This window comes from Mytilus galloprovincialis, chromosome 5 (assembly GCF_965363235.1).
Source record: "Mytilus galloprovincialis chromosome 5, xbMytGall1.hap1.1, whole genome shotgun sequence".
Taxonomy (NCBI): domain Eukaryota; kingdom Metazoa; phylum Mollusca; class Bivalvia; order Mytilida; family Mytilidae; genus Mytilus; species Mytilus galloprovincialis.
In genome coordinates, this window is record NC_134842.1 from 11,121,651 (window position 1) to 11,182,598 (window position 60,948).

General features: G+C 33.7%; 2 protein-coding genes across 2 annotated transcripts; both read right to left on the reverse strand.

The window, feature by feature from the left end:
• Nucleotides 1-1,142: 1,142 nt before the first annotated feature.
• On the reverse strand, nt 1,143-4,204 carry LOC143075132 (toll-like receptor 6). Its single transcript, XM_076250446.1, has one exon. The coding sequence runs from the start codon at nt 4,153-4,155 to the stop codon at nt 2,071-2,073; it is 2,085 nt and encodes a 694-aa protein (XP_076106561.1). The 5' UTR covers nt 4,156-4,204; the 3' UTR covers nt 1,143-2,070.
• A 39,105-nt stretch (nt 4,205-43,309) lies between these two features.
• On the reverse strand, nt 43,310-49,576 carry LOC143075135 (fatty acid-binding protein, adipocyte-like). Its single transcript, XM_076250450.1, has 4 exons — nt 49,397-49,576; nt 47,325-47,497; nt 44,824-44,934; nt 43,310-43,514 (listed from the first exon to the last, which is right to left on the reverse strand). The coding sequence occupies exons 1-4, from the start codon at nt 49,482-49,484 to the stop codon at nt 43,455-43,457; spliced, it is 432 nt and encodes a 143-aa protein (XP_076106565.1). The 5' UTR covers nt 49,485-49,576; the 3' UTR covers nt 43,310-43,454.
• Nucleotides 49,577-60,948: the final 11,372 nt, after the last annotated feature.

Sequence of the window (60,948 nt, forward strand, 5' to 3'; positions counted from 1 at the left end):
CTAATTATCTAAGTTTGCACATTGCCTAAAGCTGTAACTTGTTTTACAGAATATCGAAACATACAATTGCATTCCATATTTTAGTGGCAATTTTAGCGGATCGTTTTATTTTACGGACGAACAGTAGTCTCCACTTAAAATATTCAGAAACATCTTTATGAAGGAGAGTATTACAACGTGAAGTTATTTTGTTAGCTCTCATTATATCAGCATACACATTGCCAAAAGATGATTTTTAAAAGCAATTTTGAAGAAACTTCTTGCTGGTCGGACGGATAGTAGTCTTCACTACAAAAAATCTTTAGAAAAAAGACAGAAGTAATTCTCATAGACCTTCACTTTTGAATTAAAGCACCAGTTTACTCATTGATACTTTTTAAATTGTTGTCTAATATTAAGAGCTGTTTAACTGCAATGACGTTAATTTGGTGGTTTCGTTTTTCCTACCTTTATACATTGGTCAATAGTTCTAAACACTTTTACAAGAAACAGATCAGACTTTTATGAAGATATTTTACCTTAGGTTTTATTAAATGAAATATGAGATGACATTAGACTATTAGCGATAGAAATCATGAAATTACAGCTGAGATTGAAACGATTTTGTACTTTATAAAAAATGGCGAATGATTTTTTATCAAATAATTCGACAGGTACCATCATGAAATGGCTTATTGTATTATATGATTGTAAAATAATGATTATAGGTATATTTCATAATGCTTTGAAATTCAGGAATATGGCATTTGTTATATTATAGTTCGTTTCTGTGCAAGTTACATTTTAACGTTGTGTCGTTTGTTTTCTCTTATATTTGAGTGTGAATTCACCTTATTATAAGACGTGTCACGGTACTTTTCTATCCCAAATTCATGTATTTGGTGTTGATGTGATATTTGTTATTCTCATCGGATTTTGTCTAATGCTTAGTTCGTTTCTCTGTGTGTTACATTTTAATGTTGTGTCGTTGTTCTCCTCTTATATTTAATGCGTTTCCCTCAATTTTAGTCTGTTACGCCGATTTTTTCCCCCATCGATTTACGAGTTTTGAACATCGGTATACTTCTGTTGCCTCTATTTTGCATAAACTGGTTTTGCCAAGCAACTACTATGACGCTTAATGTAAAATATTACAAAGCTAGAAAACTAAAGATTTTTATTGTGTTATACATATTAGTTATAATAATGTGTATACAGCAGCCTCTATTTATCTCGGAAAATGTTAAATATATGCATATGTTTATTTTCTTTTTTTTTTCATGTACCTCTTCTGACATCGGACTCGGTATTCTCTCAATCTGAATTTAATGTGCGTATTGTTATGCGTTTTCTTTTCTACATTGGCTAGAGGTATAAGGGAGGGTTGAGATCTCAAAAAACATGTTTAACCCCGTCGCATTTTTGCGCTGTCCCAAGTCAGGACATTCTGGCCTTTGTTAGTCTTGTATGATTTTTTTTTAGTTTCTTGTGTAAAATACGGAGTTTAGTATGGCGTCCATTATCCCTGTACTAGTATAGATATTTGTTTAGGGACCAGCTTAAGGACGCCTCCGAGAGCGGGAGTTTCTCGATGTATTGAAGACTATTGGTGACCTTCTGCTGTTGTCTGTTCTATGGTAGGAATGTTGTCTCTTTGACACATTCCCCATTTCCATTCTCAATTATATTTTCATTCACTATTCCACCATGAACTTTTAAGCAATCCTAATTTCCCTATGCATCATACATAATTATACCGTACTCTTTTTTGAAAAGTTTAAACATTGCAATGCCCATATGTGTTATATACACACCGCTTTATAGGATTACTTAAAAAAACACATACAAGATTTAAAATTCAATGCATCATGAGGTTGTGGCGAACAATTGAAAAGCTTGTTGAAAGATTTGTGATAACATGAACACATGCTTAATGAGATAACTCTTACAAAGAAGTCAGGAAAGGATGATGAATTTTAAAAGCGTAATTGCTGTCGATGTCACATCATATCTCACCCATTTTTTTCATAAGGACAGTTTGTATTTAAGGGTCACTTAAAACACTGGTGGAAATACTTATCAGTGACAATATCATTTTATTGTCTTCCGAACTTTCTTCCAAAACTCCTCCTCTTCTGTCAAACCACCTGACCATCGTATATATGTTGATATTGTTAAAAGTGTATGTAAAGACTTCGGCATATCATCAGGTGATACGGTCTCTAACATTATAATCAAAAGTGAGTCTGCACGCTTTAAAAACTTTTTATGGGCAAGTCGCATTTCAAACAGACACCAATCACTCTGTATCATTGCTCGTGACAGAATAAGTATAACTTTTCTACTTCGAGCAATTCCGTTTGCGATATTGTCAATAATTAATTTTCCTCCGTCAAAATCGCGATGATGAATACACAGTTTACGGTCGTTTATTTCGACCATTTTGACAAATTTTTCCTTCACCCACTCTTGGTCTTCTTCGCAATAAACGACAAATCCCGAATATAAGATATTTGACACATCATCCATGCCTTCGTAACCTTTTCGTCGCACATGACAGAGATATATTGCATGACGTATGTGCCATCGACCTTTATATACCAAACTTACAAGCATGACAACAAAAATACCAATTGTTGATAACACTGTAAATGCTATAAGAAGTTCGTTAATACTTTCACATTCTCTGTCTGAAGGAAAGTAACTTTTTAACAATGAACCATGTAACTCGATAGGTGTGCTACATATATAATCCTCAGGGTATTGCTTAAATTTTTCTGACTTTTCTTCTATCCACTTCCTTAGCCAAAGTAGTTTACAAGTGCATGAAAAAGGATTATTAGCTAGATATATACTTTTTAGATTTCTTCTCAAGTCCGGTGGAAATAACGATTCTTTGAATACTGTGATGTAGTTCATATCAAGTCTCAGTACTTCGATGGATGATACATTCTGGAACGCTGTGTTACCTTTCCACGTCTTAATATGATTTTGTGACAAATCAAGATATCTTAATTTCGGAAGTCTGAAAATCAAATTCTTCGGTATTGTTGTCAATGCACAATGTCTTATAGTCAAATTTAGCAGATTTTTCAAAGGAATAAGCATTCTGAACAACACATCATTAGTCACATTAAACTTGTTCTCACTTAAATCCAAAACTTCTAATTGTGGTAGATGGTTAAACATTTCATCCGGATTGAAGTGGAAACGTTCCGCACTTACGGAAGTAAATGGAAAATAGTTCGCTGAAAAGTTTAAGCTTTGTATAGTATTACTTCTGAATGCCAAGCTCTCAATTTTATATAAACGTCCGCCAGTATTACCTATACTCAATTTTCTCAATGAAGTCAAGTTATAAAAAGTATTGTTCAGGATACGCTTCACCGGATTTTTTCCTATTTTGAGCGTATGAAGATTGTCAAGGCATGAGAAACGGTTTTCGAAATATATGATGAAATTAGACTTGATTTGTAAAATTTCAAGATTCGGAAAAAAACAATCATTTGGTGTCCCGAACATATTCGCTTTTAATTCAATGTAGTTGTAATCTACCAAAAGTGTTTTCAGCTTAGGAGCATGATCAGTGATAAATGTCTGTATACTGTTGAACTTCACACTTAAATATTCTAATTCAGGAAGATGGCGACTAAGTGATGTAAAATTCAATATCTTTAATGTATTGCCTTCCGATATAAGGGTTTTTATTTTGAATTGCGGTACCGATAAGGCCTGATATATAGTTGACAGATCTTTGCGCCAATAAAACCAATTAAGTATAACAGTATGAAGATAAGCAGAGCGTATTCCCCTTAATGTGTCAGCTACTTGGTATATTGTAAGGTTTTTGTTTCCGCTCAGGTCTATTTTTTCCAAAAAAAGCAGTTTCGAAAAAGCATCTTTTGACATAGTTTGAACACGGTTCCCACGTAAGACAAGTACAGTTAACTTTAACATTGTTAGATTTGACATTGTATTTTGATTAATGACGTGCAGATAATTTCCAGAAAATATTAGCACTTTAGTGTCATCTGGTAGTTTTGGTATATATTGCAGCTCTCTGTGATTGTGACATGTAACATTAGCTCTGTAGCATTTACACAGCTGAGGACAACCTTCTACAACGACACTATAAATCAACAAAAACTGTAACACTCCATAAATGGTAGTCGACATGGTGGTATATTTATCCTTCTCAAAAACCTGACCTGAAAAAAAATGGATTTTGTTTACATTATGCTCAACAGTCAATATTGGTTTGACTCCAAAAATTCAGAGGCAACGCATTTTTGGTAGTAGCAGTATAAGTAGATATTTACTCTTAACTAATGGACTCTTATGTTAACCTACCATAAATATAGATTACATATAGGGGACATATCAAAATAGTGTTGACGCTATATAACATAACCATCTAAGAATAGGATCGTTCCAGAGTCTTTGTAACTAAATGATAGATGGACGTATTTTTTTTTAACTTCACCACATCCTTACGTTAAAAACTATAAACATATTGTTTGCTTCTGTAAATAGAATACGTTTAATCTTCAACATCTTGGAAAATACTCTTACTCATAACTCTTATTGGTGTTTGTTTAATGCAACCCATGCGGATGGAAAACATTGCTGTACTCATCAGTGTTTTTTTTTTTTTTTTTTTTTTTTTTTTTTTTTTTTTTTTTTTTTTTTTTTTTTTTTTTTTAGACTTATTCCCCTAATAGACATTTCAAAAGATCTATAGAATTTCAGCGAAACAGTTTGATTAATTAACGCATTCTTGAATTTTAGGTTTACAACAATGAACAAAACCAATACCACATAGCAAGCTATATAAGGCCTCCAAAAAGATATTTCAAACAAATAAACTAGTGAATGAAATATTTACAAAACAATGACCGAAAGTAAAAACGCATATAATACTCACCAACAAACTACATGCATAACAGGCTCATGACTTGGGACAGGCACATATATAATGTGAGGTTAAAAGAAATTGTCAATTATGGTGCAAAAGACAGGTTAAAATTTAAAAAGTACTAAAACAAACGTGCAAAAAAAGCTTATCCAGTAAAAAAAAAAAGCGAAATAATTTAAGGAAAGGAATACAACAAACAAGCGACACCCCATTCTGAAAAGATGGGTAACTAAATCAGAAGGCGGAAGAAGTGTTTTACGGGTCGTAGAAATTAAAAAAAAAATTACACCATCTAATTACTTCAATTAATAATACATGATAGCTGTAGAAAAATGATTGTATTATTATTCAGAAGAAGCAATCGTGACTTTGGCACTGCATATTCTCTCTCCTAACAAAATTGAAAAGTATGATAGAAAAACAAATAGTCCACGTTAACCACCAAAGAAGTCGAGTTCAAAGAATATACACATAAGAAAATTTGGTACATTTATGAGTGCCAATGAGACAGAAGACGCATAGAAAGGTTTAAGTTGAAGTTTATGAGATATATGCTAATTTTCATTTTAACCTTTATTCAAGCAGTTGCAATTTGTATGCTAACTTAACAGGAATCATCAATGACGCATATTGAGCCCCATGACCAGTGATACGTTCTGACTGACTAAAATTACTTTTCTTTAAAATTCACTACACACAATAAAAACGCAAAGCAATCTCTAGCTGCTATGTACATGAAGAAAACAAATGTTTTCAGTTTCAAAAGGCAAAATAAAAATTTAAAAATAATACGTGTACAACAATATCCTCTCATCCCCTTTAAAGTTAGTCCGAGATTACTCTGAAGTCCAACGGCTGTTTTGCCAGACAAGCTGGGGCCGTGGGACGTCAGAGCTCGTCCCATATCAAAAAGTGGATATTTGCCCACCCAAAATAGATGCGCTGCAAAATGCCGAAATCGATGGGTCACTGTGAAAACTGTCTAATGATGAGAAAATAAAGGTTGGCAGGTAGGTGAAACTTACATAAATGAAGAGATAAATGAAAAATGAACAGATTGATGCCCGATTTATATAATTCCAAGGCCGTCAGTCGGCACCAGAAGCGACGAAGCAGTGCATCTATTTTGGGTGGGCAAATATCCACTTTTTGATATGGGACGAGCTTTGACGTCCCACGGCCCCAGCTTGTCTGGCAAAACAGCCGTTGGACGTCAGAGTAATCTCGGACTACTTTAAAGTTATCAACCATACATCAATAGGGAACGTCTTGTTGAACATAAACGTTTTTTTTTTCTTCTGAACATGCTGTGGGTATAACATAATCTGATATTTCAGAAGCATTCAAAATCACTATAGGTTTTGAACTGTTTGGTGCGAGTCAACGAACAACGAAACCATCACACCCCCTGCCACGTGTAACGGCGACCCTATGTTTTGGAACAGTATTATGTCCCTTTAAAATGGACTATTGTAAAATAAACATTTGATTACTATTGCTAATATGAATTGTTGATAAAAATTGTTGTTTTACATTTCAATCATATTTAATTACATTATTGTGCTGTAATTCATTGAATTTATTCTCAGATTTTGTTGAATTTGCAACTTATAATTTAGTTATAGAGTGTTTACATTGAAAAGTATTTATTAAATAATTGCTAAGATAAATGGTTGTTCTTGGATACACCAAATTAGTAAACAAACCAAAAACTTCTCACAATAATGATAAAAAAAAAAAAAAAAAAACATCTCACAACCTAAAGGTAAAAAACAAGATCTCACAAAACCAAGATGGCGACCTCCAAAATGACGACCATCACTCGTTCCTGACCGATGGCACAAAATTATTCAAACGCTAACCAAACGCCTTCGGGCACCGAGCCGACCGTGCGAGTGCTGTATAGCCAGTCAAGGTCGTTAAACACTTCCATTTGTTGTTTTTTGTACTGGGCTTGTTTTCATAAGCCACTTTGGTTAATATAACGACCTCTCATGTTAGCTTTTAACTTGTTTACATAAGCCACCTTAGTTGATATAACGACCTCTCGTATTAGCTTTTGGCTTGTTCTCATAAGCCACTTTGGTTGATATAACGACCTCTCATTTCAGCTTTTGGCTTGTTTTCATACGCCACTTTGGTTGATATAACGACCTCTCATGTTAGCTTTTGGCTAGTAGGCGTCAATGCTGTTGATACAGTTAAATGTGTTACGTAACATTGTCAAATCTAACAGTTATTATGCTTATTTGATGATAATTTCAATTTTTCAAGATATTGGCATGTTTATGTACGTAATAATGATGAGTAATTATTTCAGTTTAACTTTACAGACTCCGAGACTGATTATAGATTGGCACAGAGATAAAGTATTGTATTGATATTTATAGAATGTAAATGCAATTAATTGCATGATAGATGAAAAATTTCAAATGGTTTAAAGAAAGTTAAACTTAGATTGTTTAGATAGAATGGTATATTTTGATCATATTTGTCTTATCTAACACATTCAGTAATTATATATAGCTCAAGAGGAATGTGTATGAATCGGCAGGAACACATTGTAAAGTTCCTCATTGTTGTATCCTTTAGACCCATGAAAAGGGCTGTCGCTTACGTCATTTTATTTTATGTTAACTTGCTTCAAGACTATTATGTTTATGTAGATATAGGCTTGGATGCCAACATCATTGTTTCAGTCCGATTGACGTTTTTTCATACGCAAATGTGAGCCTCTGGTTCACGTAATCGCTTTTGGCCTTTTATAATAAAGAGCTGTTTTTGCATGATTGTTTTATTCTATAGTAAATATCTCTTAAACACATACAGAATATCTGCATCTTAGACAGTTATATTGTTTCAATAGCATTTGACACAACAGTTTACTGGGTGACGATTCAGTTTAACTATTTGTTTAATTTTGTTGTTCAAGTTTTTTTCAGCACTTGTTTTCAGTGATGGTTATGATATGAGATAGTACACGTGTGTTATAACTGATATTGGAGATGACCTGGCCAGCATTTCTAGTGTTCAAATGGTGAATAGAATGAATTGGAATGTGTTCCGTGTGCAATATTTATGGAAATACGGTCTATATATAATAGAGATTCATACCTGCCTTGTTTTTAAACTTCATGGCTTCAGTTTTTTTAAGGTGGGAGGAATGTAACGGCGACCCTGTTTTGAAACAGTATTATGTCCCTTTAAAATGGACTGTTGTAAAATAAACATTTAATTACTATTGTTAATATGAATTATTGATAAAAATTGTTGTTTAACATTTCAATCATATTTAGTTACATTATTGTGCTATAATTCATTGAATTTATTCTCAGATTTTGTTGAATTTAGTTATAGAGTGTTTATATTTGAATAGTATTTGTTAAATAATTGCTAAGATAAACAATTGTACTGGGCATGTTTTCTTAAGCCACTGTGGTTGATATAACGACCTCTCATGTTAGCTTTTGGCTTGTATACATAAGCCACCTTGGTCATGTAACGACCTCTCATTTTAGCTTTTGGCTTGTTTTCATAAGCCACTTTGGTTGATATAACGACCTCTCATTTTAGCTTTTGGCTTGTTTGCATAAGCCACTTTGGTTGATATAACGACCTCTCATTTTGACTTTTATTTAAGAGCTTACTGGTCTTGCACAGACCTCAGTCACGGTCTTCATGAAAGGTCTAGCACAGACTTTGCTGACTAACTAGTCTTGCACAGACCTTGCTCACCGTGTACACAAAAGGTGTTGTCTACACGAAAGGTGTAATGAATTTCAGTGCATCTAGACACAATGTCGCTATTATGTCTAGAATTATAATGCATCTAGACAAAGGTTAAAATGACAGATTAAGCTATGTCACTTTTATGTGAATTTTAACTTGCTTTTAATATTCATGTTTCATGTTTTTACCAATTTTACAAATTGTTGCTATTTGTTGAATTATGTAATTTGCTAATTAACTATGAAAACTTGCAAGTGTTAAGTCATACAAAGTCAAATATGAAGGATCAGAGACTCCGGATTCCGATACCTACTCTTTACACGGTCGGGGTAGAATATGTAAAAGTTGACACAGAAAATACACAACGTAAAAACCCTTCCGGTTACATGTACGAAAAAAATACACTTCGCGTTAAAAAGTCGCAAACCCCCTTAAATAAAAAAAAATCGGGCACATGACGTTTTCGCTTTTTTTACCTGTAAAACGATAGGACATTTGCGCTTCAAATACTATGGACATTTCCGCTTTTAATTTTGATTCACCTGTATTAATTTGACCGGACATTTGCGCTTTTTACCTATAGTCGTCTACCTGTAATTTTAATGAAAAGTAATCATCACGTTAATTAGCACCCCAGTAAAGAATCGAGAAAGAGAAACTTGATTATTTATTTGAAATTAGGACGGAATAACAGTCTGAACAGATAACATTCGCTAAACTTGTTCACTCTTTAGACTTTAGCTATCAAGCTAAACTGACATGTGATGACTTGACGTGTTTTTATGTCTTTAGAATGTTTACTTTAGCTTTATATAAACTTTAAAACATATATCAATGCGCTTTGAAATGTGCTTTGAAACTATTTTTTTTTAACTTTTTATCATAAAGAACAATATGACTAACTCTTCAAGGTCAAACCTGCCGGTCCCTAGCCCAAACAAAAGGGGAGTGTAGTCATAACAATCAAATATTGCAAAAGTGAAATGTGCTATGTAAAAAGCGGAAATGTCCTTCTTTTAAAAAGCGCAAATATCCTATGATCTGAAGCGCAAGTGTCCAAAATAAAAAGCGCAAATGTCCTATGAAAAGGCGCAAACGTCCCGTGCCGAAAAAATCATATCCCGAACATCAACCATTCCATACCGTGATATACCTTTAGCATGTATGCATGTAACTTATACTTTACTTCCGTTTTATTTAGTGAATACCCCCGCTCGCCTGCATAATATTCAGTTGTATTTTTTTTCGGACCACGAGTCTAACAGTATTATTGTTCTTCCCTATGGGTTCTACAGATGCATGACATACATAAAATTAGTTATATAAAATATAATTTGATTAATAACATAAAAATACAAACAAGTTTAAAATTAAATTTACACTCACTTTTGCCGTCTCCAGTTGCTATGTGAATTAACAGGAAGAACTATAGATAAACCAAGAAAAAGTACATAGTTGAACAAGGAAGTCAGTTACAGATCTATGGTAACTTTTAATTGTTATAACTTTGTGTTTTTATTTAACTACCTTTACAAAATACAATGCTAATACGGAAATATTTATTTTAATAGTAATTTGTGAATATCACACCGTGAGAACGAACGTGTACATTGTTGGGCGGTTTTATTCATGTATAACGTTGGTTTTCCCGTTTGAGTGGTTTCACACTATTCATTTGGGGCTCTAAATAGCTTGCTGTTTGGTGTGAGCCAAGGCTCTGCGTTGAAGACCGACGTACTTTGACCTATAACAGTTTACTTTTACAAATTATGACTTGGATGGTGAGTTGTCTCATTCACAGTAGGTAAAGTTGTCCTGCGAGAGAACGTTCTGTGCTGGTGATTCGGTCCTGACGGGTGCTGGTGGGTCCTGATTCTGTGCTGTTGGTTTTGTTTACATTGTATCAGAACGACAATAAAACGACTGTTTTCTTGCTTAATTTTTCTCTGATAGGTCATAAGTACCACACAAAGTATATTACAACAATATTTTATTGCAAAAGTCGTACAAGTTAGTTAAACGAACTTGTCCTGACGCTGTGCTGGTGATAAGAAAAGCGGTCCTGGTTCTGTGCTCCTATGTCCTGGTTCTGTGCCTTTATATTTTAGTCAAAAGTGGCAAATATTCAAGATCATTGATGTTTAACTGTAATTGACTAATTAGCTGTTTTCTTAAAATTGACATTATTGTGAATCTGTTTACTGCAATTATGAAAAAAAGAACCCATCATTTTTGAATTGACTGTTTTCTGTTTTTCTCATTTAAAATGATTTAAACAGCTGTTATCGGTTATCAACATTTTAATGTACTGAAATTAAAAACAAAACAGTACCGGGCCACGTCCACTTGTATTTTTGTCCATCTGATGAGTTAAGCCTTTTTCAACTGATTTTTATAGATCGTTCTTATGTTGTACTGTTATATACCATTGTCCCAGGTTAGGAGGAGGGTTGGGATCCCGCTAACATGTTTAACCCCGCCACATAATTTATGTATGTGCCTGTCCCAAGTCAGGAGCCTGTAATTCAGTGGTTGTCGTTTGTTTATGTGTTACATATTTGTTTTTCGTTCATTTCTTTTTCATAAATAAGGCCGTTAGTTTTCTCGTTTGAATTGTTTTACATTGTCTTATCGGGGCCTTTTATAGCTCACTATGCGGTATGGGCTTTGCTCATTGTTGAAGGCCGTGCGGTGACCTATAGTTGTTATTGTCTGTGTCATTTTTGTCTTTTGTGGATAATTGTCTCATTGGCAATTATACCACATCTTCTTTTTTATATAGACATACAAGACTTACAAATCCAAGCGTCGCCTGACTTGGATCGGGTATTAAAATGCTTGGGGATTCAACATGTTTTGTACGAATCAAAAACAAATGAAGTTGTTCAAGGCAAACACTCAGACTCAGGTGAGCCTGAACACTTCTTAGATGAGTTTGGATAATGAACTCAGTGTAATCTAAACATCCTGAATATTGTTTCTCTGACAAATTTGTATGATACTGTAGATACTTTTCTTTTTATTCAACCAAATGAAACTCAGCCTTGTTTCTGTGCGTTAGAATCATGTATAAGTTCAGCAGCTACAATCAGATTTCTTTGTAAACAAGTTAGTGCTGACTAAAAGGATGACTAGTCTATTATAGTATTGCGTTTTTTCACGTTTTTAAGGTTTTTTTTCGGGGGGGGGGGGGGGGTAGTAAGAGGGAGGTCTGAATTTGTCAGAGAATAAAGACGATATAACCTAGATAACACTAATAGAAATAAGATCTTTTAAGTTTTGCATTTTATAATTCCAAAAGAAAGTCTGTTGTCAAAGATTTTTGATAAAGAATTAAAGGGGGGGGGGGGGGTGAATGATGTGTCCTACTTTTCTATATTTAAATATACTAGAACACACCCGCGAAATCGCGGGCATTCAGAGCGTAGTTTAAAGTATGTAAAGTGTTGTTGGAAGAATTTTGTAAAATATTGAATGACTGGAGAATTTCAGCAAATGTATCATAAGTCATAGGTTATTGGGGACAGGAAAATGTTTTTTTTATCCCTCCTCCTTCATTTCAAAAATTCTCAATTTTTGGTTTTCTATCAATTTCAATATGAACATACATTTAGTATGTTATGAACATTTAAGTAAGGAACCTGTAATTCAGTGGTTGTCGTTTGTTTATGTGTTACATATTTGTTCGTTAATTTTTTTGTACATAAATATGGCCGCTAGTTTTCTCGTTTGAATTGTTTTACATCGTCATTTCGCGGCCTTTTAAAGCTGAGTATGCAATATGGGCTTTGCTCGTTGTTGAAGGCCGGTGAGCTATAGTTGTTAATTTCTGTGTCATTTTGGTCTCTTGTGGAAAGTTGTCTCAACATGGTAATCATACCACATCTTTTTTTTGTTGTTGTAATAAATGAATTGTGTAAAAGATTTAATGACTGGAGAATTTCAGAAAAGGTATCAAAAGTTCAGTGAATAATTTTAGCGCTTATCTGTATATTATGAACATTCATTACTATATAAATAAAGTGTATTTACTTTCAATTCCAAGAACACTAATCGATCTATGGTGGTCATTGATATATATAGATAACAGACCCTCTCCATTTAAAAACTCTGTGACCGCCGTGGATAGAAAACTTGAAAATGATAGCAGATAGAATTAAAATACACTTTATTCGTAGTATATGTATGTTCAAAGTATACAGAAAAACACAAACCAGAAGTCTAATCTGACTTAAAATTTCGTCCAATGACGGGACAATATCCGGATGCCTTTTTTCTCGTTTTTCTTCCAAAATAACTCAATCTGAATAGTCATATAAATGAATGACAAATGCGACTATGCACTGTACCTATAGGACACAGAGGCGTGTTGATTAATTTATTGTGGAAAGAAGAGAAGCGACACACAAAATGAGGTCTTCTCGTTTAAATTGAAATTGAGTGAAAAACGAGTGAACGAAAAAAAATGCCTGACTAGAAATACTTATTTAAATATTGGTAATATCACGAGGCTTTTAAGTTCTGTGTTCCAAACACACATTCTCTGTAGTAATGACTCGTTACTGAGGTATTTCACCTAACGCATTTATTTCATTTGTTGATACAGTGAATTCTCAGTACTATAACATTAACATGTAAACTTTGTATATATTTTTTTAAATCGAAACTAAAGCCAGATATATCAAACATTTGTTTTTTTTATTTATGTGTTTTCAGGACAAAACAATCAACTCAAACACGCCTTGGAAGTAGAATGCGATAAAATGATTGCCCATTTTACCCGCAGGTGGAAGATAGGTCCGCTGCTGTATGCCCTGAGGTAATCGGTGCCCTCAGGTAATCGTTGTTATGCGTCATTGATTAAATTCGCACGAAAATATAGTTCTTATTTAGATAGATCTTAATACCAAATTTTAATGTGACTAAATACCAAAGATGTCAACGAACTTGCCAGGTGATTTTATTATTTGTATTCACCGATCATTCATTTCGTATGTACGTGTTGGGTGGGGATGGCTGGTGAAATTATAAACATTTTTTTTTATGAAAGTTCAATTAATGATCTGATGGCAAGTGAAAAAGTTTGTTCCATCAATTATTTAGTATAATTGCCAATTTGGTTTTTGCTAATTCTAAAAAAAATCACAATCACGACTCTTACTGTTCTTCTCACAAAAAGCGCTTTTTTTTTATTAATACTCACTTGTCCTAATTTGGTAAATATGATTATTAATAAGTGAGCTCCCATTTTTATAAGAGTTCTGTTTCATTAGGGGGGGGGTAAAAATTTTTGCCCTGCATTTTTTACCCCCCCCCCCCCCCCCCTAAAAATCAAATCTCCCTAACTATAACAATAAAATGTAATTAAATTAAATGGGGAATGCCAACTGTTTACAAGGAGGGTTAACCCTATATTTTAAGTACTCATAAACGCATTGTCAAGATGCAATATAGGTAACCAGTTCTTTTTAGTTTTTTAAATTTAATAACCGAATTATTGAATTCAGATACTTTCAATATTGCAAATCATCATTTCACAGTCATCCAAATTAATTTAACATCTCTTATTAATTAATTGTGTCAAGTTATGAAACATATTTAAAACAAAATGCAACATAATAAACTGTTTGGTATGCTTTGATATTTAGAATGTCTTTGACTTTTGAGAACTTCTGCATTCCTTTTATTATATTGTACTGAAAAGCTTTAATTAAACTATTTTTTTAATATGCTATAGTCAAATCAAATGACCACTATGGTAGTATTCCTATTTAACACAGCTTATTGATTTGTTTCACAGATTTTGATTTCCAAGATCTTGTAGAATTGTCCCCTGGGGAAAAGACAGAAATATGGATACTGTTAACTTCTATTTATCACAGTACGGTGGAAGAAGAACTGAATTGAAATGAGGGAATGTATATGTATGTATACATATGTTTGAACATATATTTAATCTTTTATGTTCGGGTACAACACATTTAAAAAGAGTGTGAGTTGTAACAGATTGCATGACCAATCAATTCAATCATCACTGATAAAGTTTCTTGTTCTTTCAGGCAACTAAATTATATGTTACCATCTTTAACTGAAGACCATTTTCAACCACTTTATTTGAAAACATAAGTGAAAACAACTATTTATCAGTAATAACTTTAAAATACTATTGTTCTTCTACTGAAATTTGAACTGGGAATATAAAAAATGTCGGTAAAATAGCATGCACTCACAAAAAAATTTAAAACAAATATTTTCAATAATTCATCATTAACAGGTAAAAGAACAGACTGTCACAACATTATAATTCATATTTTTTTCAAAGGATTATCATTAATGACCAATATTAAGTTTGAATGTAGATAATTGTATGTGATAAAAAAGAGAAAAATTGATTTGAGTGCAAATGAGACCGTATCCATCTAAGACATATTGTATTTGTAAGCTGTTGGGCATTTGGTCATCTGACTTTGTTCCACGGAAAAATCATTTGTGAAGTTTTTCAATAGAGACTCTTTTTTCAGATCTAGGGAAGAAGTTTGTAGCTTCACAATATGAAGTTTTAAAAGCATCAGGTATTATAATTAAAATTTTTGAAAGTCTTGCTATAAGATATAATGTTACTTATATTTTTAAGTATTCAGATTTAAAACTTAGTTGAGAGAAGATGAAAACAGATTATATACATGACTGTAATTCATGAGTAGAAAACAATGTCATGCATGCTGTCTTTGTAAAGAATACAGTTTATCCACACAATGTCATTCATGCTGTCTATGTACAGAATACAGTTTATACACACAATGTCATTCATGCTGTCTATGTACAGAATACAGTTTATACACACAATGTCATTCATGCTGTCTATGTACAGAATACAGTTTATACACACAATGTCATTCATGCCGTCTATGTACAGAATACAGTTTATACACACAATGTCATTCATGCCTCCACACAATGGCATTCATGCTGTCTATGTACAGAATACAGTTTATCCACACAATGTCATTCATGCATTCATGATGTCTATGTACAGAATACAGTTTATCCACACAATGTCATTCATGCTGTCTATGTACAGAATACAGTTTATCCACACAATGGCATTCATGCTGTCTATGTACAGAATACAGTTTATCCACACAATGTCATCCATGCTGTCTATGTACAGAATACAGTTTATACACACAATGGCATTCATGCTGTCTATGTACAGAATACAGTTTATACACACAATGTCATTCATGCTGTCTATGTACAGAATACAGTTTATATGCTGTCTATGTACAGAATACAGATTATACACACAATGGCATTCATGCTGTCTATGTACAGAATACAGTTTATCCACACAATGTCATTCATGCTGTCTATGTACAGAATACAGTTTATCCACACAATGTCATTCATGCTGTCTATGTACAGAATACAGTTTATCCACACAATGTCATTCATGCTGTCTATGTACAGAATACAGTTTATCCACACAATGGCATTCATGCTGTCTATGTACAGAATACAGTTTATCCACACAATGTCATTCATGCTGTCTATGTACAGAATACAGTTTATCCACACAATGGCATTCATGCTGTCTATGTACAGAATACAGTTTATCCACACAATGTCATTCATGCTGTCTATGTACAGAATACAGTTTATCCACACAATGTCATTCATGCTGTCTATGTACAGAATACAGTTTATACACACAATGGCATTCATGCTGTCTATGTACAGAATACAGTTTATACACACAATGGCATTCCTGCTGTCTATGTACAGAATACAGTTTATCCACACAATGGCATTCATGCTGTCTATGTACAGTATACAGTTTATCCACACAATGGCATTCATGCTGTCTATGTACAGAATACAGTTTATCCACACAATGGCATTCATGCTGTCTATGTACAGAATACAGTTTATCCACACAATGGCATTCATGCTGTCTATGTACAGAATACAGTTTATCCTTACAATGGCATTCATGCTGTCTATGAACAGAATACAGTTTATCCACACAATGGCATTCATGCTGTCTATGTACAGAATACAGTTTATCCACACAATGTTATTCATGCATTCATGCTGTCTATGTACAGAATACAGTTTATCCACACAATGTCATTCATGCTATCTATTAACAGAATACAGTTTATCCACACAATGGCATTCATGCTGTCTATGTACAGAATACAGTTTATACACACAATGGCATTCATGCTGTCTATGTACAGAATACAGTTTATACACACAATGGCATTCATGCTGTCTATGTACAGAATACAGTTTATCCACACAATGGCATTCATGCTGTCTATGTACAGAATACAGTTTATACACACGATGGCATTCATGCTGTCTATGAACAGAATACAGTTTATCCACACAATGGCATTCATGCTGTCTATGTACAGAATACAGTTTATCCACACAATGTCATTCATGCATTCATGCTGTCTATGTACAGAATACAGTTTATCCACACAATGTCATTCATGCTGTCTATTAACAGAATACAGTTTATCCACACAATGGCATTCATGCTGTCTATGTACAGAATACAGTTTATACACACAATGGCATTCATGCTGTCTATGTACAGAATACAGTTTATACACACAATGGCATTCATGCTGTCTATGTACAGAATACAGTTTATCCACACAATGGCATTCATGCTGTCTATGTACAGAATACAGTTTATACACACGATGGCATTCATGCTGTCTATGTACAGAATACAGTTTATCCACACGATGGCATTCATGCTGTCTATGTACAGAATACAGTTTATACACACGATGGCATTCATGCTGTCTATGTACAGAATACAGTTTATACACACGATGGCATTCATGCTGTCTATGTACAGAATACAGTTTATCCACACGATGGCATTCATGCTGTCTATGTACAGAATACAGTTTATCCACACGATGGCATTCATGCTGTCTATGTACAGAATACAGTTTATCCACACGATGGCATTCATGCTGTCTATGTACAGAATACAGTTTATCCACACGATGGCATTCATGCTGTCTATGTACAGAATACAGTTTATCCACACGATGGCATTCATGCTGTCTATGTACAGAATACAGTTTATCCACACGATGGCATTCATGCTGTCTATGTACAGAATACAGTTTATCCACACGATGGCATTCATGCTGTCTATGTACAGAATACAGTTTATCCACACGATGGCATTCATGCTGTCTATGTACAGAATACAGTTTATCCACACGATGGCATTCATGCTGTCTATGTACAGAATACAGTTTATCCACACGATGGCATTCATGCTGTCTATGTACAGAATACAGTTTATCCACACGATGGCATTCATGCTGTCTATGTACAGAATACAGTTTATCCACACGATGGCATTCATGCTGTCTATGTATAGAATACAGTCTATCCACACGATGGCATTCATGCTGTCTATATACAGAATACAGTTTATACACACGATGGAATTCATGCTGTCTATGTACAGAATACAGTTTATCCACACGATGGCATTCATGCTGTCTATGTACAGAATACAGTTTATCCACACGATGTCATTCATGCTGTCTATGTACAGAATACAGTTTATACACACGATGGCATACATGCTGTCTATGTACAGAATACAGTTTATACACACAATGTCATTCATGCTGTCTATGTACAGAATACAGTTTATACACACAATGTCATTCATGCTGTCTATGTACAGAATACAGTTTATTCACACAATGTCATTCATGCTGTCTATGTACAGAATACAGTTTATACACACAATGTCATTCATGCTGTCTATGTACAGAATACAGTTTATACACACAATGTCATTCATGCTGTCTATGTACAGAATACAGTTTATACACACAATGTCATTCATGCTGTCTATGTACAGAATACAGTTTATACACACAATGTCATTCATGCTGTCTATGTACAGAATACAGTTTATACACACAATGTCATTCATGCTGTCTATGTACAGAATACAGTTTATACACACAATGTCATTCATGCTGTCTATGTACAGAATACAGTTTATACACACAATGTCATTCATGCTGTCTATGTACAGAATACAGTTTATATGCTGTCTATGTACAGAATACAGTTTATACACACAATGGCATTCATGCTGTCTATGTACAGAATACAGTTTATCCACACAATGTCATTCATGCTGTCTATGTACAGAATACAGTTTATCCACACAATGTCATTCATGCTGTCTATGTACAGAATACAGTTTATACACACAATGGCATTCATGCTGTCTATGTACAGAATACAGTTTATACACACAATGTCATTCATGCTGTCTATGTACAGAATACAGTTTATTCACATAATGTCATTCATGCTGTCTATGTACAGAATACAGTTTATACACATAATGGCATTCATACTGTCTATGTACAGAATACAGTTTATACACACAATGGCATTCATGCTGTCTATGTATAGAATACAGTTTATACACACAATGTCATTCATGCTGTCTATGTACAGAATACAGTTTATACACACAATGTCATTCATGCTGTCTATGTACAGAATACAGTTTATACACACAATGGCATTCATGCTGTCTATGTACAGAATACAGTTTATTCACACAATGTCATTCCCTCTACAATTTTCTCAATACTCTTAACATCAGGTAAAATTTCTTTGATAACAGTGTGTTTTTTTTTCAGGTAACAACCTAAAGAAATCATTTTATAAACAATTATCCTGTAGTTAAATTAAGTTTTGTAAACAAACACATAAAAAGTCAATGCAATGTTGAGTATTTTCATCATTTATAGTATAGAATCAATTAATTTATGCATAAGTTACTTACAAATTTATCAACAATATTTTAATTGAAGAAATAACCTCAAGTCACACACTAAATGTAATTCAAAGTACACAATATATACAAAATTAACTAAATCAAACTAAAAGTACCTCTTCTTTCTACAGAATTTAAACAATGCAATTTCTATTTCATACTACATTTACCTAATATAATTCAATTTACTTAGTAAACATACTAAACATGAATCACACTTCTTTATCACACTGGTTACCTCAGGTCACCACAAAAGTAAACAAAATAAACATCAAGTAATATCAAGTCACCTTAACAAATACAAGACATGTACAGTGCAATGTCCATGAAATCCTACATTAAATATAAATAATTCAGTTTTATTATGGCATAATTATACACCCACACTGCTTATATACCCTTGCATTGTATCTACTATTCTTTCATTACAGGGGTACCTGAGGTAATTCCCAAGAGGAAAGCAACACATTTAACCCTTTAAACTAAAGTTAACTCAGGTCATCTTTAAAGAAAAATTATATAAACAATTCAATGCAATCAGTGAAATATTTAGAATTGAGATATAAGTTGATTACAGCATAATCATATACCCTAGCATTGTATTTAAGACTCTTTCATCATAGGGGTACATTAGGTCACCCAAATAAACAACAAATCTAACCAATTTAACTCAATTTAACTCAGGTTTCCTTCACAAATACATTTCATAAACAATACAATCCATCAAGTGTTATATCTATAATTAAGACATTAGTTAATTTCAGTGAGTATAATTATTTTCTGTAGCATTTATCTGCTTTTTTTTCTATAGACAAGGATAAACTTGTTCATCCAAAAATGATAACAAATATAACTCATTTGACTACAAGTTCACTAAGGTCAACTTCAGAAATAATATACATAAACAACACAACGTCCACAAAGTCCTACATTTAAAGAAGAAATTGGTTTATTCACATATATTGAATGTACAGTAGCAAAGGCAAAGTATCTACAAAGTATCCTTTTATGACAGGGTTACCAAATGTAACCCAAAACATAACAACAAATATAACCCATTTTACTCAAGATAACTCAGGTCGCCTTAAAATATACACCACATAAACAATACAACTTTCATGATTTCCTACATCAAAAATAAAGAAATTGCTTTGTTACAACATAAATGCATACATTAACAAAGTATCTACTCAGTACTATTTCAAGAGAAGGGTACCTGAGGTAACCCCAAATATAATTATACATACAACCAAATTAACTCAAGTTAACTCAGGTCACATATACATCGCATAAATAATACAACGTCCGTGAATTCTAACATTAAGGACGAAGAAATTGATTTATTACAACATAAATGCATATACTAGCAAAGTATCTACTAAGAATTCATTCATGGCAGGGTTACCCTAGGTAACCCCACCAATAACAACAAATACAACCCATTTAACTCAAGATAACTCAGGTCTCCTTAATACAACTTTAATGAAGTCCTACATTTGAAACAAAAAAGTTGATTTATAACAACATAAATTCATACACTAGCAAAGTATTTACTAAGAATTCGTACATAACAGGGTTACTTCAGGTAACCCAAAACATAATAACACATATCACCTATATCACTCTAGTTAACTGAGGTCTCTTTAATATATACATTACAGAGACACCACGAAGTCTTACATTAAAAGAAGAAGTTGGTTTATTACAGTATAAATGTATACACTAGCAAGGTATCTACTAAGTATTCTGTCATGACAGGGAACCTTAGGTAAACTAAAAAATATAATCAATTCAAATCAAGTTAACTTAAGTCGCCTTTCCGATATATCACATAAACAATACATATCTATGAAGTCCTACATGTAAAATAAAGAAATTATTTGATTACAACATAAATGTTTACACTAGCAATCTATCTAATAAGCATTCTTTCATAACAGGGGTACTTAAGGTAACACCAGACATAATTACAAATATAACCCACTTAACGGAAGTTTACTGAGGTAACCTTTACATGCACATCACAAAAACAATACAACTTTCATGAAGTCCTACATTTAAAATAAAGAAGTTTGTTTATTACAATTAATGTCAAAAATAGCAAAGTATCTACGAAGTATTCATTCTTGACAGGGTTACCTCAGGTAACCCCAATAATAACAACAAATACAACGCAATTAACTCAAGTTAACTCAGGTAACATTTATATATACATCGCATAAACAATACAAATCTATGAAGTCCTACATTCTAAATTAAGAAATTGTGTAATTACAGCATCAATGCATATACCAGCAAACTATCTACGAAGTATTCTTTCATAACAGGGTTACCTCAGGTAACCCCAAGAAGAACAACAAATATGATCCATTCAAATCAAGTTAACTTAAGTCGCCTTTCTTTAATATCATATAAACAATACACATCTATAAAGTCCAAAATTTAAAAGAAAAAAAAAAGGTTTATTACAACTTAAATGTATAGTCTGGAAAACTATCTACGACGTATTCTTACATGATAGGGTTACCTCAGGTAACTATAACAATAACAACAAAGACTACCCTTTTAACTCAAGTTAACTCAGGTTACCTTTAGATATATATACATCACATAAACAATACAAATCTATGAAGTCCTACATTTTGAATTAAGAAATTGTGTAATTAAAACATAAATGTATACACTAGCAAGGTATCTACATATAATTCTTTCATAACAGGGTTACCTGAGGTAAACCCAATAATAACAACAAAAACAACCCATTTAACTCAAGTTAACTAAGATAACTTAATATATACATCGCATAAACAATACAAATCTATGAAGTCCTACATTTTAAATTAAGAAATTGTGAAATTAAAATATAAATGTATAACATAGCAAAGTATCTACTAAGAATTCTTCTATAACAGGGTTACCTGAGGTAACACAAACAATAACAGCAAATACAACCTATTTAACTCAAGTTAATTCAAATCACCTTTACATATACATCACATAAACAATATAACTTCAATGAATTCCTACATTAAAAATGAAGAAGTTGGTTTATTACAGTATAAATGCATATACTAGCAAAGTATCTACTAAGTTTTCTGTCATGACAGGGTTACCTCAGGTAACCCATAAAATACCAACAAGTATTATCCATTTAAATAGAGTTAAGTCAGATCACCATTCCTAAATATCACATAAACAATACACATCTATGAACTCCTACATGTAAAAATAAAGAAATTGTTTGATTACAACATAAATGTTTACACTAGCAAACTATCTTATAAGCATTCTTCATAACAGGGGTACCTGAGGTCAATAATAACAACAAATACAACCCATTTAACTCAAGTTAACTAAGGTAACTTAATATATACATCGCATAAACAATACAAATCTATGAAGTCATTCATTTTAAATTAAGAAATTGCGAAATTAAAATATAAATGTATAACCTAGCAAAGTATCTACTAAGAATTCTTTCATAACATGGTTACCTGAGGTAACACAAACAATAACAGCAAATACAACCTATTTAACTCAAGTTAATTCAGATCACCTTTACATATACATCACATAAACAATATAACTTCAATGAATTCCTACATTAAAAATGAAGAAGTTGGTTTATTACAGTATAAATGCATATACTAGCAAAGTATCTACTAAGTTTTCTGTCATGACAGGGTTACCTCAGGTAACCCATAAAATACCAACAAGCATTATCCATTTAAATCGAGTTAAGTCAGATCACCTTTCCTAAATATCACATAAACAATACACATCTATGAACTCCTACATGTAAAATAAAGAAATTGTTTGATTACAACATAAATGTTTACACTAGCAAACTATCTTATAAGCATTCTTCATAACAGGGGTACCTGAGGTCAATAATAACAACAAATACAACCCATTTAACTCAAGTTAACTAAGGTAACTTAATATATACATCGCATAAACAATACAAATCTATGAAGTCCTACATTTTAAATTAAGAAATTGTGAAATTAGAATATAAATGTATAACCTAGCAAAGTATCTACTAAGAATTCTTCCATAACAGGGTTACCTGAGGTAACACAAACAATAACAGCAAATACAACCTATTTAACTCAAGTTAATTCAGATCACCTTTACATATACATCACATAAACAATAAAACTTCAACGAATTCCTACATTAAAAATGAAGAAGTTGGTTTATTACAGTATAAATGCATACACTAGCAAAGCATCTACTAAGTATTCTGTCATGATAGGGTTACCTCAGGTAACCCATAAAATAGCAACAAGTATAATCCTTTTAAATCGAGTTAAGTCAGATCGCATTTCCTAAATATCACATAAACAATACACATCTATGAAGTCCTACATGTAACATAAAGAAATTGTTTGATTACAACATAAATGTTTACACTAGCAAACTATCTAATAAGCATTATTTCATAACAGGGGTACCTTAGGTAACCCCAGACATAATTACAAATATAACTAACTTAACTGAAGTTAACTGAGGTCACCATGACATGTACATCACATAAACAATACAACTTTCATGAAGTCCTACATTTAAAATAAAGAAGTTAGTTTATTACAATTAATGTAAACACTAGCAAAGTATCTACGAAGTATTCATTCATGACAGGGTTACCTCAGGTAACCCCAATAATAAAAACAAATACAACGCATTTAACTCAAGTTAACTCAGGTAACATTTGTATATACATCGCATAAACATTACAAAACACTTAGACAATTAAGTCTTCTTTACAAATAAAAAAGGTATAAACAAGCAAATATCAAGAAATACTTTATAAAGAACATAGAAATCAGTGCATTCAGGCAAAGTTACATTATATGTAAAATTTACCCTATATATGTATTTTTATAAATTTCCTGTTTACAAATTTTGAATTTTTCTAAAAAACTAAGAATTTTCTTATCCCAATAAAAGGTTAGCATAGCCCTATTTAATACAACTTTTTAGGAATTTCGGATCCTCAATACTCTTCAACATGTTCAACTTTGTACTTGTTTGGCTGTATAACTATTTTGATATGAGCTTCACTGATGAGTCTTATGTAGACGAAAAGCGCGTCTGGCGTGAATTTTTATGTCTTTGTTTGTCTTTAATGATATATTGTTGTTTTGTACAATATGAACATAAAAAAGAGTATCTATACATCTATTCAAGCCTGAGATCACCCCTAGTTTTTTTATGGGGTTCGTGTTGCTTATTCTTTGGGTTTCTATGTTGTGTGTGCGATTGTTGTTTGTTTGTCCTTTTACATTTTTGGCCATGGCGTTGTCAGTTTATTTCCAATTTATGAGTTCGACTGTCCCTTTGGTATCTGTCGTCCCTCTTTTACGTAACATGAATTTGAAATATGTATTATGTTTGAAGTATACACCATGAAACATAAATTAAAGATACATATTTCATGATTAGAATAAAATACATTATGTTTTTAACTTATATATTTTAAAACAAAATAAGAAATTACAACAGTATTACTGCATTGTCATTACAGGTACATCTTCTGTTGTCTAACATCATGTTTTATATGAAATATTGCAATAGTGTTTCTCTTTTTAGAACTGAGAACCAACCCCTTATCATTGTTTATCAGAACGCTAACCAAAGGGAACGTATGAAAACTTAACCAAACAATGTTGTTTTTTAGATGCAACACACAAAGGTATGAATACATTAACAGGTTCCACAGTAGTTTCTTGATATCATTTTCATCTTGCAACTATCTTAACAAAAGTTGCATTCATTAAGTATTAAGAATTTATGTGTGATTTTTGATGAACATGTTTCCATAACATGTTAAAGATTGGGTATTGGAGATACTAAGCTAGTTTGAAAATTTGTTTCTTCTCAACAACAATGTGTTTAAAAGATATATGTTACTAATATATAGCATATATAGCTTTTGTGACTAAAATCATTTCAATGAAACCTGTAAACCAGAGATCCGTCGTGTAGTGGTTAGTGCATCGGACTACCAACACAAAGGTTCCTTGTTTGATTCCGTTCTGAAATGAAAATGTTAGAGACTGAATTTTCGGCTCTCCCTTGACACCATTTGCGAGTATGGTCTTGAGGAAACGACGATTGCCAGTCGGAAGGGAACAATAACTTGCTGACCCGTGTTAAGAGAGAGAGCCATATCTCTTGCACATTAAAGACACCCTTGAAGATTTCGAAAAATAGCATACCGATGCCGCTACAAGGCAAGGCAACACTCGCACCTGCATAGTGGAAAGTGATTTATTTACGTTGCAAAACTTGCTTCCCAATCCACTATAAATAAATACGTTCAAAGTAAACCTACAAAAAATGTAAACTAGAGGCTCTAAAGAGCCTGTGTCGCTCACCTTGGTATATGTGAATATTAAACAAAAGAAACAGATGGATTCATGACAAAATTGTGTTTTGGTGATGGTGATGTGTTTGTACATCTTACTTTACTGAACATTCTTGCTGCTTACAATTATCTCTATCTATAATGAACTTGGCTGAATAAAAATTGTTAAAAATTGACTTTAAAGGACATTAACTCCTTAGGGGGTCAATTGACCATTTCAGTCATGTTGACTTATTTGTACATCTTACTTTGCAGAACATTATTGCTTTTTACAGGTTATCTCTATCTATAAAAGTATTCAAGATAATAACCAAAAACAGCAAAATTTCCTTAAAATTACCAATTATGGGGCAGCAACCCAACAACGGGTTGTCCAATTCCTCTGAAAATTTAAGGCCAGATAGATCTTGACCTAAATAACAATTTTACCCTCGTCAGATTTGCTCTGAATGCTTTGTTTTTTTAGTTATAAGCCAAAAACTGCATTTTACCCCTATGTTCTACTTTTAGCCATGGCGGCCATCTTGGTTAAATGGCTGGGTCATCGGACATATTTTTCATCTTAGATACCCCAATGATGATTGTGGACAAGTTTGGATTAATTTGGCCCAATAGTTTCAGAGGAGAAGATTTTTGTAAAAGATTACTAAGACTTAAGAAAAATGGTTAAAATTGACTATAAAGGGCAATAACTCCTAAAGGGGTCAACTGACAATTTCGGTCATTTGACTTATTTGTAAATCTTTCTTAGCTGAACATTATTGCTGTTTACAGTTTATCTCCATCTATAATAATATTCAAGATAATTACCAAAAACAGTAAAATTTCCATAAAATTACCAATTCAGGGGCAGTAACCCAACAACGGGTTGTCCAATTCATCTGAAAATTTCAGGGCAGATAGATCTTGACCTGATGAACGATTTAACTTACTGTTAGATTTGCTCTAAATGCTTTGGTTTTTGAGTTATAAGCCAAAAACTGCATTTTACCCCTATGTTCTATTTTTAGCCATGGCGGCCATCTTGGTTGGTTGGCCAGGTCATTGGACACATTTTTGAAACTAGATACCCAAATGATGATTGTGGACAAGTCTAGATTAATTTGGCCCAGTAGTTTCAGAGGAGAAGATTTTTGTAAAAGATTACTAAGACTTACGAAAAATGGTTCAAAATTGACTATAAAGGGCAATAACTCCTAAAGGGGTCAACTGACCATTTCAGTCATGTTGACTTATTTGTAAATTTTACTTAGCTGAACATTATTGCTGTTTACAGTTTATCTCTATCTATAATAATATTCAAGATAATTACCAAAAACAGTAAAATTTCCATAAAATTACCAATTCAAGGGCAGCAACCCAACAACGGGTTGTCCGATTCATCTGAAAATTTTAGGGCAGATAGATCTTGACCTGATGAACGATTTAACCCCCATGTCAGATTTGCCCTAAATGCTTTGGTTTTTGAGTTAACCGCATTTTACCCCTATGTTCTACTTTTAGCCCTGGTGGCCATCTTGGTTGGTTGACCGGGTCACCGGACACATTTTTTAAACTAGATACCCAAATGATGATTGTGGCCAAGTTTGGTAAAATTTGGCCCAGTAGATTCAGAGGAGAAGATTTTTGTAAAAGCTAACGACGGACGACGGACGCCAAGTGATGAGAAAAGCTCACTTGGCCCTTTGGGCCAGGTGAGCTAAAATGGATCATCAAGTAATTACTAAATAGATTGTTGTATTGGATTGAACATTTCTTTAAAATGACGTTTTAGAAATATAAGGAATACTCATATGAGAACGTAGTATATATGTTAGATATTTTGATGAGCATGACTTACCATTATGCAATTTTTTAAAGTTTTTTTTAATAATGTTAATGTCAACCTATATTTTAAGGTCTTACTGCATATACGGATACGTATTCTATGCCTTAGTGGTGGCACGGTAGTATTTGCATTCCAGAATTTAGGTTGCTCTTTTGTGTACCCTACTTAGGTTAATGTATCTAAACAGTGTGATTGGACAAAAAATACAGTATCAACTGAACATACTTTCCCAAACTGAGGGATAAATCAGGTGTAGAAAAATATGAAATGATTTTACATACAGATGAAAATAATTTTTTTAGAATTTTTTTAAATGTTGTATTCACTGCACCATATAAGACCTAAAAGTACTAGTGGCCTTAGGTTTTTAAAAATAGCAAAAAAAGTAAACGGCCATGATACATATTCAAATTCGTTTCTGAATAGTAAAATGAAAGTACTTCAGTTAACTGTGAATGTAGAATTTTTTGCAGTGTTAGAAAGTGGTGAAAATTCTAAAAAGGCTATCATTATCCCTTATGGGCCAGGAAATACTACCGTGCCACCTAGTAGCACGCACTGAGTACAGTAGTACAATGGTTCCCTTAGGTAACCTGACAATGCACAGTAGAACAATGATTCCCTGAGTTAACCTACCATGCACAGTAGTACCATTGTTCCCTGAGGTAACCTGCCAATGCACAGTAGTAGAATGGTTCCCTGAGGTAACATGACCATGCACAGTAGTACAATGGTTCCCTGAGGTAACCTGACTATGCACAGTAGTACCATGGTTCCCTGAGGTAACATGACCATGCACAGTAGTACAATGGTTCCCTGAGGTTACCTGCTCATGTACAGTAATTTACAGATGACCTGACGTATTCTGGTCATGTACAGTAATTTACAGATGACCTGAGGTAACCTGTCCGTTAACAATAGCACATAGATATAATCTGGACTAAGCTGACGAAGGGAATTATGACCATTCAATTGTGGTTACCTGAGGTTTCCAGAAAATATGCGTTTTGCAAAGCTTATCTGTGGTAACATCTGGTACAATGACCATGTACAGTGTGAACTTAGGTAACCTGACCATGCACAGTAGTACAATGGTTCCCTGAGGTAACCTGACCATGCACAATAGTACAATGGTTCCCTTAGGTAACCTCACCATGCACAGCAGTACAATGGTTTCCTGAGTTAACATGACCATGCACAGTAGTACAAAGGTTCCCTGAGAAAATCTGACCATGCACAGTAGTACAATGGTTCTCTGAGGTAACCTGACCATGTTCAGTAGTACAGTGGTTCCCTCGGGTAACCCGACCATGAACAGTAGTACAATGATTCCCTGAGTTAACTAACCATGCACAGTAGTACAATGGTTCCCTGAGGTAACATGACCATGCACAGTAGTACAATGGTTCTTTGAGGTAACATAACCATGCACAGTAGTACAATGGTTTCCTGAGGTAACTTGACCATGCACAGTAGTACAATGATTCCCTGAGGTAACCTACCATGCACAGTAGTACAATGGTTCACTGAGGTAACCTGACCATGAACAGTAGTACAATGGTTCCCTTAGGTAACCGAACAATGCACAGTAGAACCATGATTCCCTGAGTTAACCTACCATGATCAATAGTACTAATGTTCCCTGAGGTAACCTGATCATGCACAGTAGTACAATGGTTCCCTGAGGTAACATGACCATGAACAGTAGTACAATGGTTCCCTGAGGTTACCTGATCATTCGCAGTAATACCATGGTTCCCTTAGGTAACATGACCATGCACAGTAGTACAATGGTTCCCTGAGGTTACCTGCTCATGTACAGTAATTTACAGATGACCTGACATAATCTGGTTATGTACAGTAATTTACAGATGACCTGAGGTAACCTGTCCGTTAACAACAGCACATAAATATAATCTGGACGAAGCTGACGAAGGGAATTATGACCATTCATTTGTGGTTACCTGAGGTTTCCAGAAAATATGCGTATTGCAAAGCTTATCTGTGGTAACATGCAGCTGGTACAATCATTATGACCATGTACAGTGGTGACCTTAGGTAACCTGGCATGCACAGTAGTACAATGGTTCCCTGAGGTAACCTGACTATGCACAGTAGTACAATGGTTGTCTGAGGTAACCTCACTATGCACAGCAGTACAATGGTTCCCTGGGGTAACATGACCATGCACAGCAGTACAATGGTTCCCTGAGAAAACCTGACTATGTACAGTAGTACAATGGTTCCTTGAGGTAACCTGACAATGCACAGTAGAACAATGATTCCCGGAGGTAACCTACCATGCACAGTAGTACAATGGTTCCCTGAGGTAACCTGACCATGCACAGTAGTGCAATGGTTCCCTGAGGTAACGTGACCATGCGCAGTAGTACAATGAATCCCTACGGTAACCAGACCATGCACAGTAGTACAATGGTTCCCTGAAGTAACATGACCATGCACAGTAGTACAATGGTTCCCTGAGGTAACCTGACCATGCACAGTAGTACCATGGTTCCCTGAGGTACCCTGGTCATGTATAGTAATTTACAGATGACCTGAGGTAACCTGGTCATTTACAGTAATTTAGAGATGACCTGAGGTAACCTGTCCGTGAACAAAAGCACATAAAAGTGTTCTGGACTAAGAGGACGAAGGGAATTATGGCCATGTAAATCAATTGTGGTTACCTGAGGTTTCCAGAAAATATGCGGTTTGCAAAGCTTATCTGTGGTAACATGCAGCTGGTACTATGACCATGTACAGTGGTGATCTTAGGTAACCTGACCATGCACAGTAGTACAATGGTTCCCTGAGGTTACCTGACCATGCACAGTAGTACAATGGTTCACTGAGGTAACCTCACCATGCACAGCAGTACAATGGTTCCCTGAGGTAACATGACCATGCACAGTAGTACAACGGTTCCCTGAGGAAACCTGACCATGCACAGTAGTTCAGTGGTTCCCTGAGGTAACCTGACCATACACAGTAGTACAATGATTCCCTGAGGTACACTACCATGCACAGTAGTACAATGGATCCCTGAGGTAACCAGACCATGCACAGTAGAACAATGGTTCCCCGAAGTAACCTGACCATGCACAGTGGTACAATGGTTCCCAGAGGTAACCTGACCATGCACAGTAGTACAATGGTTCCCTGAGGTAACCTGGTCATGTATAGTAATTTACAGATGACCTGAGGTAACCTGGTCATGTACAGTAAATTACAGATGACCTGAGGTGACCTGTCCGTGAACAATAGCACATAGATATAATCTAGACTAAGCTGACGAAGGGAATTATGACCATTCAATTGTGGTTACCTGAGGTTTCCAGAAAATAAGCGTTTTACAAAGCTTGTCTGTGGTAACATGCAGCTGGTACAATGACCATGTAGTGGTGACCTAAGGTATTAACTAACCTCACCATATTATAACATACAGAGGTATTCTGAGGTAACATAATTATATACAGTAATTAAGAGATGACATTAGGTAGCATGTGCACTTGGCCATATATAGAAATGCAGAAGTGCCCTGAGGAAAACTAAAAAATAGTGTTTTGTAAAGTTTATACAAACTGGTGTAATACGAGTATGTGCAGTAATACAGAGTAACCTCACCATGTACAGCAATACAGTGGTGATATTATGTAACCCCACAATGTTCAATCATACAGAGGTGACCTGAGGTAACCTCACCATATGAGCAATCATAGAGATGGTCTGAGATACCAGGCAATACATAGTAATTTAGAGATGACCTAAGGTTACCTGACCATATACAAAAGTACACTGGTGATGTGAGGTAACCAGGGCGTGTTCAGAAATACATTATAATAATATTTGAGTTTTGTATAGCTGATATAGGTTAACATGACCAAGTGCAGTATTGTAGCGGTTACCTGAGGTAAACTCACCATGCAATGTAACACAGTGGTGACATCAGGTCACCTGACTATGTACAGTTATACAGTGGTCACCTAAGGTAACCTCACCATGTAAAGTATTACAATGGTGACCTGAGGTAACCTGAAAGTATTAATGTTTTGTGAAGGTGATCGGGGGTAACATCACCATGTCATATTCTTATTGTTAAATAACTTGAACAAATATTGTATTCCAGAGATGAGGTAACACAACAATATGTGTGTAAAGGAAGCCTGAAACTATATATTTTATTGCAGAGGTGACCTTAGGAACCATGGTATAGTTCTGAATTCAAAGTTGGCATTAAGTAATCCCATTATGTACGGGAATGCAGAGATGGTCTTACATTAAAAGAGTACTTCATACACAAATTGTAGTATCCTCCACAATTTGAAATATGTCATGATATACTCACCTTCTGGTTTTTCTTTGAAAATAGCCAACATCTCTACAAATAAGATTGCAAGACAATTAACATTTTAAAAAAACAGTTATATACTATATAACCTGTGCTTGTTACTACGTTACTTTCAAAGTAATGTCAAATGAAAAAAGAAGATTACTGTTCGTACTGTTATGTTTCTCGTTTTTAATACTGGTGAATAAAATCATTACAGTGTGTACTGGCTGGTCATCATCGCGTATGATACGATTTTGACATGCATATAATGAATAGTATGCATGAATATAGATAAGATCAGCACGTGTAGCCATAGATTGAGAGTTGTAGATTTGTAGTGTAAATATATGGATGCAGTTTATAGAATACAAAATTAGATCAGAAACATAGTTATTAACTATTTTAAAGCCAAGCAAGTAAAATACTGATCTATAAATATATGCTTTGCTTAAATCATAAAGATTTATGATTATTTATACTTTGATTTAATTGATGGAATACTTTTCACATATCGACTGTTTGTACAACTATTATGAAAAAAAAACGTATGTGCCTGTCCCAAGTCAGGAGACTGTAATTCAGTGGTTGTCGTATGTTTATGTGCTACATATTTGTTTTTGTTCATTTGTTTTTTATAAATAAGGCCGTTAGTTTTCTCGTTTGAATTGTTTTACATTGTTATTTCTGGGCCTTTTACAGCTGAGTATGCGGTATGGACTTTGCTCATTGTTGAAGGCCGTACGGTGACCTACAGTTGTTAATTTCTGTGTCATTTTGGTCTCTTGTGGACAGTTGTCTCATTGGCAATTATACCACATCTTCTTTTTTATATGTATCATTATTGAACGCATACGTATCGTTATCTAGGTTCTTCTATTTTAATTGTATATATTTATAATTATACCCCTTTCGAATAAACAAAGAATGGTACACAAAGAAGCTTTAAATAAAATACATTTCAAACAAAGATAAGAAAAACCAACGAAAGTGGTAAATATTTAACAATTTTGCATTAGTGTTAATGTTAATCTTACAGTGCAATATGCATGCAGGACACTTAAATTCAAATAATGCCGTGACAATTTATAGCGGTATTTTTTGTAACAGCTCAGTGGCGGATCCAGGGGTGTTCTGGGGATAGGAACCCTTTTTTTGGAGATCAATGCATTTGAATGGGAACATATAGTTGGAACCCCCTCCTTTTGTCCTGGATTGGGAACCCCCCTTTTTTTAAATGGCTGGATCCGCCACTCCACCTCATGCAGTCGGACAAGATGAACTGATTTTCAATAACCTATCTATTAAATGTTATCATTTTCTACTTATATTACTTTAAAAGAAGTATCCAAAATCAATATATGCGTAATCTGTCCATATGTAAGTGTCATATATTACCAAACACAATGGTAGTCAAAGTTTCAACAGGACATTCACGAAACTTAGGCATGTGTGGATAACTTTTATTCTTTAATAATTTGTTTAAATAATTGTATACATTTATTGACATAAATCTAAATCTTATATTTATGAAACCAGTATTTGACAACTATTATTACAAAAGTGTAAATCGACATTCAGAAAGTGTTTTCTTTTTAATTATAATAAGTCATTTAAGTTTCACTTAATAAATATCTGTTCACGTTACAATGATCACAAATTAACCAAATATTTGGATTTTTTTCTTGAATTATTTGTCGTTACTAATTGTAAAAAGTTGTATGTGTTCTTGTTTTACTGACTTCTATTTTTCGCACATGTACTGTCAGTCGAAATAGAAAGTAGAATAACGTATTTTTAGTTTATTCTATTTTTAGATCATGTTATTACTACGCATATGGGCACTATTGCCACGATTACCTGAGGGCACCAATTACCTCAGGGCATACAGCAGCGGACCTATCTTCCACCTGCATTTTACTCCCCTCCCCCCCTTCCCTGTTGCTGGATGGGAAAGGAGCGTCAGATATGCAAATTAAAATCAATATTTTATCTTTTCGTGTACTTTTTTTTTCAGTTGAATTTATACTTGTTTGCACATACAAAAATCGGTTTTGTTAAATGTGCTTTTAATTTAAAAAAAAATAAAATATCTCGTAGCTTCATACTACCAATTGAGTGATAATTATAAAGGTATATAAGATGCACAAAAAAAATCTAAATTATATATCTACATTTAACTTTCAAAAGCAATAACAGTTGAAAATCAAAGTACTGATGTACTGAACATCGGATGACAGCTGTTCAATGGATATAATGATAAAGACTTGTCTCAGAAAAAAAAATCACATCTCTATACCTGAAAGTAAGGTTTGTTTACAGATATAATTTCTTTTTCTGGGACAAATTCGTGCGTTGATAATAAATTACTGACAGGGAATTCAACCTCAACGTAAAGACTATTATATTGTAGTGATACTCTGGTTTATTGTTATTTATCATATTCATACTTGTTTATTACAGCTACATGTATATATAAGGTTCATGTATTTGTATATCATTCTCTTCTACTATATAAATAATAGTGCAGTACAAGTGCATATAGGACACTCTACTGAAATAATTCGATTTGAGTAGGCATTCGTATTTTCCCGAAAAATATGTTTAATCTTCCATGCAGAGTTATCGTTCCTTGAGATTGCAAACGTTTTTGAGATATTCTTCTCCATGCTTGTGCATAGATATTATTGTTTTTTTTTATATGTATATACATATATAACAAAACATTTTAATGTTATTAATATTTATCTTATTTAAAAAGTATTCGATGAGTATTCATTAAAGAAATGGATTTAAAACAAGCGATAAGGAATGTTGATGATATCTCTGTATTCATCATGTTCATAGATCGGTTAAAAACCCAAAAGGAAAGTATCGAAATGGAAATCTAGGCGATATCAATACACCGGAATGCCCTCACTGTCATCCGCTGTAAAAATACAAATCTACAAATTTTACAAAACTGATTTGAAATAACTAGTTATCAACCCGTTACGCTATAAGTTCACCTGTGGCGAGGGGCGGTGTGAGCTACACGTATTGACTTGGCGTCCGTAATAACAAAAAAATGCCTATCTACCTTGCACTTTTCAGAAAACTCAGATCAGATAACGAAACTTGGTACAAAAAACATTTATAACCAATATGAGATTTTGATCAACACAGTTTCTATTCAGCACAAATATTCTTGTTACAACAAACTATTAAAAATGCAAAAGTACCAGTTTCAACCTCTTTAGTTTGTTTAATCATATATGAGACTACTATAACACAGTGTGTTATAGTAGTCTCAGTGTAATAGTTGTCTGAGTGATAAGGTAGTGATATATTTCGTATGCTACGGTTAAATACGAAACCAGGTTAACATAACGTAGCTAACTATAAGGAGACTCACATTATCCGATAAATTGATAGTGATCAATCTCTGTGTTATAGTAGTCTCAGTTTATATATGTATATGAATATAATTATGAAAGACAGCATGGTCACCAGTATGTGAAGTCCATAGCTGTCATCTGAAGTTAATACTAAGCATACATGTAGCTCTAGAAATCGACAGATTATCATGACATTTAAAAAAAAATCTCTCTTGTTTTCGATGTTTTTGTAGTTTTGTTTCACCTAAACAAATTGACACACACATAAGTATAGTATTGTTTATTTTTTCAACTTGTATTCAATATATACATGGGTAACACCGGTTACTAGGATAATAATCCTGTCAATTTGTCACGTATGAATTTGGTAAAATAAATCAGAAAAAAAGATGGAAATATGAAAATATGACAATTTACGTGCGATAGGTGCAACAGCATACCGACAATTAACATGGCTCACCAGGGTTGAAGCTTAAAAGTAAATCAAACTCCATAAAAATTTTATTTAAATATAAAACTAGAGGCTCTAAAGCGCCTGTGTCGCTCACCTTGGTCTATGTGAATATTAAACAAAGGAAGCAGATCGATTCATGACAAAATTGTGTTTTGGTGATGGTGATGTGTATGTACATCTTACTTTACTAAACAGTCTTGCTGCTTACAATTATCTCTATCTATAATGAACTTGGCCCCGTAGTTTCAGTGGAAAATGTTAATAAAAATTTACAAATTTTATGAAAATTGTTAAAATTGACTATAAAGGACAATAACTCCTTAGGGGGTCAATTGATCATTTCGGTCATTTGACTTATTTGTAAATCTTACTTTGCTGAACATTATTGCTGTTTACAGTTTATCTCTATCTATAATAATATTCAAGCTAATAACCAAAATAAGCAAAATTTCCTTAAAATTACCGATTCAGGGGCAGCAACCCAACAACAGGTTGTCTGATTCATCTGAAAATTTTAGGGCAGATAGATCTTGACCTGATAAACAATTTAACCCCTGTCAGATTTGCTCTAAATGCTTTGGTTTTTCAGTTATAAACTAAAAACTGCAATTTACCCCTATGTTCTATTTTTAGCTGTGGCGGCCATTTTGATTTGATGGCCGGGTCACCGGACACATTTTTTAAACTAAATACCCCAAAGATGATTGTGGCCAAGTTTGGATTAATTTGGCCCAGTAGTTTCAGAAGAGAAGATTTTTGTGAATGATAACCAAGATTTATGAAAACTGGTTAAAAATTGACAATAAAGGGCAATAACTCCTAAAGGGGTCAACTGACCATTTCTGTCACATTGACTTATTTGTAAATCTTACTTTGCTGAACATTATTGCTGTTTACAGTTTATCTCTATCTATAATAACCTTCAAGATAATTACCAAAAACAGCAAAATTTCCTTAAAATTACCAATTCAGGGGCAGCAACCCAACAACGGATTGTCCGATTCAACTGAAAATTTCAGGGCAGATAGATCTTTACCTGATGACCATTTTACTGATGTCAGATTTGCTCTAAATGCTTTGGTTTTTGAGTTATAAGCCAAAAACTGCATTTTACCCCTATGTTCCATTTTTAGCCGTGGTGGCCATCTTGATTTGATGGCCCGGTCACCGGACACATTTTTCAAACTAGATACCTCAAAGATGATTGTGGCCAAGTTTGGATTAATTTGGCCCAGTAGTTTCAGAGAAAGAAATTTTTGTAAAATATAGCTAAGATTTACGAACTAGAGGCTCTAAAGAGCCTGTGTCGCTCACCTTGGTCTATGTGAATATTAAAGGAAGCAGATGGATTCATGACAAAATTGTGTTTTGGTGATGGTGATGTGTTTCTACATCTTACTTTACTGAACATTCTTGCTGCTTAAAATTATCTCTATCTATAATGAACTTGGCCCATTAGTTTCAGTGGAAAATGTTAGTAAAAATTTACAAATTTTATGAAAATTGTTAAAAATTGACTATAAAGAACAATAACTCCTAAGTGGGTCAATTGACCATTTCGGTCATGTTGACTTATTTGTACATCTTACTTTGCTGAACATTATTGTTGTTTACAGTTTATCTCTATCAATAATAATACTCAAGATAATGACCAAAAACAGCAAAATTTCCTTAAAACTAACAATTCAGGGTCAGCAACCCAACAACGGGTTGTCCGATTCATCTAAAAATTTCAGAGCAGATAAATGTTGACCTGATAAACAATTTCACCCCATGTCAGATTTGCTCTAAATGCTTTGGGTTTTGAGTTATAAGCCAAAAACTGTATTTTACCCCATGTTCTATTTTTAGCCATGGCGGCCATCTTGGTTGGATGGCCGGGTCACCGGACACATTTTTCAAACTAATAACCCAAAAGATGATTGTGGCCAAGTTTGGATTAATTGGGCCAAGTAGTTTCAGAGAAGATTTTTGTAAAAGATTACTAAGATTTACGAAAAATGGTTAAACATTGACTATAAAGGGCAATAACTCCTAAAGGGGTCAACTGACCATTTCAGTCACGTTGACTTATTTGTAAATCTTACTTTGCTGAACATTATTGCTGTGTATAGTTCATCTCTATCTATAATAATATTCAAGATAATAACCAAAAAGCAAAATTTCCTTAAAATTACTAATTCAGGGCCATCAACCCAACAACGGGTTGTCCGATTCATCTGAAAATTTCAGGGCAGATAGATCTTGAACTGATAAACAATTTTACCCCCATGTCAGATTTGCTCTAAATGCTTTGGGTTTTGAGTTATAAGCCAAAAACTGCATTTTACCCCATGTTCTTTTTTTAGCCATGGCAGCCATCTTGGTTTGATGGCCGGGTCACCGGACACATTTTTCAGACTGCTAACCCAAAAGATGATTTTGGCCAAGTTTGGATTAATTTGGCCCAGTAGTTTCAGAGGAGAAAAATTTTGTAAAATATTACTAAGATTTACGAAAAATGGTTAAAAATTGACTATAAAGGGCAATAACTCCAAAAGGGATCAACTGACCATTTCAGTCATGTTGACTTATTTGTAAATCCCTCTTTGCTGAACATTATTGCTGTTTACTGTTTATCTCTATCTTTAATAATATTCAAGATAATAACCAAAAACAGCAAAATTTCCTTAAAATTACTAATTCAGGGGCAGCAACCCAACAACGGGTTATCCGATTCATCTGAAAATTTCAGGGCAGATAGATCTTCACCTGTTTAACAATTCTACCCCATGTCAGATTTGCTCTAAATGCTTTAGTTCTTGAGTTATAAGCCAAAAACTGTATTTTACCCTTATGTTCTATTTTTAACCATGGCGGCCATCTTGGACTTGTGCTCACCAGCACAATGACAGGACCCACTAGCATTGTATCAGGACATAAATAAACTGAGAAAATGCTAAATGTTCTTAAATTGCACGGGTTTTTCACAAAATAATTTTGTCTTTTGGATTTGAGTATAGAAAGCGGACTTCATGAGCATTTTTGTTTTATTTTTCCAGTTCTAGGTTTTCTGAAAATGAGCACTTTTGTGTTACGTTTACTGAAACAGTTTAGAGGGTCAATGTTTTAATGGTTTGCTTATGAACCCATAAGAAACAAAACTGAAAAATCTCAACTGTTTCCTTCCATTTTTATGAGAGAAAAGTTATGAACGTCAAAAATCATCTTTTTCGTCTTTGTTTACTTTTATTCAATGATCACCAGCACAAAACGATTTCTCGCAGGACAACCGTACCCACCGTGTCATTAGCCCATATACCACATCTTCTTCTATCTAATAGCGAGTACTTTGTACTTGCTCAAACAAGTTCATTTTATTTTGTTTTGGTACATATTCTGTCTTCTCATTTGCTTCAATTCTGATTGCAAAGACTTAATGTTATGGGCGGATTTAGGCGGGGGCGTGGCGGGCGTGCCCCCCCCCCCCAAAAAAAAAAATTTGAAAAGCATGGTATGTTTTTAACTTATAGGTTTTTTTAGAAGTTAAAGTGAAAACAAATATTACATTGTATTTGCGGTTTTTATAATCAATTTCATGATAATCTAAGTTCCAAAACATCTCTTACTCACTTTCACAATTTCATCATGGCACGGTCAAGAAAACAGTCGACAGCTAGGTGAGTTCTTTTTTTGTAATATCCGTAATGAAAGATAGAAATACTGTTTCAGGCGAAAGATTAGTTTATAAATTTGTATCTCTGTGCCTATATTTATTTCTCACTTGCAACCTATAAATTAAGTCGAAATATGTACCGTATTACGTGATTGGGGTCCCAAGTAAATAAACATATTAACTTCGTAAATGCATTTCATTCTAATTTTAGTTGTTTGTGGCGAACGCAGTTAAGTCTGGCACGACCTCCAAAAATTAAAAAAGTGAAAAAACAGATATTATGAAAGGACAATTAAAAATCGGTGGTAAAATTAAAAATTTTCGTTAGCAAATCATAATATTAGTATTGGTCAGGTGAGCAATTTTGATCGGTCTCGCCACACTTTGCGTTCGTCGGTCCGCCCGTCTAACTGTTTAAATCTTCACATTTCAATCGTCTTAACCAAGTTTGAAAGGGCTGGTGTTATGGAGTGTTAAAGTAATTCTTAAGTAAGGCAGTTCACATTATTGAAACCATGTACAATTGGCTTAGACATATTGGCGATTTGCAAAACAATTATTTAATTGTGGTGTTTCTGTATTTCTTTATGTCACAACTACCAGCACCATGTCTTTCAATGTTTTTAGTTAAGATATTACCTGATATTTCTATTTAGATAATTTTACAACAGGTGCTGGTGTCTTGGTTGTAGATAATTTTCCACAGAAACACAGAATCAAAATAAAATATTCGCATGACTACGGCTCCAGCTTTATAACTGTAGCTTTATAAACTCGCTCATATATGCAATATAAATCCCTTACTGCGTAAGTTACATGTAGGAGATTAATTGTTGTAGATTTGTGGGAGATCTTGCCATCATAGCTCGGTGGTTCTCCGAAGAATATGGACATATTGTTTTACCTCTGTCCGTTCATCTGTCGGTCAGTCACTTGATATTTGGTCCGGAGGATCCACTAGGAAGCATACAAATATATTACTAGTATGTCATTATTGTATTTCCCCCCTGAAGATATTCGATTGACTAATATGAATGTAACACCAGTTTTCCAAGCAACCATTGACATAACAATTGCTAGATTTTATATATGAAGGGCCAGCTTATGTATTCCTGATTGAGGTCTGCCTCTATCCTTATTGTCTTCAGTCCCGTTTTCTGGAAAATATATGAGGATAGTCTCAATGAATAGAAGCTCACATATGTTTATTGCAGTTATTGTAGATTCTTGTCAGGTGTTGATTAAGGCGGTTTCAGCTTGAAACTTTAATTTCTCGCTAATTTTACATAACAATAGTTCGAGATATCTACATATCACCCCTATAGAAGAATATTTCAATAATTTTACCTCAAAAACAAATTTCGCCTCGCTCCGCTCGGCATAAATAAAACTTAGCGCCCACCCATTCCGAAAATCCTGGATCCGCCCCTCATGTTCACCACCAATCGGTCTTTATTTCAATCATAAGACAGACATGGTTCATTAAGTTTGCGTAGAGTTTGAAATTATAATATACAAGTAAATAAGGATATGAAATTCATAAGAGAGATCCAAATGTAAAAAATAACGACATAATGTAACATCTTTTATTATATTGTTTGTTGTTTGAAATTATCTATATTATAGTCACTTGTCCAAACAAATAATATTTATACAAGTATGAAAATAGGACTTTTTTTCTTTTAATTCAATGCAATTATGATAATAAGTTTTATTTCGTTAGTTTAGAATTGAATAAATTGGGAAGGGGAACAACACCAGGTGGGGAGGTTTCAGTAAGACTGAATAACGATATAATAATGATAACATATTTTTTTTTACAATATTCCGTATTAATAAATGATTACACTTACTGAATTCAATGAATAAATCCAAGTTTGGTGGCTTTTCATTGCTACAAAAAGGGGATACCACATACACAATTAATTCTGCTTCGTGTATTATCTAGAAAAAGACAATAGTATGGCAGAGAACTAAATTTGTAAATTCCATTGTCATTCGTCGATAAGGAGCGAGTGATTTTGAACAGGCATATATGAAATCAAATTTTGTGGGAAAATTTCAGCCGACACAAAAAGGATGATGATGTTGGATTGCTGCGTAACGTCTAGCGGCAAGTTAATATGCACATTCAGGACGAGAATATGTTAATGTTTTATCCATATAACCCTGCTTTGTACTAGACCAAAACGCTAAACCTGATTTTAACGTGCTAGTTCACAAGGTAACAGTCCACAGGAAGACAAGTAACCAAGACACATTATTCTGACTCCGAGCCGACTCCTTACTCCTTATAATGTCTCATAAGTCTGTATAAACTGAGCGTTGATCTTTGTTTTCTATAGATTGTACTTGAAAATATTTTACTGTTGTGTAAGATCAATACGTGACACTTTAATATGATAAATTTATCTTTTATCTTATCTTATCTTACTCCTTAATTCTGCGTGCTTAGAAATACTATTTTTAAAGTGTTTTGTTTTACCCGGCTGAAGTACGAACCCTCGACCTCCTGCACTCGAAGCGAACACGCTACCATGAGATCAACGATGCGGTCCACATAAAAGGAAGGACAGTATTTGAACTGAAAGGAAGATATTTAATAGTGCTTAAACTGTGCATAAAATTCATTTCTTTATTTTTTTTTTTTTTGTAACTTTGTATCAGTCGCATAGCTGTTAAATAAAGATGACCAGTGCACACAAACCAAAAAATGTGTTCGTTCCAAAATAAGTTACACAACTGTAAACAATTTTGAGCAACGTCAAGGTTTTTAGTTGACAGTTTGTTTAAAAGAAAATATGTAAATGTGCACGTACCAAACTAAAACATATTGTAATCTTACTCATAATATGGTGCAAAGAAAGATAACCGAAATATATTTATGTGTTTAAAATTTGGACGGACACAAGTTGTTTGTATTTATGTGGTACTCATGTAACATGTGTAACAAGTTAAATTGCAGCACTCAGAAATATATCAGATTAAGACAGTTATGACGGTAAATACGCTATCTTACGTTTTGTCGTTTCAACGTAGATCAACGTAGGCTGACTGGTTTGACTTCAAATTATTAAAGGACAGATTGTATAATATAATTTATAGAAAAATTACAAAGATACTTTTAACTTTACATATTTACGACAATACACTTTAATCTCAAATCTGCGCATAAGTCGTCACTAGATAAAGTCCATTTGACTCACTACGAATTAACACAAACTAAACAAACTGGCAAAATTATCCTGGAATTTACTCTTTCTTTACACATTGTTTCATTCAACGGATTAATCAATGAGATATGTAAAAATACACATCTTACTTCAAGTTTTAATTTCAATGTCTTTATTTTTTTTATGAAACCTAAGACAATCATATTACGGAATTGGCTATTAATGTCCTTTATTTCATATACAATACAGGAATATGCCACAGGCACTTGTCTCAGACAAAAAAAATCGTATATACCTTAATATAACATATATAGGTTATATTAAGGTATATATATAAAAAAAATATTTCTGAGTCAAGTGCCTGTGGAATATGCATACAAATGTAGCTAGCATCGTACAGACATACATGTAACTAAAACTTTACATATCATAACACTATAAAAATTAACTGCACTGAAACTGAATTAGAATTCCTTTCATGTCAAAGTCTGTTGTGTATATTAAATCCGTTTTAGCTAATACATTTGTGAGAAAGAAAAACATAATACATAAAATGTAAGTAACATTAATATGACGTACACAAAAAAATAAGTCGTCATTTATGCGATAAATATGAAATTCTATATGAATATAACAACATGCATGTTTGTAAAACTGTTTAATCTGTAAATTTATAACGATTGGGAAAATATTAACGCAAGCACCATTTTTCGTAACAAATTGCGTAAATTTAAAAACCCCAAGAAGTCAGCTTCTACAACCATCAAATAACTCAAACATCAGGTTCTACAATCTTTTAAACCACCTCTTTGCTACAATCTCAGGATTTTTATGTCGTATCATAACCTGAAATAGTAAGTCTTATGGTACAAGTCAGATAACTAGTAATCATTTTGTCGGATGGAAAAAGATTATACTTAAAGAATTATATTTGACTTTTAGTGTAAACATATTAAAAAATACATTGTAATACAGACAATTTTAAAAACAAGAGTAACATGACAGGTTCCACATGTGGGCGAGGGTCTGCTTACCCTTTCTGGAGTACTTGTGCTCACCCCAGTTTTGGTGGGGTTCGTGTTTCCCAGTCTTCAGTTTGATACGTTGTATTTTGTGTACTATTGTTTTTCTGTTGGTCATGACGTTGTAAGTTTATTTACGACTTGTGAATTTGAATGTCCATTGCTATCTTACGCCACTCTTTATCCTTTGAGTTTGAAATGTTTTATTTGGATTCCATGCAAGATTCAAGTGAAATTCCCGTGAGCAAATTTTGCCTGTGTACTATCCCAACGAAATGAGCAGGATTGTTTCGATACTAGTGCTAGCACTGTGCTACGACACAAGTCACATTCCACAGGAAAGACATGTTTCCCTACCCAGACACACTCCGAGATGACCAATGTTTGCTTATATTTCTAAATGGTGTCTCCTTGGCAGAGAAGCAGCAAACAGACATGTTGAAGTAGTTGGTATGACCTCTAGCACTCGCTGTGTGTATTGCATTGAGAACGCGTCCACGATACCATCGATGCGGTTCTTATTAATAACTTGATAGGTTTTATTTTGTTTTTTATATGAATAATGAAAAACAGCCATACTGAGAAATCTTAAACTAATAAATCTATGTCGATCCCAATTCGTTACTACATTTGTAGCTATCATTTTGATCTAATGGAAAAGAGTAGTTTTACCCGAGCTAATGGACCCAAGTCCAAACCGAACATTGATTTTGGTTGATCATCGGACCATTCATACCGTCAATGAAGTACTTTAATCCAGGCTTTCACATTTTAAACCATTAATTTGTGACGAAGTCGTTCAGAATGCACAACATTTACGCACTGCTCTTTTCTGGTTTATGTATATGGATGATTGATAATTGGATTAGCAATTTAAACATCACTTCAACTTGCAGATTGAATATTTATATGAAACAAGTAAAGTAAATGAAAGTAATTTGTCTTTTGTCATTTCTTAACGTATTGCCATTTGTGTAACTTTTGTAAATCTTCTTACAAGGATATTTTTTTTTTTGAAAGAGACCGTACATATGTTTTATGTGTGATCTGTCATACGTTGTGTTTCGATCACAATGAAGTATGCTACATCTCGTGTTTGTGTATTTACATACAAAAATAGAGACAAGTCTTACCAGAACAAGTTCCTCTCCTTCTCTCTCTCTGATCATCGTCGTAACAGTAGATTTAGGATCGTTTGGTGTCTGTACGAATTTTATCTTGCCATCCTCATAAGTCGCCATCATCTGACAAATACAACATACACAATAATGATTGATTAGTTGTTGGTTGCCTAACGTTCAGTGGCAAATATTTCATGCATGTTCAGGACGAGTGTACACAAGAATGACAATAAATAACATGAAGGAATTGGAAATTCATTGTAGACAGCAGAAATGAATAGGCGGCAGTGAGCATCCTGAACTTCAATTCCAAATAAAAGTTGCTGTATGGGCTTTGCTCATTGTTGAAGGCTGTACGGTGACCTATAGTTGTTAATGTCTGTGTCATTTTGGTCTCTTGTAGACAGTTGTCTCATTGGCAATCATACCACATCTTCTTTTTCTGGAGGCCGCAAGAATAGTAACAGGTCTACCAATATTTACAAAAACTGAAACTTTATATTCTGAGGTTGGCTGGGAATCTCTTTTTGAAAGAAGAAGAAGAAGAAAATTACAGATGTTTTATAACATGAACCAAAAGCATGCACCAGAATATCTATGTAATCTTGTACCTCCTTGTGTACAAAGTACAACCAACTACCCGTTGCGAAATGGTCAAGATATTATTGTTCCATTTTGTAGACTTTCCCTTACTACTGAATCGTTTATTCCCTCTACTATACGTGAATGGAATAAACTTGATCCAAAAATTCGCAGTGTCGACTCTATTTCTAAATTTAAGAAAGAATTAAAAAACGATAGTCTAGTATGTAAAATTGAAACGTTTTATTTGTACGGCCCAAGGAAATTAAATATTATCTTAACGCAATTGCGATGTTCCGCTTCATCCTTAAACAATGACCTATTTAGAGCTAACATTATAAATGATCCCTCTTGTCATTGTGGGTCCGATATTGAGGATGTCTACCATTACTTTTTCGTTTGCCCAAAATACACATTATGTAGGAAAAACTTATTCGATAACCTTAACTGGCTATCTGAAAACTTTGTTTTAGATACAAAACTATTAATTTGCGGACACTTGGAACTTTCGAACGAACAAAATATTCAAATTTTCAAACATGTTCAGAATTACATAAAAAGGTCAAACAGATTTCTTATGCCTTGATAGAGCGTTACTATTGCTGACACAGGACGTCATCGTTGCCATCAATCCACAAGTCATCGTCACAGAAGTATACGATTTTTCAAACTTTCTTTTTCCTTTTTTACTTTGTCTCTTCTTTGTTCACCTATGAAAGCTAGTATTATATTGTATAAACTGTTTGTTTTATATGCATGTCCATTATATTATACTATTATTGTAACTTTATATTGTATTATGGAGAAGACTTCATAAGTATGATTTACTTGTGTCTAATCCATTTTGCTTTAATTCAGCAAATAAAATATGTTTAAACTAAACTAAACATCTTCTTTTTTATATACATTAGATGTCTTATTATTTTACATGATTGTTCTATACAATTATAATAAAATTGCCTTCCAGTGGAGTGTACTGGGTGTTAGAACGCCTTATTTTTATATGTTTTTTTTTTCTTTCTATTTTAATTATGTGAACGTTTCATATGGTTTTCTAGTGGTTTGAACTCCTCTTTTCAAAATGGCTGGATCTGTCCAAATTAAATATATTTATCAATTATAATCAGGAAATACAAAAAAAATGAATACTCTTTTCTATCTTTTACCTCAAATTCATTCAATTTTAATGGTTTTGCACTTTATAGTAATACACATTTGATCGGGTGATACATATGAAGTTACGTTGTCCTTTCAACATTGATACATGGATTAGCTTACGGGTATATGATGCTCTGTTAATTTCACAACTTGTGACTGCATTATTGAGTATTTGATCACTGTATTTCGCAATCAACTATTAACAAAGCATTCAATTGTGATTTTATGAATAAGTAGTTTCGGTACTGATTTAAATCATTCTTTATTTAAATGTACTTTTGTTATTCCACTGAACCAGATTGAAAAGGGGGAGGGGTAAACAGCGGCTATAAGCTAACATGACATTTTCAAAACAACAAATACCAGCTCTAAAATTTTAAAATATAATAAAAGAGATACTAGACAATCATACATTTCTTATGCAAAAGATGGACGAAAGATACCAGAAGGACAGTCAAACTCATAAATCGAAAATAAACTGACAGCGTAGCTACAGAACCGTAGCTCTTATGACGTTTTTTTTTTTTTTTTTACTTTTTGCCAACTGGTTCGCAAACAGTTAACAACATCACAAGGATCTATAGCTATGAGCTACGGTTCTGTAGCTTATGTAAGTGCTGCCAATGATCATGATACAGAAAGTTCATTGCGAAAAAAATTAAATCTGTATTGCCCTCGATAGATTAGGTTGCTACCAACTCGAATTGTAAATTTCTAGATATTAGTATTTATTTAGTCCATATACGGAGCCGGCATTACTGTACCAAACAGACCTTTCCCGGTTCTCCATTTTCTGTTGTCTTGTCTTCCTCCACATTTAATTTAATTACATCCTCTCTTTTTCTAAACCCAGCATCCACATCTATTTTGACAGAATCGTCGTTGATAGTTATTGTTTGGGTTGGGGAGCCAGCAGCAATCATTTTTCTCACAAGGAAATTTACACCTATATTGTAAAGAACAAATAATATTAAAAGCTTTCGGGTTATGCTAGAATGAACCAAAACTAGCAATACAACTAGTTTTATGATCCATGTAAACTTGTCGCTCCTTTAAACAAACTTATTCTAAAAGGTTACCTATTCAACACTGTTATAAGATCATTGAATATTGTTTTTATTGGTATAAATATTGATTTTGTTATCAGTAAATTAAAAGCTAACTAAATATTACTAGTATGTTATATGTATATACATATTCATGGATCAACAATCTGTCGATACCTGTAACTTAGCATTGCACAAGGTCATGTTTTTCTCTGGCTGTTTATGACGTCTTTACACTAAATCCATTGGATGTTGGATGTGTACGGATTGATAGTTTAGTCTTAGTTGCATGATTTTTTTATTAGTTGTTAGTGGCTTTAAACTAGCTGTCAGATAATTGCGAGTACTCTCAGATCTGTTCATTGTGTCTTTTTGTGTCGGGATGTATAAGTACCGAACCACGTCCACTTCTATTTTTGTCCATCTGATGAGTTAAGCCTTTTTCAACTGATTTTTATAGTTCGTTCTTATGTTGTACTGTTATACCACTGTCCCAGGTTAGGGGGAGGGTTGGGATCCCGCTAACATGTTTAACCCCGCCACATTAATATTATTTATGTATGTGCCTGTCCCAAGTCAGGAGCCTGTAATCCAGTGGTTGTCGTTTGTTTATGTGTTACATATTTGTTTTTCGTTCCTTTTTTTTTTTTTTTTTTTTTGTTCATAAATTAGGACGTTAGTTTTCTCGTTTGAAATTTTGCATTATTTTATCGGGGCCTTTTATAGCTCACTATGCGGTATGGGCTTTGCATATTGTTGAAGGACGTACGGTGACCTATAGTTGTTAATGTCTGTGTCATTTTGGTCTTTTGTGGATAGTTGTCTCATTGGCAATCATACCACATCTTCTTTTATATAGTTGTACTGAAAATGATTATTACTTTAATGTGTTACAATTATCATGCACTTTCTTTTTATATCCTTATTGAACCTCAGTTCTTAATTGCGGGATCAGTCTACCCGCAAATCAAAACACAAATGTATATACATACATGTAAGGAACGTCCAAAAAGAGAAAATATGTATACCAGGTATGCAAAAACAAAATTGACCAATGCATTATAAAAGGAGAACAAAACTTCACCACACAAAAAACCCTTTCGAGGGTTGCCTTGTACATGTTGTATCCTGTATGATGTGGCAGTTGTCAAAATTTTAAAATTAATTGTATGTGCATTTAAAATGATTTCTGCAAATACACAAGTTGGTGTATCCCACGATTTTTGCTGATACATTGAATATAAGGCTGTTTTCGAAAAAGATTTAATTCACAAGAAGCCGTGAAAAAAGTTCGTTTTTCACTGTGTGTCGTGAAATCGGTAAAAAGATCAACGTGCAATAAATTTTTAATTGTTCGTTCATCGTGAAATGGCAATTTTATTTCGCGTTATTCCGTGAGATCCGCCCCCCTTTTTAACGCCCCCGATATAGAACTGGCATATTTTAACTGGCAAACATCTTTATAATAGAGATATATTGTATGAAAATTAACAATGCCCTGCCTCTTACTGTATCAAACTGACCTTCACATTCATCATAGTGTACAAATGTACATGTAACATTTCACGTCATTTGTCAATTTTTCTTACTTAAAACTTTATAGTAAAGATTACGTTTGTAAAAATAAAACAAAATATTTAACGAATTAAAATCGGATTTCGCTTAATCATAAATCTTCCTAAAATTTCCTAAATCTTGTAACAAGTTATAACCGTCGGCATCAGCTGTTCGTTGTTTGTAAACATTCCCATTGACTTCCGCTTTCTAAAAATAGCCGCCATGTATACATTGCTACTTACCAACATCAGAAAAGAATGCATCAATATTCTCATTCTTGTAAAGTTTCCATTTTCCTTCAAATTTACTTTTCATCTCATCAGTGGCCATTTTTAATGATTACAACCTTTTTAGTGAGATAACTGCAGTGTCCCTGGTCATGGATCAATGGCAGAAATGGCCTTGAAAAAGTTCATAATTTATAAGTTGTTGATGACGAATGTCGATTATTCATATCATGTAAAATAATGCAGTGGACAGATTGTATACGTGACAGATTGATAGAACGACTAGTTTTCAAAAAAATATTATGTAATGAGCCCATAGGCGAATGTTTCACCAACATAAGACAATTTTGATTCATAAAAAACTGATTCAATATGTTTCAAACGATAGGTAAAGGGATGACAGTGGGTGGGGCTATGGTTTTTTCCTTAAACAAATATTCTGATCTCTAATTTGATTAAAAAATATATTTTGGTCGAGTAGATGACAACAAAAACATCATCTGAATCCATACTTCCCCATACCTTGTAGTGTTAAGTATTGGAAATAAAATATTTATTTGATAACGTCGAAAGTCTAATTAAATTTGATGGCGAAAAAAATCTTACAAAAAAAATACATAACCAAAACCCCGACCTCTACTGTTCCAACCCCTTGCAGTTAAATGGTTGCTGTCTAACTATTGTCTTATTGCATCGTCGTTCACTGATACATTTTTCTTTTGACAATATATGTACACTAGACAGTACTAAAACAATATACAATGTACATGTACCATTAGAATAATATATTTCAAAAGACAATTATGGTCAACATGTTATGATTTCACAGCAATATCTATGATAAAAAAAAAATAGTGATACCCCTATCCCGAGTCATTTTACAAGCAGGAAGGTATTAGGGGTTGGGGAGACGGTGTGATTTGGGGGGGGGGGGGGGATCTTGCAATAACGTTTATTTTTACATTTCTACACAGTCATTTCCCGCATTTTTAGTTACAGTATATTCATTTTGATCCTGCCTTGTGCAAAAGCATTTTTTATCAAATATCATCAGTTACTGAGATACAAAAACAAAAATGATATATTCATACGACAGGTTGGTTGATTATTGTTTTTTTTTTTTTTTTAACGTCCAGTGACAAGTATTTCATTCATATTCGGCTGAAGTTAACGACGAATTAATATGTAAATAATTGATAAGTGACATTTTATTTCTAGCTGACACTGATATTTAAAAATACTAAACAAAACTTGGAACCTTCATCCGTAAATCTGCATTAGATCACTGACCACTATAATTCATAGCTGATATATCTAGTATGCAGAGAGCAATGAAAATGCAGAAACTATGAAACTCAATACTCGCCCTTGCCAGCCTCAATACTGCAATTTCTACCACCATTATTATCAGAGAAAAATATTGGATGTTGGGCATTTACTTACAATACAGCAGCTATCAATTTATACGTAAACGTAACCTCTTAGAGGCAATAATTTATATATATATATAGTTAAAGGTCACTTAGTTCTACCATAGAAACCATTCAATCGGAGGCTTTGAAAGTCATACATAACAAGATTACAATAGGGGTATAGATGTTGATAGTTTAGTCTATAATTCATTAGTTGTTGGCTATGGACTAGCTGTGATTTTCCCAACAATATGGCGTGGGCTTGCTCATTGTTGCATGAAACTCATACAATGTATCTCATACATTTGTCTCGTCGGCAATCATATGACACCATACACGATTTGTCCAAGATAGCGATGTCAGCAAATTTAAAAATTCATTTGACTTTTGTTGATAATTTTTTGTTTTATTTCTGTAAATGATAACATCTAATGACAATTTAAAATGAGAAAGAATTATATTATAATGCTAAATGACCACTTGTGTTTTCAGATCCGACTGTATCAATTTTAATGAGCAATTGCATTTCATCATTTAGTCAATTAGGTATTACACTAGGACAATTAGATTTCTTTCAATTAAATTAGTATCAAGGACACAATCTTTTGTCGTGATAACAACGTGTAAAAAACTGTGGATTAGTTCGTGAATATTGAAAAAAAGAAAAGAAAAAAAAACAAGTGAACCTAATATAATACCGGCACCAATATCTCATTTTCTCCGATAATGTGTTTATCAATTTAACTCAATTTCGTTACTGATGTTCTTATTAAATTTTGGTGCTTGCAACCTTTGCGACTATTTTTCGTTTTGAATTCATAAACCGCCTCGCAAAAAAACCATTATTTGATTTACACAAAGATATTCATCTGACACTAATTGAAATGAGATGTATATTTCTATATAAAGCAAGACTTGAAAAAACAGTGCACAAACTGTTCTGTAAACAGGCAGCAGTTTTAAAAGTCCTATCATTCACACAAACTGTTATGTATCAAGAGAAGCAAGTAGGTAAGTGTTCTGTAACCAGCGAAGCAGGTACATTGTAGGTAAGTGTTCTGTAACCAGAGAAGCAGGTACATTGTAGGTAAGTGTTCTGTAACCAGCGAAGCAGGTAGGTAAGTGTTCTGTAACCAGAGAAGCAGGTAGGTAAGTGTTCTGTAACCAGAGAAGCAGGCAGGTAAGTGTTATCATTTAAACAAATCTTTCTATGTCATTTTGATACTTAAATCTTTAAGTTACTTATCAACAGCTTTCTGCCGTTTTCCCATTAAACTTTGAACCTAAAGCCTCGGTCACACCTTACCGGATAGCACGAACGGACGCCTAACGGATGAAAATTAAAGTTGTCCGTTGACAAAATTGTAATCCGTTGGGAGTCCGTTGATGTACAGACCGAATAAAACGGACGTGTAACGGATGCATAACGGACACACACCGGATATGCAACGTACGAGAAACGGACACGTACCGGACAGAACGGATGTCGAACGTACATCCAACGGACGAGTACCGCATAAAACGGACACCTAACGGAAGCGTACCGGATAAAACGGATGAACAAGATATACGGAAAAATCAAAGGCGACAATAATAATACCTGTAAATCGCATATATATTCTTTCTGTGTAACTGGTTTTGGTTTATTTTTCAAAATTCCGCCAAAGGACAGTGTCTGGCCTGAATAAGAACTGCTTGTTGTGAAGACGTGCCTATACTCTAAGATCGATTATGAATAATAAGAATTCATGAACCTTAAGAAATCTGACATACCAATAATTGGCATTTCTGACGCGAAATTTACAATTGGCATTTATCCGTTTCAGATCCGTTCATCATCCGTTTTATCTGTTATACGTCCGGTAGAAGTCCGTTTCTCATCCGTTTTATCCGTTAAACGTCCGGTAGAAATTCGATGGTGAATTTATCTTCCAGACTTCCAACGGATGTATAACGGACACGTAACGGATACAAAACGGAAACGAAACGGACGAGTACCGTACAAAACGGACGCCTAACTGGATGTTCAACGGACATTTTATCCGTTGGACGTCCGTTCAAAGTTTTGAACATGCTCAAACTTTTCCTTCGGACAGAACGGACGCCGACGGATAAAACGTACGCTTAACGGACATGCAACGGATATGGACGGACGTCTAACGGATAAGAACGGACGTCTAACGGACATGAACGGATTGAAAAAAAGTTATCCGTTAGGCGTCCGTTCGAGCTATCCGGTAAGCTGTGACCGAGGCATTAAAAAAAACATTTTAATACATTGTAAATTGCTCTGTTGCTTTGATACAATTTACAGGTGCATTTGAACTTTCTCTACGTAATTGGAAAGTGGATTACTTATGCTAAATCTATCATAATGTTTTACGGAATGGTATTTCTTGAGTCGATGTGTTACTTGTCCTTTGCAGACTTACGTCGATTAGTCGTGATGTATAACGTCTTTATTCTGAGTTAACATTTTAATTTCCCCTTTGTTATTTCTTACTAGCTGCACAAATCGTGTCAAATGCGTGTCAAATGCGAAGACAATGCTAAAGGTATAAATAAAAGAGAGACGGTTATTTGACAAGTTTAATCTGGGGAATATCTTGTTAAATTATTATAATAAAGTATGAATAATTCTAAATAATAAGGATGTTCTTAACCCAGGCAGTAACCCTAGCCGTATTGGTCGCAACGTTTTGGAACTTTTGGTCGTCTGTGCTCTTCAACTTTGCACTTTTTCGAACTTTTTTTATATGAGCGTCACTGGTTATTCTTGTGTGGACGAAACGCACGTCTTGCGTATTAAATCTTAAACCTGGTACCTTTTGTTAGCTATTATTCGGGTGTTTCTCTGTCCTATATGTACCCCCATTTATTTTTATTTGTATTGTAGTCTTGTCATGTTATATTATGTTGTCATTTAAATGTTATATTTAACATTGCCATAAAAGCAGGAGGTTTGGTATGCCACAAAACCAGGTTCAACCCACTTTTTTTTCTTAAAAATGTCCTGTACCAAGTCAGGGAAATGGCCATTGTTATCTTATAGTTCGTTTCTCTGTGTGTTACATTTTAATGTTGTGTATCAGTCTGTTGTGTCGTAGTTCTCCTCTTATATTTGATGCGTTTTAGTTCGTAACCCGGATTTGTTTTTTTTTCTAAATCGTTTTATAAATTTGAAACAGCGGTATACTACTATTGCCTTTATTTGTGTCTTCTCCAGATTTGTCAGATACCATCCGGGTACCAGTCTATGTCTTCTCTAACTCGTCTTACCTATGTATGGTGAAACTCCGACATCTGTGTGCGTTTGTGCGTCTCATCCAAAGACAGGATTCTTTTAACTTTACTGTTACTGGTGGTCGTTATTTCTTTTTTAGTTCTTGTGTAAGTTGTAGGTCTTTTGTCAGTTCCGTATAATTTCTATAGTTAAATTTCACAATTTGCTCTAGAATTTTAGCTTACCATATTGTAAAGACGTTTATCTATAAACGAATGCGAGACCCTTTTGACCCCCTCTTTAAAAATAATGAGGTTTTACGAGTAAACTTATTTGTATGATAAAATGTATCGCCCACATTGATAGCATGGAGACCTTTAAGTTTGTTGCCAAAGGAATCAAAGTAATCATAAAATAAGATCACTTTGTGGAAAAATAAGACATCGATGTCCTAAAGTGTAGAAAAAATATTCAATTCAATGTCAAAATATTATTGTTTTCATATTGTTATATATGATAAAATAAAATTTCTTTTTAATCCTTGTGATTCACTACACACTCTAGTGTATACAGCCTTGCATGCCGTTTCTAATTTCTTCAATAGAAAAACAAATCGCAGCGATTGATATCAAAATGTTTAAACCACTGCGTTTGAAATACAATTAATTTTAACACATTTTGCATATCTCTTGATTGTTTTAATCAAGAATTTGTTTCATCGTCAGTGCAGTGTTTATAATTAATGCATACTTTGACCTAAAGCTGTTAATTTGTGTGTTATTTGGTCTCTTGTGGAAAGTTGTCTCATTAGTAATAATACCACATTTTCTTTTATGTTTTTCCCTTTTAGACATTTCATTTATGGACTTACCTTCTTGGTGTATAAGTACAATGTACTTACTTATGATACGGGAAATGTAGACAAACAATTTTTAGACATTAGATGACACAAACGGTATAATTTAAGGATAGGAATTGTATAATTGTTGTAATTGTGAGTATGAATGTAAATTTTGATATATTTTAGTTTTGAATTATCTTTTTATGTAGTTACAGTTGAATCAAATAAATCTAAACCCAGAGTTTCAACGTAATTGTACTCCACAGCCAACTTTATTTCAGATATTTAAATCAAATAACTTTTATTTCACTTAAATGTTAATGTTTAAATACAAAATGTTTATAGACAAGACAAGACAATATTTTTAAAAGTCTCACTTCTTCATTTATGACCCAATATAAATAGGTAATAAAGCTTAAACACAAACTTACAAGAGCTACTAAAAAAAGAGATATAAGAGACTATATTAATACATATCTACCCCATTTACTTAGCAATATTAAAACATATTCTTTTCAATATAATGATTTAGCAGTTAGAAAGTATATATTTTGAATAACAATTTAATTCAAATATTTCACCATCAGATAAATGCATTATATCAACATAACTTATAGATACTTTACAAACAAAAAACTACAACGCAAATCTCCATACTCTGTAAAATTCTTTAAACAATGCATTTCATCTCCAATTATTTTTGTAACAAAAAAGTATTTTCAAGTAAAATACATTCATGTCTGCCAGTCTTATTTTCAAACGAGCAGCTGTACCACTCCCAAATTTAGCAAATGAACTTCTGTTTTTTTTCCTGGTATGTGTTTTTTTTAAACAGATTTTTTTTTCACCAATGTCATTTTGAAATAATCTGTTATTTGTACGTAGATTGCGACGCTACATACGAAAGTAGCCTGTACCAAGACAGTAATATGACAGTTGTTGTCCATTCTTTTGATGTGTATGATGTGTTTATAACTTTATCCACCAAACGCTACAAACATGATGTCAATGAAAACATTATAAAGGAATTGTATGCGACTGTCATACAAGTGAGAGAATTAGCTAGATATGAAACCAGGTTTAAACTATTATTTTCTACATAAGAAATTGCCTGTACCAATTCAGAAATATTTCAGTTGGTATTTACTCGTTTGATGTGTTTTAACTTTTTATTTTGGCATTTGATTAACGAATTTCCGTTTTAAATTGTCCTCGGAGTTTATTATTTTTGTAATTTTATTTTTCCAAATCAAATGAGAAAAAAACCAATACTTTAATACATCAAACGAAGGATAACAACTTTCATATTTTTGAATAGGCACAGGCTTTTTATTATGTATAAAATGGTGGATTGAACCTGGTTTTATAGCTAGATAAACCGCTCACTTTTATAACAGTAGTATACAATTTCATTATATTGACAACGATGTGTGAACAAAACAAACAAACATTATAGGTAAAAATATCAAAATTAGGGGTACATCAATCAAAATTTACACGTAACACAATTATCCTTTATTTGTATTCGTATTCATTATCGCTTTAATTATTCTGAAACTGAGATTGTAAAGTAAGTCTTTAGTCCAGCAACACTTTTCTATAAGTTGTGTATGCTGCAGACTGATTAAACATGATCATTGGGAAATTAAGTAATGAAACAAAAGGTGTAACATTTGCGATCTTTCTTTACTCTTTAATTTGGAAACAATAATAAATCATTAACACGTTGTACGTTGTATGTGAAAAACCTTTGTTTATAGTTTCCAAGTTCTGCCGTGTTGGTCGACCAAATTCAGTCAGAAAGTCGTCAGTAGTAAAAACTAAGTTATATATGCATAGTAACTGATAAAATGTAACAAATTTAGTTTTGTATTTTGCATAACATATTTACTAATTACAGTGTAATTGAATTGGGCAGAATGTCTTCAGATCCTATTACAGATGAAAAGTCACCAAAAATGCCGGACATTAAATTTAAAGACGAACTTACAGATATCGCTTCAGGATCAACCATTCATGGCATAGCTAATATATTTTCGACAAACTCGGCATTCAAACGAATTCTATGGATTCTTGCCTTTTTTGCATGCGTAACATTAGTTATAAGACAACTTGTTGACATTTTTATACTGTACAGCTCGTTTCCGATAATTACTTCTTTCAAGCATGAATTATACACAGAATTTCCAGCTTTTACAGTTTGTAATTTGAATAAATATAGACATAGCAAACATGAAGAATTTAAAAGAAAAATGGAGAAATTGGCAAATGAAGAGTACGCCCGCAAACGCGTAAGTAATACCTGGCAACATTACTCAAACTCGTAAGTAATACCTGACAACATTACTCAAACTCGTAAGTAATACCTGACAACATTACTCAAACTCGTAAGTAATACCTGACATCATAACTCAAACTCGTAAGTAATACCTGACAACATAACTCAAACTCGTAAGTAATACCTGACAGCATTACTCAAACTCGTAAGTAATACCTGACAACATTACTCAAACTCGTAAGTAATACCTGACAACATAACTCAAACTCGTAAGTAATACCTGACAACATTACTCAAATATTTTGATAATACTATTACCATTTTTTGTATGTTATTATGTTTTAACCGTTGTGGTGCAGAGGCCATAATATTACGGTCGTACCCAGACCTTCGTTATTTTGGCATCGTCATCGTAATGCCATTTAATTCGTAGTGTATGCACGTTTCCTCAATCTGACACTATTGATTGTCAAGTTTCTCACTTTTAATATTAATTTTGAGCTCAAATACGAAATTCAAAGTTTGATAACGGACAAAATTGGGTTTTTTGGAGGGGTGGGCTTACTGTCGAGTTCTGAAACGCGGAGTTATGAGGACTGAAACCTTAACAAATACTGTTAACCTAAAGGCACATAACGACTGATCGTGTTTATTATCAAAATACGCCAAGGAAACGACTACTTCCGGTTGCAAGTCGAGTTAAAAGTTCAAAATCGGAAAAAATCGGAAATTGTGTGAAGTTTGGTGCAAATGATGATCCAAGATCAGATTTACTCCGACCTAACAACTGTTGTGATAAAAGTGTTTCACTGGGGTCCACTCTACATTAAAACTACAGATGGATGCATCTATTAGCATCTCTCGGACTTACAGGTCGAGAAAAAGAAACAAAAAACGTCAAAATTGACGCCTTTTGCACCTGAGTACCAACTTTGGGGCAAATTCCCGCCCACCCTTACCAGCCTCCTCACCCGATCACCCCATCCCGTGATCCCCTATCTTAGATTTATTGCAATTGCTATGCATCAGCATCAGGGTACAGCTCATTTGCATATCATTTGCATATTTTTGCAAATACTCGAAATTCAGACAATTTCTGAAAACAATGCAGCATAGTAAGGGTTAATTATTCATCGGACGAAACAAGCACTAAGTCTTGTTAAAGTCCAAGTCAATCCATGTTGCCTTTGTTTGCAAAGAGACCTCTTATATAATATAATACATTCCTGGCTTTCAAATCTTAGAAAGAGGCTTCTGGTAATGCCTGGCTCACAATTGTTAAAAAGAAGCTTCTAAGTATGTATACATTATATACTATGTGGGAGCGAACGATGCTTAAACCCCATATGAAATTAACTAAAACCAATTTATAACGTATTAGATCACTTATACACCGTGAAATGAATTCATCCTACTGTATATCTTAAACTCTAGTATTTTGACGAGGGTGATTAAGTATTCGATTTCAAGAACCTACTGCATTGGTTTAAACAATACCAAATGCCAACAATATAAAATTTCAGGCTTTCAATGTGTTTTCTGTATCTATTTTTGAAGTCGTTCATCCTGTGACCAAATCTAACGATTTAGTTCTTTATATAACACCAAAAACTAATCGTGCAATAAAATAAAGCACATTCTCTAACCCTATATTGAAAAAAGTATCTTGTCTTAGGGAGGGATAAATCCTACTTTGTTAAGAATCACTCTGATTCGAACAAAGAATTCTCTGAAACTGATATTATCAAGATGCTTGATTTCTTGATTGACAACATATTTGTTACGTTCGGAGGACGTGTTTTTTAACAGACTGTCGGCATTCCAATGGGAACAAATTGTGCCCCTCTACTTGCCGACTTGTTTCTTTATTATTATGAGGCTGACTTCATGCAGGAACTTCTTAGGAAGAAAGATAAGAAGTTAGCAATATCCTTTAAATCTACTTTTCGCTATATAGATGATGTTCTTTCACTTAATAATTCAAAATTTGGTGACTATGTGGAACGCATCTATCCAATCGAGCTAGAGATAAAAGATACTACAGATACAGTTAAGTCGGCCTCATATCTTGACTTACATCTAGAAATTGACAATGAGGGTCGGTTGAAAACAAAACTTTACGACAAAAGAGATGATTTCAGCTTTCCAATTGTGAACTTTCCATTTCTAAGTAGCAACATTCCAGCAGCACCTGCATACGGGGTATATATCTCCCAATTGATACGATATTCCCGTGCTTGCATTTCCTATCATGATTTTCTTGATAGAGGGTTGCTGCTCACAAGGAAGCTATTAAACCAAGAGTTCCAAATGGTGAAGTTGAAATCATCCCTTCGTAAATTTTACGGACGCCATCACGAGTTGGTTGACCGTTATGGAATAACCGTTTCACAAATGATATCGGATATGTTCCTTACGTCGTAACTACAATCCCCTTCCCTTTCATGAATGTGACCTACCGAATTAGACTATTTACCGTATATGTTATCACATTAGCAACACGACGGGTGCCGCATGTGGAGCAGGATCTGCTTACCCTTCCGGAGCACCTGAGATCACCCCTAGTTTTTTGGTGGGGTTCGTTTTGTTTATTCTTTAGTTTTCTATGTTGTGTCGTGTGTGCTGTTGTTTGTTTGTCTTTTTCAGTTTTAGCTATGACGTTGTCAGTTTGTTTTAGATTAATGAGTTTGACTGTCCCTTTGGTATCTTTCGCCCCTCTTCTTGAATATACAGGCTCTCCAATTGTTCGCTTCCACCTATTCTATTCCAAGATGAGTTGTTCTAATGTTGTTTTTTTCCAGTTTCAGTTTATCTTCATACATACATATTTTGTTATGTCTTTCAGGCTCATAACACTCGAGATGAACTGTGTATTCTCGATGAAATATATTGTTCAATGACGTCATTGGTACTAAATATCACCAGGTAAAATCTTAATAATTTAAAGTCATAAGAAACCTCAAATTAAAAACAAATAATGCATATAAATAAACCTATCATAGATACCAGGACTAAATTTTGTATATACGCCAGACGCGCGTTTCGTCTACAAAAGACTCATCAGTGACGCTCGAATCCAAAAAAGTCAAAAAGGCCAAATAAAGTACAAAGTTGAAGAGCATTGAGGATCAAAATTCCTAAAAGTTTTGCCAAATGTGTTTTTATAACTCAATGGATAGTTTTCATTATAAAACGTAACATCATGCAGAGAAGGTGATGTATAATGACGATGTCCATGACTGCGTCTACGACGAGGAGTCGAGTTGAAAATATTCATCACATTCACCGAGTTACACGAAGGACTAGATAGAAAACCTATACCATCAATTTTGTAATTGCAACCATAAGGTGTCGCAGTTCCCAATTGTCTAATCCAGTAGACCTCTTTTTGTCTACGGAGAGTCGTTGAAAGATTAGGATTGTTAGAGCTACAGATGGGTGCAGTCCTAACCTGTACAGAAAAATAACTTGATAACCAGTCATTTGGACTGGTCAAGGTTAACCTGTGACCGGATTTAAGACTGCTCTTACCAGTCCTAGGACCAAAATCTAGTTAACTTGAAAAGCGGACTTGGTCCTAGGACTGTTTTTATGTCTGTCAAAAAGTGAACTTGGAAACAGTTCCGCTATTGATATAAGTTAACTTCGAACCGGTCCTGTCATAAGTTAACATAAGTTAACTTCGGAACCAGTCCTGCCGTAAAGTTAACATAAGTTAACTTCGAAACCAGTCCTGCCACAAAGTTAACATAAGTTAACTTTTGCTTTGACAAATCCGATTAAAACCAGACCTGTTCCCAAGTTACCTTTTGA

What these genes read in the sequence shown, in the direction of transcription:
- LOC143075132 (XM_076250446.1), bottom strand. Translation starts at nt 4,155, where the DNA reads ATGTCGACTACCATTTATGGAGTGTTACAGTTTTTGTTGATTTATAGT.
- LOC143075135 (XM_076250450.1), bottom strand. Translation starts at nt 49,484, where the DNA reads ATGGCCACTGATGAGATGAAAAGTAAATTTGAAGGAAAATGGAAACTT. An exon ending in TGCATTCTTTTCTGATGTTG is followed by an intron (nt 47,498 to 49,396) that starts GTAAGTAGCAAT and finishes TTTACAATATAG; the next exon opens with GTGTAAATTTCCTTGTGAGA. An exon ending in AAGGAGAGGAACTTGTTCTG is followed by an intron (nt 43,515 to 44,823) that starts GTAAGACTTGTC and finishes TTACTATTTCAG; the next exon opens with GTTATGATACGACATAAAAA.